The sequence below is a fragment of the Sebastes umbrosus genome, chromosome 10 (assembly GCF_015220745.1).
Source record: "Sebastes umbrosus isolate fSebUmb1 chromosome 10, fSebUmb1.pri, whole genome shotgun sequence".
Lineage (NCBI taxonomy): Eukaryota > Metazoa > Chordata > Actinopteri > Perciformes > Sebastidae > Sebastes > Sebastes umbrosus.
Window position 1 is genome coordinate 21238390 of NC_051278.1, and position 72089 is coordinate 21310478.

General features: G+C 40.3%; 1 protein-coding gene across 1 annotated transcript; it reads right to left on the minus strand.

The window, feature by feature from the left end:
• Positions 1-398: 398 nt before the first annotated feature.
• oprm1 (opioid receptor, mu 1) lies at positions 399-35159 on the minus strand. The gene is made up of 6 exons (XM_037782705.1): positions 34250-35159; positions 5428-5777; positions 3490-3662; positions 2617-2795; positions 2121-2304; positions 399-535 (listed from the first exon to the last, which is right to left on the minus strand). The coding sequence occupies exons 1-6, from the start codon at positions 34504-34506 to the stop codon at positions 530-532; spliced, it is 1149 nt and encodes a 382-aa protein (XP_037638633.1). The 5' UTR covers positions 34507-35159; the 3' UTR covers positions 399-529.
• Positions 35160-72089: the final 36930 nt, after the last annotated feature.

The following is a 72089-nucleotide window of genomic DNA, read 5'->3' on the forward strand; positions in this document are numbered from 1 at the left end:
CAATGAGGCAGCTTTGTCTGGAGCATACATCTCGTGTGAGTGGCTTTTATGGATTGTGTATAGCCTACATCTGTCTTTGTTACTGAACTGTATAGTCTATATTGTCAAATTAATAATATTAATAATGAAAACTAAAAGTTTTAATAGCGTTAATGCACAGTTTAGTGCAACAGCTTCTTCAGTCAAGCGTACTGTAATGATGCTTGTTTTTTTAATCTATTCCTGACCCATTCCTGTATGTGTTTCAGAGTAAAAGCCTTGCACAGCCATGCAGTTAGTAACAGTTAGGCTGCTCGGCAGGCGGATGGCCTGAACCGATGCAGCGCTGCGGTGAAGCTTGCAACACATCGTCAAAATGCTCTGTGCTATCGGGTCTCGGTCATGTCCCAGATTGTTTGTATATAAATACGTGTCATTTGTGTTTGTGTGGTCAGAGCCCTGTGGTGACCTGCGTGACCTCCGAGTTGAGATCGTCGTTGGCAACGCCGCCGCAGCAGCGAGAGTCCACCGACGACCCCTCCAAGGCTAGTCATACCTGCACAGAGGAGGTAAAACAATGTTTAGGTCATGTTGCATGCAGTATATTTATATATACTCTTACATGAATGTCTGTTATCTACCTAAAATGAAGTTCGATACCTCTCATGTGTGGACGGTATATTTGAAGTTACAATTGTAGTTTAGCGTAAAGACTGAAAACAACTAGGTTTGCTTTGTCCGAAGGTAAAAAAAAACTAAAATTCCACCTACCAGCTCATAAAAAACTATTTGTGCAGTCTCTGCTGGTTACCTGGCTGGTAACCTGGCAACCTCATGGTGACGACAAGTGTTATTGTAAGCTAAGCTAACCGGCTATAGCATCCTTTTCTTGACTCAGATTGATTTAGGTGATACTATTTACAGATTTGCCTCACCGTCCACCTTGTCCAAACTTGACCCCTGTTCACTCTGTCCTGAAGTATGTCACTAATTCTAGCTTCAGGACCCATTACACTTATACAGCAAGGTACGATGATCATCCCTCACTCTGCGGAGGGTTACAACATTGGTACATTTTAGTCTATGAGATCATATCTGGCAAATTTCCTACTGACTTAAGTGAGAAGTTTGTATTTCTGCATAACAGGTATAATCGTAGGTCAAATGAATGGCTTCAGTTTAAAGTGCCTTCTATCAGTACAGAAGCTGGCAAAACAAGCCTCTTCCACTACGGTCCTTGGTCCTGGAACGATCTGCAGGCCAAGCTTGAACTTGAGACTCTTATCTCTTTAAATGATTTTAAACTTCAAATAAAAGAAATGGTCACTGCTAGCTGCAGTTGCTTCAATTAAATGACAAACATGCTGCCCTGTTAATGCACTGTATGATGTAATGTACTTTGTTGTGTTGCTGCCATGATTCAATGTTGTTGTCTTGTCATGTGTTGGACGCTGCTATATATATATATATATATATATATCTCCTCTGGTTGCAAATAGAAGTCCGATTGTATAGAAGTCTATGAGAAAATGAGCCTACTTCTCACTTGATTTATTACCTCAGTAAACATTGTAAACATGAGTTTATGATGTCAATCGCTAGTTTCAAGTCTTCTTCAATACAGCATGATGTTCATTTAGTAAATTATGGTCCCATTTACAATCAAATAGACGATAAAGCAGGGGATGCTTTAGGGCGTGGCTACCTTGTGATTGACAGATCGCTACCTCGGCATTGTCCGGTCTGGGAATTGTCTGTGTTTTCGTCTTAGAACTTTAATCCTTTCAAAGTGTGTTTTCATTTCATGAAAGTTAATTATAACCTTTTGGTCGCCTAAAAATGTCTTATTCAGTGTTCGGTTGTATTTAGCTCCACCCTCTCGTGTCACTTCTGGTTGCAAAAAAAACAGGATGGCCAAAATGCTAAACTCGAGGCTTCAAAATTGGCAGTCTACAAACCAATGGGTGACAACACGGTGACTACGTCCACTTCTTATATACAGTCTATGGTACAAACACAAGAGTAGTATCAATGTTCTCATTTAATTCTAGAAAGAAAGCAAATTAGCGTATTTCCAAAAATGTTGAACTATTCATTTCCAGATACATCTACTGGTATGTATACACACAGACAATGTGTACCTGTTGATTGGACCTTTCTCCAGTGTTGGCGGTGTTGTGTTCGCGCTCTGGGAGCTTGCGGCTATTGACTCCGGTCCGGGATGAATTCTTCATCTCCACCAACGAAGGACTCGGGGTGCAGAACTCACGGAAACAACGCTTGAAGTTCTCATCCAAGTAGCCATAAAGAACCGGATTTAGACTACTGCAGGGGACCAAAACAAGGTCAGAATATCAGTTTCCCCCTAAACTCACCAACATCATTTTCACCTTTAGTGTTGGGTGTGAAAAATACAAGTCAACTTAAATCATTCTATAAAACCATGTACCTACAAAAGTACATTATCAAAAAGTCAATACCATTTGTTCTTATCTGTAAAACACATGTTTTTTTATAATGAACATCTGGTTATCTACACTTAACCAGGCTTTAATGATTTATTTTAATACATTTTAGGACTAATAGTTTTAATATTACAGTGAATATATTTGTCCAAGGCTAATGTTTGGTGCGTACCTGTTGGTGTAGCCCAGGGCAATGCAGAAGTGCCAGGTGATAGTCTGCAGCGTTGAGTTGGGGATATTGATCAGAGCTGTGATGATGACAAAGATGTGGATAGGTGTCCAGCATACAATGAAGACGGCAACCACCACCAGGACCATGCGGGTGATCCGACGCAGGTTCCTGTCCTTCTCCTGAAGGAGGTTGGAGGTTTAGTGTTGGGGGATAAGTGGGAGTACAAGATGAGTGATGGAGAAAAGAGGAAGAAGTACAAAAAAGGAAAGCAGGAGAAAATGCAAAGTATAGGGAAGATGATGATGATGGAGGAAGGACAGAGAAGAGTGATGAGAGAAATGATGGGAGAGAAGATGGTTAGAGGGGGGTGAGAGGAGATGTAAAGGAGAGAGGATATAAAAGGCAGAGTGAAAAGAAAAAGGATGAATGACGGTTTGTTTCTACTGTAAATAAATAAATCTTCATTAGACTATGCACATGTTTTGCAGCCAGTGTTTGGTACATTTTTGTCGAGTCATTTCCTCTTCTACTGCAATGAATTAAAGCTGAGCCACAACCTCAGGCTTAAGTTGATTTTCCCTAATTGCTTTCTCTTGAGACCAATGAGTGCACTGTATTTGCAGGCAAGCTCTGGGCAGCTTTGTATTTTGCTTCATTACTCTGAAAGATAAAATCAATTAGTTATTGTGTATATTAGCCATGTGGTTGGTAGACCAGAAGTGTCAAGATTTCGCAAAACGCTCACTAACGCTTGCATTCTAAAATTCCCATTTGCATCTAATTAAAAGCCTTTGGCACAAAACATACAAAATAGCTCACAGTATGCGCTCATTTTCGCTCATGTTTATAAAAGAAAAACAGATTTTTCTTAACCTGGGAGCCGGACAGCATGCGCACGCTCTTCAGCCGGAGGATCATGAGGCCATAGCAGACGGTGATGATGAGGACGGGCATGATGAAGGCAAAGATGAACACGCAGATCTTCAGCAGGGTGTCCCAGTACCAGGAGGGGATGGGGAATATCAGCTTGCAGTCAATGCTGGAGGCTGTTAAGGGTAAATAGAGACACAAACATTCATTACTTCCACACAACTAATTTAACAAGTAGTTATTTGTATCCACTCTATTTTCACCTGTCTGGCTCTTTTAAACATCTGTGCTTCCTTCCTCGGAAATGTGTTTCCTTAATCTGGTTGTACACAATGCAAACACATACGCTGTTGTACAAATGTAATAACTGTAGGCTATTTAGGGTATTTTTAATTTTTGATTATTCTGTCAATTATTTCTATGATTAATTGATCAATCATTTTTAATTTAGTTTTGCCTCACCAATAGCCCAAAACATGAAAATATTATATTAATGGTATAAAACAGGGAGAAGCCGTAAATCCTCCCATTTAAGAAGCTGAAACTAATAATTGTTTGGCATTTATTTACTTGATAAATGACTTAAAGTACAGTTTGTAACATTTTGGGGGATCTATTAGCAGAATTGGAATATAATATTCAAAACTATGTTTTCATTGGTGTATAATCACCTGAAACTAAGAATCGTTGTGTTTTCGTTAGCTTAGAATGAGCCCTTCATATCTTCATAAGGAGCAGGTCCTCTGGCGAACTCTGCCATGTTTCTAAAGCAGCCCAGAACGGTCAAACCAAACACTGGCTCTAGAGAGAGCCTTTCACGTTCTTACGTTACGTGAAGGCCATTGTAGTTCTCCGACACACTTGTGAAACTGCAGTAACGCAAGCCGCAGAGTGCTAAATCATGGTACCACCATTAATATTGTTTTTGCTACATTTATTGGCATATTTATTTAGTTATCGAGTCATTTATTTTTTATTTATTTATTTTGGCAGGTTCCGTCCTCTATACCCGGGCACCCTGGTTGCCTATGAGTTAATACTTCGACCATGAAGCACAACATCCCCGGTTAGAGTCCGACCATTTGTTGCATTTCATTCCCCATCTCTCTCGCCTCATTTTCTTTCATCTCTCCACTGTCCAAATCTCTAATAAAGGCATAAAAATGCCCATAAAAATACCACTGTCACGTCTGAAAACTATGTTTTGTGGCGCTAAAGCAACAACATCTTTGCGCACCATGCAGCTTTACAACCGTCACTGAGTCAGTAAATCTCTCATCACTTTTGTCCCCTCCAAACAGAGCTGGATCACACTTTCAATTTCTGTGGCAGTTTTCTTTCCATTACCTCTGCAATTACACAGAGACACTGTTTAGAGAAGCCTGACTTTGCAGGTAGCCTCTTGACTATGCGGCCCAGTTACATTAGTCACCAGCCAGGCATATAGCATTAAATGTGCAATTACACGGAAAAACCTAAGCAACTCTTCTGGGTAGTCTCTTTTTATAGAGCCTGCTGGAGTACATGATTGCTTTTTAAAGCTGGAACGCAGAGAATGAAATGAATGTGTTTTGTGCTTGTATTTGTTTGCGAGACCTTGTTGAACTCGTCGTATACCCAAGAATTAAGAAAGAACTGAGCGCTGTCATGCAAGGTTGCTACTTGATGGTTGAATGCAACTTTTTTAGCTGATTACTTTCTCTATTCAATTATTTTCTGTTGGATTAACAATACATCTTTTGCCATAGAAATGTTGTGATTAACTCCGTAGATGAAATATCGAATTTCATCTACAGTATTTATTGTGGTTGTCATAAAGGACAAGCAGTATGTCTTAATATGCAGCACATACTCAATGTTTAGAGGTCTTTTATGTAAAGTCAAAACCCACTTCCTCCTGCAGTGGCAGGTATAACAGTGCTCTTGTGTGCATTTGCTTACGAGTGATAGCGGTGGAGGCCATGAACATGACAGGCAGCCCGATGGCTGAGGAGAGAATCCAGTTGCAGACGTTGACAATCTTGGCGTTGCGCGGCGTCCTGAAGTCCAGCGCTTTGACTGGGTGGCACACGGCGACGTAGCGGTCAATGCTCATGGTGGTGAGCGTGAAGATAGAGGTGAACATGTTGTAGTAGTCGATGGACATCACCATCTTGCACAGTATGTCTCCGAACGGCCAGGTCCCCATCAGGTAGTTGACGCTCTGGAACGGTAGCGTGCTGGTGACCAAGGCATCTGCCAGAGCGAGGTTGAAGATGTAGATGTTGGTGGCGGTCTTCATTTTAGTGTATCTGCACAGAAACCATGGATTTATTATAAAACAATGGGCTCCTGGGCACAGACATGTAAAACATGTAAAATGTCTCTGAACCAATGAAACGGCACAAATTATTCAGAAAGTAGCAATAAAGATGTACATAAAGAAGACGGAACTACAAGGACACAAGTAGAGTGCCAATAAATTATTTAAATGTGTTGAGTGTTTCTTCACAGGAAGAGCCTCAATCATTGAACTCCTGCCTTTTGAACAACATTCGCAGAATTTGAATGCACATTAGAAAGTCTTCCCCCATTATTCCAGGTACATTGCAATCATAGGTGAAGGTTCCTCATGAGCTTGGCAGAGTATCCAGGATGTTTTGTGAATAATTCAGGCCCCTTGCATTAGCTCCAGCACATTTTGTAATAGCAAATGTCTGGTTTAATCAGTTCTAATGACTCAGTTTAAAAAGAAGCTGTCCACAGGAGTAAAGACTCCTTGAGGCTTTAAAAGATATCACAAAGACTTGACTTTCCGTCAGTTTACAGAGCATATTGTGCAAAAAAAACCCAAATATTTGCACAAATATTTTCTGAAATATAAAACATTTTCCAAATTATTCAAAAAATGTAGAGTTTAGATAAACAGATAAAAAGTTTTAGTCCATTTTTCACCATATTGACTGAAAGGACAAACAACAAATAGTTACTATCTGAATAAAGGGTGGTCAAAGGATTTCAAGGACGGCTCCTTTTATATAGTATAGCACAAATATAATTACCGCCTCGCGGTTGTATGCCTCCACCAACCAGTCAAGTTGCAGTTTGTCTGTCCAAAGTGTCATCATTTCGTCATTTTATCCTATTAGACATTTCTGTAAAATTGTCAAAATAAGCATATGAATTCTTGAGTTACAGCCAAAAAGGAACTTTGTGAGGTCACAGTGACTTTTGACCACCACAATCTAATCAGTTCAAGTGGATGTTAGTGCTAAATTTAATGAATTTCACTCCAGGTGTTCCCGAGAGACGGATGTACATACATCCAGATAACTCAAAAACATAATGCCTTCAGCCACATTGCCAACGCGTAGCATAGACTGTATAAAAGAGGAGGACATTGTCAGCCTGACGTCACCCACTGATTTGTGGACTGCTGTTTTGAAGCCTCGAGTTTGGCATTTCGCAATCTTGTTTTTTTGCAACCAGAAGTGACATGAAAGGGTGAACAACCGAATGCTGAATAAGACATTTTTAGGAGACCAAAATCTTATAAAGTTGTAAGACAAAAACACGGACAACTCCCAGACCAGACAACACCGTGGTAGCAAACTGTCAATCACAAAGTAGCCACGCCCTGAATCATTCCCTGCTTTATGGTCTATTTGACTCTAAATGGGACCATAATTTACTAAATGAACATCATGCTGTATTGAAGAAGACTTGAAACTAGTGATTGAGACCATAAACTCATGTTTACAATGTTTACTGAGGTAATAAATCAAGTGAGAAGTAGGGTCATTTTCTCATAGACTTCTTCTTCAGACTTCTTTTTGCAACCAGAGGAGTCGCCCCCTGCTGGCTATTAGAAAGAATGCAAGTTTAAGGCACTTATGCATTGGCTTCACTTTTCAGACCCGAAGGTTGCCACCTGGTGCGGAAACATTAAAATGTCCTTTCAATCATTATGGTGGAAAAGCAAGAGAGGTAGTTCAAAGAGTGCGGAGGATAGGGGGGTGTTTATAGAAAACAGGAGAACGAGCGTGGATCCATTAACAAAGAGGATGGAACACAGACGATTGAATGGCTCGACTGTTTATAGCTCTTGTCAGTAAAGAAATATACTATGTTTAGCATTTGCTGTCCACGTCGCAATGAGGCGAGGGTGAAGCTGGATCACATCAAAAAGATCTAAAAGGATTTTGTGCGTCATAACCTGTAGACAGAATGAAATGTGTAAGAAAAAACAATTATGATCCTGTTATTTTTAGGATTAACAAAGTAAATATAAATTTAGCTGCAGCCTGCAGATCGACACCACATCTGACCGTTTGACAAGTCTGAGTGAAGTATGACATTTCAATCATTGCGCTACATTCTAAGCCCGCCCACTTTTTAGCGGCCCTATCAAAAGCAAAGATTTTGAATTGTAACTGTACACCACTCTAATATTCCATTTCACTGGGGAATACTCACAGTACAGAAGCTAAAGACGCTCTAACCATTGTTTCACTGGGACTTTCTATTGGCTAAATTCTACAAATCAGAGCACAGGGATTGCCTCCCCAAGGCTTTTAACATGTCAATGCCTAACCTTAACCATTCAAGGTCAATGAATGACTTTGACTATTTGAGGTCAGTGCCTAACCTCAACCATTCAAGGTCAATGAATTACCTCATCCATTCAAGGTCAATGCCTAACCTTAACCATTCAAGGTTAATGAATGACCTTAACCATTCAAGGTCAATGTCTAACCTTAACTGTTCAAGGTAAATTAATTACATTAACTATTCAAGGTCAATGCCTGACCTTAACTGTTCAAGGTAAATTAATTACATTAACTATTCAAGGTCATTACCTAACCATAATCATTCAAGGAAAATGAATGCCCTTAACCATTCAAGGTCAATGAATCACCTTATCCATTCAAGGTCAATGCCTGACCTTAACCATTCAAAGTCAATGAATGACCTCAACTGTTCAAGGTAAATTAATTACATTAACTATTCAAGGTCATTACCTAACCATAACCATTCAATGAATGACCTTAACCATCCAAGGCCAATGCCTAACCTTATCCATCTTGTGAGAGTTTCACAACTTGGGGGTTATCTTTTAGACACAACCACAGGAGAGAGGTATTAATCTTTTCATGCCCAAAATGTTGAACTATTCCTTTAATTTAATTTCCAAGGCACAACAGTGATCATATTGTTGCTGCCCTATTCCATATAAAGACTACTTACACACATCCCTGCCGTAATGTTATTAAATGAATCTGGGTACACAAGTGACAATGACAAATACCCACTTCCTAGTCTTTACTTCATTAAACCCCGGCTGCCATTCTTCCTGCGAGGTAATTTGCTTCTGTTTTGTTGCAGCACTCTCCTCAATAATCCCAAATCCTCTTAACAACCAGAGATGACAGAGAGTTCATTAAATTCTGATTAACTTTAACACTGACAGCTTAGTGCGTTTGTTATTTCAGGCTTTATTTGAACAGGGACCGACGAGACACCTCGAGATGTGAAAGCTTTCACCCTACGTTGAGTAGTGTGCTGGAGCTGCTGGTAATTTCCAACATCCCATTGACTTTGAGACTGTCGTCAACATGGCTGCAGATGATAGCTCGTGTTTCTCCTGTGTGTTGTATGTCTGAGGCTTACGTGTGTCGACATTTAATGGCCTCATCTCATCTAAAGTAATTGAATGAGTTTTCAGCTTTAATTTGTTCTTCGCCCTTGAGGTTCTGTCAAACTGATCACCCATTTATTGTCAGAATGCTTTGATCACCTAACATAGCAATATTTCTTAGTAGTCTTTATCATCTAGATGTCTGAAACCTGATGTATTTCTAATTATACAACAGGAATAATATACAGGTTATTGTTGACATATTATGTTAACCTTAAAGCTTAAACTTAAAGCGCTTGCCATCCAATCAGGCGTTTTAAGTCTTGGTGTCTTAATGTGGAGGGATTATTGATCATTTTTATCAATTCTCGAGTGGTAAAAAATGGTTAAATTTAGCACCAAATCTGTGTAACAACCCAAAAATTGCTGCAACAACTTATGAGACATAATAGAGCATGGGAATGGCTATCACAAACATATATCATAATGTTCTAAGCCCTTATACACTTTCAAAATGAGTTTATGGTCTCAATCGCTGGTTTTAAATCTTCTTCAATACAACATGAAGTTCATTTAGTGAATTATGGTCCCATTTAGAGTCAAATAGACCATAAAGAACAATATGCTTTAGGGCGTGTCTACCTTGTGATTGACAGGTTGCTACCACGGCGTTGTCCGGTCTGGGAGTTGTCCTTGTTTTATTCACAGAACTTTAATCCTTTCACAGTGTGTTTTCTGTTCATAAAGGTTAATTGTAACATTTTGGTCGCCTGAAAATGTCTTATTCAGTGTCCAGTTGTGCTTAGCTCCACCCTCTCGTGTCACTCCTGGTTGCAAAAAACCAAGGTGGCGAAGGCGAAAATGGCGAACTCGAGGCTTCTAAATGGCAGACCACAAACCAATGGGCGACGTCACGGTCGTTATGTCCACTTCTTATGTACAGTTTATGCCGCCCACGTAAAATCTATGTGTGGCAAACACTCATAACCGTAAAATATCATGCTCTAGTTGAAATGAACGGATATTGAAGGAAAATAATTTAAAGATACGTTGTTGTTGAATGTTTTGCAATATGTTCTGTCGGTAGATACGTTTATTCAAAATATGTTCTCATTATGTGGATGAAAAGTTTAATTCAGGTGGCATTACATTTCAGTTAAAACATATTTGCCGTTGCAAATTAGCAGTATATAAAGGTAATTTATAGGAAGCAGGTAGATGGAAACGAACCACCCGCCAGCTATTTCATCAATTCAAAACACTTTTATGAGCTGTGCTTAGCTTGAATGACTATTATGTGATATTAACTGGCAACATAGAGTGACGTTATTGACACAATATTACTTATTAATTTTCATGCCAGCAGCAATCATTTGATAAGTATCATTCATAAAGAGGATACATGTCTCCCAAGGATGGTTTCTCATTTTGGAAGACAACTGACGAGAAAATTGAAGTTCGTTCTTATCTTCCTTCTCAAACAGAAGATAAGAACACTGTCTCCTTATATTTCAGTAAACAGACCAAAAATAAAAAACAAATGTTCAGCCTATTATTGACAGGAAGAGAAAGTGACAGTGAAGCCACAGAGAGACCAGACAAGTAGCCATCTGCACAGAGTAAATCTTCATTACGCTGCTTCTGCCAGTAAACAACACTTGACAACAGAAATTGCTCAATCTGCCTCTAAATTACCTTGATTTGGTGTTTTTTCCTGGACCACTTGAAGCACAGAGGCAACAGATAGGTGTACCGTAATGGACCTTAAAATCATCCAGAACAGTCCTTTCAGTGAAATCATGTATAATTCATAGCTTTCCATCAACCCATTAGCTGTGGTTCCCACCTTGGGGAGTGAAACGCCTCATCATTTCTCATCCATCTTTATTTCTTCTTAAATGAGAGGAAAAAAAACACAAATTGGATAATGACGGTAAATTATCCCTGAGGCGATTTCTGATTAGACTGATAAACTGATTTTCTCATCTCAAGTGCTCAAAGGAGAGAGAAACTTCAGCTTAATCTCATAGGCTGTTCTCTAGGATGAATTACTCAAACATCCTAATTATTTGACACATACGCAGAAACACAACTGTGTCAGTAAAATGGTGTTAATTTCCTAATTTGAATACATTAACATCAAAGTTGGCCAGTGCGCAGTACCGGCGCTTCTTGATTTTACTCCTTGGCTTACCGTGACTTTTTCTTGAGCACCAGCACTTCAACACTTATTTGCATAAAAAAGTTGAGAATTGGTTGTTTTAATGTGCACAAATTCGACAGAGTTTAATGTGGCCATTTTGGCAACATTGTAATTATGATAAAATACTTTGCTTTTACCCCTACTCTGACTGAAGACCCCAAATAATCTTCTATGTACGCTGAATGACAAATTATTGAAAAGAAAATTACAATAACCTCTAGCCTGGCTCCCTAATGTGCCTCATCTGTTGCTGAAACTTTAATGGGGAAACACAGAAACAGCTATTTAGTTGCTCATTCTTCTTTTGAATGAGAATTTATTTCCTGTTTTGGGCCCTGCAGTGATGTTGATCTGAATGGAAATTTCTATGGCAATACATTTGGAGAATTAGCACATTTCTGATGATGGTATATTAACGTCTAATGTAATCGGCTGCAAGTAAATATATAATTTATCATCCACCCATTTATTTACATTTTTTCAAGCCTGTCCAAACCATCTAACACACCAGAGAATGAATTCTGAGATGTTCTTTGTGTTGGCGCTGTTAAAAGCAGAAGTTTTCATTTGTTGTGGTCTTGCTGTGTGTAACAACCCTTTTGGACCTGTATAATTAATATAATATTGTTCTGTTTTCACTTTGATGTTCCATTTTCACCTCAGATGTGTTTACTCGGCACAAGAAAGGCAGACCCTGAGGATAAGTTCAAAAGGAAATATTGATCTTGCACTATTAGCTGCAAGAACATGTGTAACACTTAAAGGGTAACACCACCTAAATTAAGAATTCCAATATGTTATTTCCGTGGCCGAGTAAAGTTCAATCAATATTTGTTAACATGAGCTACTCTCTCTCACAGCGAGAAACCAGAGAAGTAAGTCTCAAACTGGTGATGTCATCGGGTATAAAGTCTGAAGCTGCTCCATAGACAATGAATGGGAGATTGATTTTGTGGACAAACAGAATGATTGTTTCTTCAGCTCCCCACATTATACCTTATGACATCACAAGTTTGTACTAATATTTTTTTGACTTGTCTGCCATAGAAATAACATGTATTATTATTTTTTATTTTTTTTTAATGGGCGTGGTTCCCCTTTAATTAGAAATCTGAATACCCACCCACAGTACCTTAATGGTTGTTGTTTTGCCTGGGATGTTGGGGTAGACCAGCCGCTCACCTGTTTTGGTGTGTATGTGTGACCAAACTACTAATGCCAATATTTTACAATCATTTATTTCCTAATCATCCGAATTGAGTGTTTTTATGCAAATAACCACTACAGAATAAGAAATTGAGTATAAGGATAACATTTTGAATTTTTGACGGCATGGTGGCCGTACACATACCGCGTTATTCGCAAGCTCAAATCCATTGTTCTCAATGAAGGCGCGCTCAAATACGAGAGCGACGCCGTCATGGCGTGCAAGCGTTCCCAAGCGCCTGTTTTTCAACTTTTAGAACGCTGCAACACACACCTCATGTCATGTGACGAGGAATAACCGATCATATCCGTTCATTCTTCTGTATATATCAGTGTACGGTAAATATATAGAGGAAAGGTTAATCCTTTTAGAGCAGGGCTACTCAGAGCTTTACTATCTGTCCCACGGGCTATTTTAATTGCTTCACCTGTTTCTGTCCGAGGACGTCACAACATCCAGCAGAAAGGTCAGCTAGACTGACAGAGAAATTGAGTGTAAATCTTCTATGAGGGATTTACGGTGCTTGGAAATCCATTTATCTTTGTTTTAACTGTGTTTAGTTTAGACAGAGGCTTGCTGACAAAATACAGCAACTTCATCATCGTCGTCATCGCAGTACGCAGGTTTTGGTTGCTTAGTAACGGCAGGTGAGACAGGAGCGCAACCTCCCAAGCACATTGGAAAGAAAAAAAAGGGGCACGGCTGATATTCTCCATACGTTTTTAGACGCAGCATGTGTACGGCCCCTTACGCTGACTTCAGGATGTTGGTAGACGGTGGTAGAAAAGTTAGTTCTTAAAAAATAAAATATGAATTGGCAGGTCATACTTTTCAAAAATTAGATATCAGCCAAGAAAATTGCAATCTCTCTTTCATTATCATTTCAGTGAACAGACCTCTTCAAACACAATACACAAACATGTCAAGAGACTTAAACTCTCCATGGTGCTGTGTGTGTCATTGAAGCAGGCTTACCCCAGCTGTTCCATGACAAATGGCTGTCCAATTATTTCTGGCTGCCAATAATGTTCGAGCCTTGAGTTCGATACAGAAATACTCAGACTGATGTGAACACCCGAGGGACAACGAGGCAGGGGGGAAAATACATAATGCCCACACAGCATGTCAATGGTTCATGAATATGGTATATACTCCGCATGGAGCCATTCAAATGTGCTTGAATGTTAATAAGTTGATTTTCACATGTGAGAATTGTGCTCCACCACGGCAACAACTGTAACCAGGCAGAAGTGTTTTCTAATTATAATAATAATATAGCATAGTAAGAACATAGTGAACGCTGGAAGCTCAGATTTAAAAAGGCAGCAACAAGAGAAACCTTTTATGTCTTCATGGCCAAACAACATACAATTGGCGAATGTGTTGTTTTGAGTGTTTGCTCGAACATTTCGATGTTTTTCTGAGTTCATATGTTCTTCCTCTCCCACTAGCTGATGCTGTCTAATGGGTTCAACATCAGCCAGTGAATATTTTCTCCACTCTTGTATAATTCAGGGGCCACAGCCCCTAAAGGAGGATGTGAAATCTTTATAGAAACCTAATTCGGTTTTAGTTTGATTTAGTTAACAGCGCAGTAATAAAACATAAAAGCAAAGTGATTAGGTAAAAAAGGGCTTGGGCCATTAATTTGTGTGATGTGAGACAGGCAACAAAACTAAATTAAAAAAATAAATTAAATTAAAAAAAATTATAAATAAAGAAATCGAAATAATTAAATGAAATTGAAAATAAAAGATTAAAATAAAAAATAAAAACTAGAATGGGATTTATTATAGTTTACAGCTAATGACCTGCTCATTGTTAATTTGTTTTAAATAAACATTTCATCTGGGTTTTTGTTGCCTGGCGTGGCGTTTAATGTGCCAAATTGAGGATTTTGGAATGCTAACAGATAATAAGAGACTAATAATGTGTATGGACAGTTAAACTTACGCTGTAAACACCAGTGTGAGCTTTGTGTGTGTCTATATTCGTAACAAGCCTGTAGTGAATCAACAGTCTTGTCACCAAATTTCAACAAATGTCAAGATGAAACCCACACACTTGTGGCAAACTGTTTGGAACAGAAGCTGATTAATTTTCATGGCACTTGTTACACAGCAAGATAAACATAATTCATCACGAGTCTGCGATGCTGGACGGTGTGTGTGTGTGTGTGTGCGTGTAGCCCTGTGTATGATTCATGGGCTGCTGCTGGGTGCAGATAAACCATTAATGTCTGGGTGCAGCAGAAACAGAGGCATGTGAACAGACATCTGTATGCCTCTGGCTCCGAACAATTACACTGTCCATGCACACTGTGGGGAGCGTGATGGATTAGGCTGCACAGCATGACTGTGTGCATGTCTCACTGCCGGGCATGTTTTTCTGAGATTTGTGCTTTCACTGCACGTATGAGTGTATGATCTGGATACAATTTTCTACATGTAGAAAATCAGTTTACAAATTGTATCGACATAATGTTTGTTTTTGACTGATTCCGTTAATTATACATGTGACAAATCAAGGTACTCCATCACACTGATGATCATGTAAAATCCAATTTTGCCATGAACGAGTCCTGCTCATTGATTTGTAACATTGCACAACAATGAACTCATTGACCTGGAGATATTAAAGGGATAGTCACCATGGTATAAACAGTATGGTAAAATCTCAAGGCGGTTGGCAAGTTTATGTTATCTTAATGTATTGTATATATTGTCGTATCGCTCACCCGTATACTTAAATGTAATTTATAGCTTTCTCCCGGTTTCCTCCCGTGGTCACAATTCTCCCATATTTCTCCTGCTTTATGACAAATTATCACTCATTTGTTTCCTTTTTATCACAACCTGTTTCTGGCCATGTAGGCCTACATCGTGTGTAAGCCCTACTGTTTCCACCCGGACAACAGTACAGCTACAACAAATGTTGTTTCCTGGCGGAAGAGGGCTGTTCGGTTCAGTGCACATCACAGCACGCAGCGCCCAAAGTTGGGCTTTGCTTGACGCAGAAAGAGTAATGGAGAGTACTAAGAGAAAGAAATATTCAAGCAGGGGCAAAAAGATATATTTTTTAACAAGACTTGAGGGTCTACAGCCACGCAAATGACTCTGTGTGAGTGGCTGTAATACTCATGAGACAGAAAACCAAACTGTCAAATAGTTAAAAAGATGTTTGTGTATATACATATAGATAGATAGATAGATAGATAGATAGATAGATAGATAGATAGGTAAATGGAGCTGCAGCCCAGGCAACAGTCTGTCACCCACACTGGATTGGGTACAGAAGTACGTAGGGCCACTTCACACCACTTGTCTCGGCTGCGTCAGCAGAACAGACCTCTCCATTCTCATCCCAGCAGCGTCCTGCTGCTGCCGCGCCCCCGATGAACCAATACAATGTCGATATTGTATTCTGGTTGTTGATTGGTAACCGGCAGTCATTTTACGTGCTTTGGCAAATAACAGATTAGTATGAAAAAAAAGAAATACATTAAATTCACACAAGATGTCCCGCCCTAAGCGAGGACAGCAGAAGCACATCCTCCTCTATCTCGACACATCCACTTTCTTGCCTGCCCTGAAGGTCAGGGCAATGGAAGCATTTTAATCTGAATTTCAATAACGTTTTTTATTTATTATTTATTTATGTTTTTTGGTTACAAAATATTGTACAAATGATACTGAGATTTAGTAATGGTTTATTTCAACCACTTTGTTTTTACATTTTGATATACAGTATAAACTGTTTGTCCCAGCCTTGGGCCACCAAAGACTGAAATGAATACCAGGAGGCATTAGCCATTAGAGACAAAGAATAAATGACTTCTCTCTTCTATCGACATGAAAGTGGATACTTATTGCTTTATTAGTGTTAATTTGTTTGCAAACCATATTTCCCTTATGGTACAAGCTGAACTGAAGTAAGCCGCAATTATTGTGTTTTTACTCTCTTGAAAATCATCCCAGTAAATGGAAGTCATTAGACAGGCACCGCTGGGATTTCGCTGCAGGGGAAACAGATCCCAATGCTGCCTTAAATGTCGGTAAACTGCCCCACACACTCACATTGTCAGTGGCCATGACAGAGTGATCGAGATATAACACTTTTATCCTGACACTGATATAAAGGCTCTAAGAGATGTTTCTAAATGTATTAAGATGACACAGTAACTGCTCGAGGAAAGCTTCAAAAGGCTAATATTTAAATAGTAATGAGCTCAAAAGAGAAAAAGCGGGTAATATCAAAAAGCAATCATTTTTTAATTAACCATAAATCAAATGATACACGTGTTGTGAAAGGCTTGCCAGAATAAACACCCCTCTTTGTAGCTTTCAGTTTTGGGGTATTGGAAAACCAAAAAACAACAAAACCAAAACAAAACTGGTTTGTATAATACTACTACATGCAGAGAAATTCCCTCTCCTCTCTCTCTTTCAAAGAAACAGTCTCCAGCCAAGGTAGAGTATGCAGCTTTACGTGGCTAAACATTAAAATGTGTTAGACCTAAAAAATGTCTTTTACAGAATTATCTTTCAGGCTAGGATCATAGAATGTATATAAGAAGTGGACGAAGTCATCGTGACATCACCCATTGGTTTGTGGACTGCTGATTTGAAGCTTTGAGTTCACCATCTTGGTATTTGGCCATCGGCATACATCAGACCGACACATACGGGTACTTCGCAAAGGCAAGGCCGCGCCCCCTTTTGGGGGATAGAATACCGAAGATCCCATAAACTTGCTGTTTGCAATTTGCTGTACATTTGGATTGCAATTTTGACAAGTTTGCATGCATTCATCTCTTGTTATACAAATGTTTGTTTTATACACAGGTCTAATAAGTATTTTGCGACCTTGCCTAAACCTGGGCATTCGCGATACCTCAATAAATTAATGTTAATCACCGTCATGTCCCTTCAGGCTTCCCTCGTCCAACACAGTGGCCGGATATTGCTTATCCAGACTTCTATACATATTTGATTGAATCACGTTAGGCTAAGTGTTGTCTGTAAATAACCAGCCTGTTAATAGCCAACTGTTTGATCTGGAGGCTGAGATTTAGTTGGAGACGACAGTCTGATGCTGCTATAACGTTAATATACGACTATATTACTAATACTAGTAATACTGCAGCAGCCTCCCACTCAAGCTAACGTTATCTAGCCATGCTAGTCACTGTCACCAGCATCCTTTAGTAATTTTCCACTCTAACAGTGAATATTCACGTATTGTATGTGCCTCAAATCTCGATGTGAAAGCCTCAGTTAACGTGTTACACAACAGCTTTTCGTCATTTTCCATTTTCTCTCCTGTGACAGCGAGCTTATTTCCCCCAAAAGGGAGCGCAGCCTCGGCGATGACGCCATGCTGGTCTGGTCTATAGCTCTATTATAGCTTTCTTGGGGCATGGAAGAGGAACAAATCGGAGATCGGTGTTTTTGGACTTATTGTTGGTTCAACCAACCACACAGCAACTTTTTGGCATAGCATTATTACTACTATCGGTTTGTTTAAAGTAGAAGTTTGGAGACATGTTTCAACTTCTTCTCTTTACGATGTTGCCGTCTATGAGGGACACGGGATTGTTTTCCCCTAAAAAGGTCATGACAGCCTGCTCTGGATGACGTACTGCCAGTCTAATGTACTGTATGTGTGTGTGGAGTCTTCCTGCCCACTGTGGTCAAATGGTGCTTTTTGCAGCTTTATGTGGGGAAAAATAAGACGCCAAACTATGACTCAATATGTTTACTTCCAGTAGAGGTTCAGGTACATTGATGTTGGGATGACATTGATTTTTCTTATTAAAGGCTATGCTAATAAAATTGACTTGACATGAAAAGAGAGAAAAAAAGAAAGCAAGGAATAAAAGCACATAATGACGTATTTGGGTAGAATAGAAGTGGGACATCTGAGGCAACATGTTGATTGACCGGTAATGGTTTCTCATCACAGTCTGAAATCCAGTTTTAGAGAAATGATTCATCACTAACATGCAGCGATTCATGGCTTATCACTCATCAAACAGCACTTCCACGCCTGAGCAGGCCACTTCATTAAACACTTTTTCACCAAAAACTGTGTTGTCATAGAAACTCTCAATGAGTGATGAAATTATGCATTACCCTAAATCCTTGAAATTACGTTTTTGTGTGTCAGAAAGAGAAAAAGACACCATTTAATGATTGATAACGAACTCCACAAGCGTAGCAAGCATGGCTGCTATTTTCATTCATATAAGTACCAGCGATATGGGAAAAGGGGTTGGCTGAAGTGGAACAAAAATAGGAGGGTGTGGTGAGTGTTATCCTCTCAGCCAAAAATACTCAAGCAACAGGCAAAGTGTATTTCTGGATGGAGAAAGTGGCAACATGTTGCACTAGTTACACTAGTCTTTGCATTAGTAAGAAAAGCGAGCTCTGCATGAGCTCCTCTCTATTACATCCTGCCCTTCTGTTTTTAGGTCTGCCTTATCCTCAGTTTAACCTTCCCTATCTCCACCACTCTAATTCCACCTTAATCTTAAGAGAGAGAGCAGACGGACAAACATACGTCAGACTGATAAACAAACAATGGAGTGTCTGTTAGGAACTTCAAGCATCCATGCGTGTGACAGTTGTGTGTGTGTGTGTGTGTGTGTGTTTGTGTGTGTGTGTGTGTGTATGTGTGTGTGTGTGTGGATCAGTATACCAGTATGCATGCCACCGTGAGTCATCTCTGAATTTGACTGAAGCTGTCCACACAATGCACATTTCCTGAGCTGTTACTTGCATACACACCGAGAAACAAATGTGTAAACACACAGATAAGCTACAAGCCAAAAAGTCAGAGAGACAAACCTGACTGAGCGTGTTTCATTCAGGCTGTCAGATAGAGAAACTGTTGTGACAGATGTGCAGATGTGAGTTCTGTCCACTGGAGAGGTCGCAGGCTTAGTAGGGAATTCCAGACATCCCTCTCCCCAGCAATGTTTTCCAACTGTTGGACCAGTTGGACAGTTGGAAGGCAAAGCTCTCGATTTACCAGTCCATCTACGTTCCAACCCTCACCTATGGTCATGAGCTTTGGGTAGTGACCGAAAGAATAAGATCGTGGATACGATCCAACAAAAATAACAGAAGGAAAGAATTTCATTCAGTCCCAGGGACCAGGCTAAAAACCTCGGTGTCATCATATTTTGAAGATTGTAATCTAACTTTCGATGCCCACATCCAAAACGTGACCAAAACTGCCTTTCAGCACACACGACAGGAATCCGATCGTAAATATCGAATATGTTTAATATTCATGATTTGAAATCGGTGCGGCCAGGATGGACTTCCGAGCCGATCGTGGGATGTAAAAAACACAATTAACATATGTCACACCACCGGAATATCTGGCAAGATAATCTTTAGAACCATCAAAAAATCTGGTCTTTAGTAACGATTGACAGGACGGGGGAATCGGGCCCAAAATCGGCTTGATTCTCATGTAGCAGCATAGGCTAACTAGTTTTCCTGGACCTTGCCTATTTGGAATGATTTCCCGGTAGTGACCTTTGCCTGCCCTATTAAGTAAAAGCTTAACTTTACTGTTAAACTGCCTCCTTTTTGTGCTTTTGGGTTCTATTCTGACAGTTTTGTCAGAAGCTTTACACCATGTGCCCACTGAGGTAAGCATTTCATGGAAACAACCATCAACATATCGACCGCTCGTGATTGGCGTGACTGAAATTGATGCAAGGAGATCAATACCCATGGACACACAAAGACACACTCCAATCGGGTGGAAACTCAGCAGATGTACAATTGATCCACAGTCACTGTTAAAGGTGTAACACATCCTCTCCTACCACGTGCACACATGCTAATGAAGGAGGTGGTAGAAAATGCCTGGTAATTGATTCAAATCATCCGCAGACACGTCCCGACACACACTAACCCATTTCTCTCCTTCTGTTTTTGTAGCCGCTTCATGGCTTCCTTTACAGTAAAGGAAGAATCATATTTTTTTACTTGTGTTCTGTAACATATTATCCTATTAACTGCAGCCTTTAATCTGTGTGTTGTTGTGTGATGTTTTCGAATTTGCAGTTTTCGTAGCACACAATATTTTCCCGCAACCTTGAGTGCAGCAGCAGTGTGATGGATTACCTTTTAATGCTAGTTTCATGCCCCTGAAAGTTGATAGCCATGTTGTAGTGAAATGAATGATGAACCAAAGACTAAATCAATCAAATAAATGTAGAAAATTGTATGTGAAAATGTGTACAATTTGTATTTAACTTCCAAAACAACTGTTTAAGATGAAATTGTTGGTGTTTGCTAATTATTTTTTGGCACTAGAAAACACTAAAACTCCAAAAAAGACCTGTAAATTAATGTTTTAGGACACAGCTGTTCATCTCGCAATGAAAACCCAAACAACCCAAACTTGACCTCGTTAAGAGATGCTTGAATTTAGCAAAACACTTCAAACAGCCTCTAAATGGGAAAATCTAGATAACAATGGCATAAATTGCACACATCACATGTATTCAACAGCCACTGCATTGTGTTTTGCTCATGGGTTTGACAATCGCTGCCCACTTCGTCCGTGATTCACTCCCATAATGGTTTTCCATCACTGCAAATATGACAAAAAGAAATAATTTAGGACAAACCCAGATCCTAATGGAAACAGGGAGCTCAAGAAGAGTTTATCAGCCTGTTGCTTAGGAACACTATGTTAATGTACTGAAGATCTTCTACCAAGGGTCTCTCTGTGCCCTTGGCCCCAGTCTTATATCCATCCATCCAATCCATCCATTTTCTTCTGCTTATCCGGGGCTGGGTCGCGGCGGCAGCAGGCTCAGCAGGCTCAGCAGGGTATTTCAGACACCCCTCTCCCCAGCAACGTTTTCCAGCTTTTCCTGGTGGACCCCGAGGCATTCCTAGGCCAGGCGAGAAATTAAATCTCTCCAGTGTGTTCTGGGTCTACCCCACAGCCTCTTACCAGGTGGATGTGCCCAGAAAACGTCTAAAGGAGACGTCCAAGAGACATACTGATCATATGCCCGAACCACCTCAGCTGGCCCCTTTCGATGCAAAGAAGCAGCGGCTCTACCTCTAGCTCCCTCCAGATGTCTGAGCTCCTCACCCTATCTCTAAGGCTGGGCCCAGCCACCCTACAAAGGAAGCTCATTTTGGCCACTCATATCCACGATCTTATTCTTTCGGTCACTACCCAAAGCTCATGACCATAGGTGAGGGTTGGAACTATCTCTAAAGGCCGACGGTTGGTCGTTGGACAGTTTGGGGCCGTCAGTAAGCCGTCTGACTTAGTTTTTGCGGTGTGTCCCACAACATCAGCTCTAGTCTGCCCATGTCAGAGTTTTTACGGCCGACTCAGCATGTTGAATCGGCGGTGGAGGTCGTCAATGAGAGAAATCACTCTGATCGCCTGTTCAGCTTCACAAATCAGTGCATGAGAAGAGAAACGGAAGTGAGGAAAGCAAGCAAACGAATAAAGTCAAGAGGGCACACACAGAAGGCTCTTCTGATTTTTCATCTTCATCTCATCTTATCATTCCAATACACAGATATTTTCACAGCGATATCTGGAATGAAGCTAAGTGGTGAGTGAGAGTGGTGTGAAAATGGTCGGCAAACACCGCTTTGTTTCATGTACGTATCATAAAAACTTATGATGGCTTGTGTATCTGCAGTCCTCAGTCTTCCGGTTTCTCATTTTGAATGACGAATACAGACTAACGCCACCTGCTGGCATGGAACGTTATTTCATCTCACGCAGGCTCAGGATGTACGTGGTAGTTGGCCCTCAGTTGTAGTTTTTGCGGGGTGTTCAAGTGCAACATTTTGGCCAAGACAAAGGCAACGCGAGGCGACTCAGCGGTCGGCCTTCGTTGACGCTAAGAACTGATGTTGGGTTGGTGTGTCTGGGCCTTAAGGCTGAGCCTAGCCACCCTACGAAGGAAGCTCATTTCAGCTGCTTGTATCCGTGATCTCATTCTTTTGGTCACTACCCAAAGCTCATGACCATGACCAAGTAAGGGTCAGAATGTAGATGGACGGGTAAATCAAGAGCTTTGCCTTCCGGCTCAGCTCCCCTTTTCCCCGCAATGATCAGGTATGACGCCCGCATAACTGCTGATGCTGCACCGAACAGCCTGTCCATCTCCCGCTCCATTTTACCCTCACTCGTGAACAAGACCCCGAGATACTTGAACTCAACAACATCAATAAGTGCAACCGTTGTACAGTATACAGCAGTGAGTGCAAAGGTTTGGAAGCTCTCAAACTGTAACGACTTTTACTGCGGTTGATGTCATCAGTTGACGTTCTTTGCTTTGTTTTGTTTGCTCATCCATTGCACTTTGCAACAGTAAGCCATTCTTGTTGAAATCCGCGTTTTTGAAAAGATAAAAAGACGTACAGAAGGTTTCAGACAGTTACAAGTAAGGGGAGGGGGTACCCTCTGGTGCTTTGAAATGCCAGCCTTGATGAAGAAGGACATGTTTAACCGCACCTGTCATAGAGTATAAAGAGCAGAATCGGGATAAGTGAGTGAGTCACTTTGTAATTGACAGATGGACAAAAGAGCCGAGAGCACCCATCAGTCATCGAGTAGAGAAAGATAAAAGATCTGTCTTTTGTTCCCTTGTCTTAAGTTAGTCATCGTCTCTCTGTTCTGGCTCTAACTTTCTCAGTGCTCGCTACATTCCTCGAATAAATAGCTTTTTTTTATTTTTGCGGTTTGTCCGCTCTTCAGTCTCCATGATCTCGGTCTGTCAAATTTTTAAAATTTTACAACCTCACTGGCCATGAATGAGTGATCTTCTCTGTCTTTGTCTTTCTGTCTTTCGTTCCTTTTCCTGAGTTGAACAGAACAACTCCTGTTGAATCCAGACTTCCAGGGCTCTAATTCTCCAGCAGTGTCCAGTGGTGCTCATTACTCATACACATACACACAGGAAGGACAGACTAATTAGCTCTCTGCAATGTCTACTCAATTGTCTCCAAACAAGAAATTAGACTCTGTATCACCCCGTTGTGCGCATACACACAAATTTAGAAAAGCAGCATGCAGAATTCTCCTCTCACTGAGTCTCACAATGAGCTGTCAACCTCTTTCTTTCTGGTAAACGCACAAGTCAAGCAATTAATATTCATTCTCTGATCCTTTTATTGTTCCCGGGGGCGGGGGTTAGGCCCTGAATACATTTTTCTTGATTCACTTTGTGCCAGGTGAGTTTGTCAGTGCGCTAAAGCAAACAAAGTAATTGCAGCATAAACTCCACAGCCGTACGGCAATAATCGAGCTGTCCACTTGTCATTGGTTAACAGCAATCAAGGCCATAGTTCACGATGGCCGGATGTTCATTCAGCGCTGTACAGCTGAAAACTGAGGTCAGGGCGCCTGGCCTCAAGTGTTTACAGCTTGTGAAGAGGTGAGAGAAGGATGTGCCGAGTACTGTGTACTACGCACAAACACACAAAGGAATGCAACAATGCAAAAGACAGATGTTACTCTGAGGTTCGGGACTGCTGGAGGCACAAACATCTGCTGTCTGTTCAGTCGGTTTACACATCTTCTTCTGTGTATACCTGAAAGAAATCCATAGGCTGGATGCTCCTATGTTGTGTCAGCCAGTATGCGTTCACAGTCACATGAGCAGAACTCACATTCATCATGCATGAGGGTGTTCATGATTACACATGAAAGGTATCCTCACTTTTCAAGTAACCAGGATCTATTCACAAGCCTGTCATCAAAGAGAAGCTTTAAAATGAAGTCAGTGATCTAGAGGGTTGATTTGTATGCGTTTCTTCTTGGTAAAAATCCAGACTAATTTGTGTTAATAAGGGGGAAGCCATTCTCTTTTATCCCACATACCTCCTGTTGATTGTAGTTGATAACTATAGTGTGTAAAATGCTATTCTAAGAATTTAAATGCAGTACCTCTAAAAAAAAAAAAAAAAGAAAAAACATATTTCGTTTTGCATAAAGTGTGGCTGTTTTAAAGAATAGGTTTGCAAGTCTATCTTAAAGCAGCAGTAGGTGAGATTGGAGCAAATATTTTAAAAAGTTATTTTAATAAAATGGTCACTATATCCTGACAGTAGTGCATGAGACAGGTAATCTGAAAAAAATCATGAGCCTCTGTGTCCTCCGGTGCTCCTAATGGCATCTGCAAGATTTCACAGACCAAAGGAAAACAACCAATCAGAGCTGAGCTGGAGCCTTGTGTCTCTGAGCAGCTGTCAATCACTCGCAAACTCTGATCAAATGGTCAAACTAGGCAGCGCTGATCAAATATGAATCAATATTCTGTTATTGTAGCCATGTTGAGATCAGTTGAGGAAATACCAAGTATCGCCCACCAGCCAGAGCAAACTTTAGACAGTGATAGACAGCTGCCTCCGTTGAATAAACAGCCAATGGCAATGCTCTCTCTCTGAAATGACCTGTGATTGGCCAAAGTCTCCCGTCACGAGCTAGATTTTTTAAAACCTGAAAACAGAGCCATGAGGAGGTGCAGAAGTCTAGTTTTCTCTCAGAACACTTGAATTAAAATATAATTGAAAGATTATTATGGAATTTTTGCCCAGTGATGCCAAAAATATTCTGCCAACTGAACCTTAAAGGATGCGTTTGCAAGTCAATCTTAAAACAATACTAACATGCTTGTATGTACTAAGAAAAGATTAGCCTTTTGTTTGCTATAATCATTCCTCCTGTTCATAGTGGCCTTAAAGAAATCCCTTCCTAAAGCATGTTGATGTAAGTGATGGGGGACAAAATCCGCAGTCCTTGTTCTCTGTAAAAATGTATTGTGAAGTTCTTCTTAATAGGAGGCCTCTGCAGTCTGAGTTAGACAAATCAAGTGGTTATCTTCCAGAGTTACAGTCTTTTTAGTATGCATTTCCCTATTTGTGCTTCCCTGGACAGTATTTTCTTGCTGAGCAGCAGCTGAAAGGAAGTTGTTACTGAAAAGAAAGACAGAGTCAGACTGTTAACTTCAGCTGAACTTTAGAAGTCATTTATACAGAAAACGATTTTGTCTCCCCATTACTTACATTTAAATTGCCTTAGGAAGCGGCCAGTATGGACTGGAGAAACAATTACAGCGACCAAAACCCTTTCAATGTATATATGGGTATGTCACTATTGCTATAAAATAGAATTAGGGCTTGCAAAGTTAACGCATTAACGCAACTTCGGTTTTTAGGTTGTAGCGGGCTCAGTTTTAAAGCTCGCTAAAGCGAGTGATGGTACTGGCATCATATGAAACTAAAACACCTAAGGAATCCATTGGTACCAACCATGTCATACTGGCTTGTTCCAAAAGAGGCTAAACAACGCTCCAAACTTGTGCGAAAAATTGGCAAAAAAAACTAGCATGGCCATTTTCAAAGGGGTTCCTTGACCTCTGACCTCAAGATATGTGAATGAAAATGGGTTCTATGGGTATCCATGAGTCTCCCCTTTACAGACATAAGAATGTAAATTCGCAAAGATGCTCTGCTTTTTTGTTTGCTTACAATCGCTACAAGCACTAGAAATGATTATGAGAAAAGGTTTTAAACTGCCTGGATTATTGCCGAGCATCAACCTGGCTGCCGTCAGCACATCAAAAGACTGCAGGTTAGTTGTTTGAAACTCAGCCTGAGGTTGTTTGTCATGTCGGGCAGCGGGAGCCACGAGAAACCCATTAGAGAGAAACATTAGTGGGAATCTATGACATTAGTCTTGTGAAGCAGTTTGTGTTGACGCTCATCATAACATCATATTTCATTTGACTGGGTTCAGACACAGATGTTTAGAAGTTACATCAGAGAGAAGGGTCGTGGAAAATTTGCGAGGAGATACCAGAATAATACATGGTCGCAGTTGTTGTGCTGCTACATATGACGCAAACAGCGTCCAGGTCGGCGGGTGCAGATGTTCAAAAGCCTCTTTAACATCCAAAGTTTTCGAAATGCTTCGGCTGCTGATGTGAACCAAATCAGGTGAAGCTGCTCATCTAGCTGGATGGTGGATGGATGCAGGGGTTTGAGGAGGTGGTGGAGTCATTTTGCACTCAACATGCTCAAAACGCCTCCCAGTGTTTCCATGGTAACAGGAAGCACTCTGCACTGGCAGCATATTCCTTGTGGAAAACAGCGGTTTGCTGTTCAACCGCGATTGATTTTTCCGATTGAGCGTGCAGATCTCTGGTTGTGTTTGTTTGCTCACAAGAAGTTTGCGGATGTAAGTGAACAGACGAGGGAGAGAGGGACACGAGAGGACGGGGAGATAAAGAGTGAGGGAGAAATGTTTTATGGCTTTAAGGTTATCAGTACTCAGACAGTGAGGGGAAAAAACATCTCCCATCCACCGCTGTCTCTATTTAATCTCACAAAAAAGGTCATGATTGTAAAGTGGGGACGGAGAGGTCAAGACTATTTTTCCATTTAACAGTAAATATCCACTGTGTGTCATTAGCTAAATGGCTGTTCAATCTCGATGTGCCCACAGAGAGAAAAAAGACGGGCAGAGAAAAGAGAGACAGACAAAGAGCTTGATGAATGTTAATGACCCTGATGGATTGTGGTTCTCAGAGGAATGAGACACATCCTTTACCTTCCTCCCAATTCCCTTTACCTCTAATTCAGTCGGAATACACAAAACTTTCCTCGGTCACAAACACCCTCAGCTCGCATTCACACACACACTGCTTGTTAAGTCATTACCATTTCATTACCGTGGAGAGAAAGCAGGGGACGGGTTTGTCGTCCTAAATCTGTTCCCACAGAACAGCCGAGGATGAGAGAGCTAAAGCTCAAGTAACGTCCCTCCCATCTATTATCTACTTGGTAGACAAACTACTTTGGAATATATAATGCAAGCTTGTATACCAACTCATACATCATAAACACTCTTGTAGCCTTGCCAGACAGCTGCAGACATAGATCTCGTCGTTAAAATGATGCTGGTGCATAACTTACACTTCAAAAGGTGATTTCACTTCAGTTTGCCATGTGCTCTCCCTTCGTTTTCCACTTCAATGTGTTGCTCTGGAAGAACCAGTGGCAGAGGTGGAAGTAACAAATTACATTTACTTTTGGACTAAGCTGTGAAACTAGGCGATCTAGTTGTAAAATGAAACAAGATTCAGCAGTGGCATAGCCTATTTCTCATTTAAAATGTTTTCAGGAGGATATTTTTGAGTGGATTGTTTAGACGGAATAACAAACAGTTTACGAGCAGGCCGCCATGTTGTTTCCTGTTTGAAACGGCGAGCAGAAAACCAATCAGGTGAATTCCACATTAGGGTACCTCACCACTTGAACGGCCAGTTGAGTGGAGCAGCGCATCCCCTAGTGTCCTCGCCAGACCTGGTGGACATGTACTGCTGGATTTAACATTATAGACATGACCACTGACTATTTGTGTAACAATTTAGCCAAAAAATCACAGACTGACCATACAGTGTCCAGACATGTACTCGGTTTTGACCGAGTCTTGTTCATAAGTATTTTCTTATCTTTAAGTATTGTACTACGCTACATTTCAAGTCTCATGCACTACAGATTAAGAACAAAAATCACATGAAAAATAATAATTAAAGTAAGCATGTGACAATGAAACCAAAAGAAAGGAGCCTAATCAGCTGCAGCAGAAAATAATTAGCTGTCGGTTTGTCTTTAGGAGGGTAGTGCTGCAGATAGCTCCGGGTCCAGAGAGTTGACATTGCACACAGTTGAAGGTGACGTCATAATTATTATAGTTAAGATTAGCTTCACCTCAGCATAAGTTAAAAAAAAAAGGCTGCATCTATCTTAATCAAGATTGAATGCGCCGCTCGGCAAGCACGCTAAGTGACCAACAGCCGCATGCTGGTGTCTGGTTAACATGTTAAATGCTAACATGCTCATGGTGGATCCTCCAGCAGTGACTTCTACATTCGCTTAGGAACTGTTACCGTTACTGTTAAGTGTGTGAGGCTGTAGTCACCGTGACGTCCCCCATTGGTTTGTAGACTGCCGTTTTGCAGCCTGGAGTTCGGCATTTTGGCTGTCGCCAGCTTGACTTTTGGCTGACACCATCTTGGTTATTTCCAACCAGAAGTGACATGAAAAGGGTGTAGCTAAGTACAACCAAATGCTGAATAAGACATTTATAAGCGACCAAAAAGGTTTTAATACTTTCATGAACTGAAAACACACTGTGAAAGGGACAACTCCAAGACCAGACAACGCCGTGGTAGCCACCTGCCAATTACAAGGTAGCCACCCCCTAAAGCATCCCCTGCTTTATTAAAGACTTAAATTGTCTATTTGACTCTAAATGGGACCATCATTTACTCAATGAACATCATGCTGTATTGAAAATACTTGAAACTAGCGATTGACACCATAAACTCATGTTTACAATGTTTACTGTGGTAGTAAATCAAATGAGAAGTAGGGTGATTATCTCATAGACTTCTATACAAATAGACTTCTTTTTGCAACAAGAGGAGTCGTCCCCTGCTGACTATTAGAAAGAATGCAAGTTTAAGGCACATTGGCTTCACTTTTCAGACCCTGGAGTTGCCCATTTTGAGGTCTTTCCGCTGTTTTGACAATAATCCCTGTTATAGTTGTGATTGTTGAGCACTCATTCAGCCTAAACGTGTTTGAAACCCTTTAGGAGCGCAGTGGCAAAGAGGGGCTGAGTGGACTGGTTATAGTGGGACAGAGAGGCTGAGTGGACTGGTTATATTATGCTTTGAGAATGAAGGAGCAGAGAATTTGAACATAGAGCATACTCACAGAAGGGCATCCAGACAGGTGAGTACATCAACAACAAACTCACTGATTGTTGTAACTCACTGTACAGATGAGAATGTGTGTTGCCTAGTAATGTAGCATTGTATGTGCATGCTACGCAATGTGCAAAAACTAAGCAGGCTCTCTTTTTGCTTTAGTGTGCATGTTTGTGGGCTGTGGAGTTTATATTATCTACACATCTCTGTGTTGGTTGCCTTGGTGATGCTTTATTTTGCTGTTAAAGTGGTAGGTTATTTAATTTATGTAGATTTTAATAATGCTTGTTGCACCTGCCGCAGTGTCAATATCTGTTTTTCTTATTAATTGTGGCTCATTTTTGGTTCTAGTCAGGCTACACGGGGGCAGGTGGTTGTATATTTATGACTGATAATCAGTTGTATGCACAGGCTGCAAATGTCTGTCTACAGATAAGGAATATGTTGTTGATTTGGACATTAAGGCTCTGTGTTGCTGTTCAAACTTGGGAATGGCGTGATGTTTTCTCATTACTCTGCGCACTTTGACATGTTAATGCACTTTATTTTGTAGTGTTTTTTTTTTAATTTAATAGTTAAATCATATAACATCATTATCATATACCCTCCCTTTAAAAATGCAATGCAGTAAAGTTTACTGTGAATGGGCAGATCTGCCTTAAAGGGATAGTTTGGGTGTTTCGAAGTGCGGTTGTATGAAGTACTTATCCATGGTCGGTGTATTACCTACACCGCAGTGTTTTGGAAAAAAAAGGAGGAGTACCAGCACGGAAGCAAAGCAGTGTACCTCTGTGGACGGGGCCGGCTTTGAAGAGAGCATAGATAAGTTTCACTTTCAGTTCAGTTCTCCGTCGGAAACGGCAGCCTGATGGCAAGGTAAAGCGGTGAAAATATTCTAAATATGGTGTACACATCTAGCAGTGTGTTCCAAGCGTGTAGGAGAACTATGGTGGCCAACGTGAAAACGCAAATGGTTCTATTTAGAGCTAGTTTTTTTGTAAGAGTAGGGTAGGTCATTTGGAAAATAGCAGAGCCAGTGCGTAGAGTGTGTGTGAACGTGGGAAGTGAGTGGTGAAGCAAGAGAGAGAGAGAGAGCAGTAGCGAATGTGTGTGATGGTGTGAGCAAACAAATGAGCTAGCGGAGTTGAAGAGAGAGTTAGTTTAGCTCTGAGAATATCAGGTGAATATATAGTGGAAGTAGTAGTTTGTGCAGAAATATATGATGCAGCTTCTCAAGACCAACAGAGGTTACCCATTTCTTGTTTCCCGGCAGGTGAGTGGAATGACGGGGGTTAACTCCAGTGGTTTGTCAATATTGGGTTACTGAAGAGACCAGTGGAAAGACTAACCACAACAAGTTTTATGTTGTTTCTGTCAGGTTTAAATGAAGTGGGTTCCACTTCAAAACACCCGGACTATCCCTTTAAGTAATTTGGGATAGAAAAAATCCGACATAGAAGCAGAAAACATCCTGCATCGATGTGTGCATTCATTCTTTAACAAAACAGAGAGGGGAAGCACTTAGACTGAAATATGTGCAGTCTGGCAAATGAGCATTCGCTTAATGCTGCTGCATCTGCCCGGGAAACAGTGAGGAGAATAATAGGTGTAACAAAGTAATGATAATATATTATAGTCGGAATAGAGACATAAATCAAAATAGAGAAGTCTTTTCTTCTTTTAACACTGTAATTTATCTAATTAAGGCGTTGTTTTCAATTTAAAAGCCATTTAAGCACCTCTCTGACAAGTGCAGCACAGCAAATCCTCCACTCGGCCACCCTTCACTGATTCTATCAGACCTGCAAAGTGGGTAATCACAAGGTGGAAACACGAAGGTGGACCACTCCCACCTTTATCTCCGTCCTCCTGAGCTTTCTCATTGCTCATCAATCTCTCTCTCCCACTCAAGCCTCCACTCTATCCAGCTTTTTTCATCTCTCACCTGTTTTGTCCTCATTCTCCAACTGCTTCATCTAACTAGTGACTTTTATTACCTGAGAGAGGCTCAAGTGGAATAATGTAGCATCAGCTGGGGAGCATTTAACCAACATAAATGTCAGACTTCCATGTGTAATTAAAGGCGCCACCTGTGAAATCCACCTCAGTGGGCTGATGCACAACAGGTGACTTTCAATATGTCTTAAAGCTAGACTGCGTTGATGCCAAAGAGTGTAGAAGCATGCACAGCATTGCACGTTTATATGACATACCCAGTTCTGCCAGCTTCCTGCTAGCTGTGTGCGGCTGTAATAATAGATATATTGATTATATAGATATATATTCATCACTTTTATCATCCTATAATGCACCCATGGGCTGTATGCTGTAAACCTATACCGTGGTGAATGTATTAACGTCTCTGTTCCTAAACAACCGGCTATCGGCCAGTAGCTAGCAGTGCTAGTAGCACGACATGAGCAGAATTTAATGTAGTTGTAGACTATTTACTAACCAGAAAGGCAAAAGCACAGGGCGCATCCTCTTATACATCCATGGTCTGTGGTCTATTGGACATCGATTTTGGAGATCCTTGACATGAAAAAGTTTGAGATTGTTCTCAAAATCTGTGTGCTGGATTTTTCTAAATTCCATTTATGTCCATCGCTCACTTTATGATCCTCTGGGAAACAGCCGGGCAAAAAAAGTTTAATTAAGGGATAAGTATGTAAGTAAACAGTTAAAATAGTATGCATATATATAATATTTTGATTGTTCAACACAGGCCATTTTGGTAGAGACATTAAAATTGTGACAATAGAATAGAAATAATTTTGTTTTTACTTTTGTATGGCACTTTATAGGCGGACGTTTTACTGGCTTCTAGTAGTCCGCTTTCAGTTCAAAATGGCGGACGCGTAGCTTTGCTGCTGGGCGCTGATGTTGCAATGGAACGAACAATTGACTTTCACTTCTTATCAATATACGTTCTTTGGTGACGCTCAATGAGAGTGCACATAGGTAGACAAGCAGGTAGGCTTATTACAGTCCTTCGACAGCCACAGATACCGTATTTTTTTACTTTTTATTATTATTGATTATTGATTATTACACTGCGTTGTTAAATACTCGATTCTGGATGGTTAATCACGGCGTTCTGCGGTCTGTTATTTGGTAAATGGTAAATGGACTTGCATTTATGTAGCGCTTTTCTAGTCTTCCGACCATTCAAAGCGCTTTACACTACATGTCAGCATCTCAGCAATTTCAGCAGATATAACAAAGAATTATTTGAAGAACACTACCAACACTAGCTTTGAGTTAACACAAAAGTGTATTCATATTCATTCCATTGTTAATATCAATGTATGAAAATGGGAGATATCCAGCTTGTGTGAGACATTTAAACTAATAGACTTTCCTAATACTGAGTTGTTTGTGCCTGCCATTGTTAAGAAGTTAATTCACTGTGTGAAATGAATGTGAGATCAGAAGAAAGAAAAGAGCAAGTGGCCAGTGAAATGTTTCATTTGTGCACCACTCATCATGTATTATTATCTCCTACTCCTTGTGACAGGTTATTAAAAAGATTAAAAGCTCCTTCTGTGATGAGATCTTGATAGTACAACATTTGTTTGAAAGAAAGTTTTAAATATCAATTAATGAGATGTCGCTAGTTGAGCGAACAGATTCAGCATGATAGTGGCCTAGATTTAAGAAGGGGAAGCAATGGAAGACATATTGGAACATGTTTTTTATGTATTTTAAGTTATGATAAGTTTAAAGACTAAAATAAATAGGGCTGTCAAAGTTAACGCGATAAAAACATGTAACGCAAATTTGTTTTAATGCCACTAAATTCTTTAACGCAACATGTGATTATTAGGTTGTAGCAGGCTCAATTTTAAAGCATGAAGGTACTGGTATCATATGAAATTGGAAAAAACCTATGGGAATCCATTGGTACCAACCATGTCATACTAGCTTGTCGCAAAGGAGGTTAAACAACGCTTGAAACTTCCACTAAATTTTGGTGAAGGAAAACTGGCAAGGTCTTTTTCAAAGGGGTCACTTGACCTCTGACCTCAAGATATGTGAATGAATATGGGTTCTATGGGTACCCACGAGTCTCCCCTTTACAGACATGCCCACTTTATGATAATCACATGCAGTTTGGGGCAAGTCATAGTCAAGTCAGCACACTGACACACTGACAGCTGTTGTTGCCCGTTGGGCTTGAGTTTGCCATGTTATGATTTGAGCATATGTTTTTATGAAAATTGCAGTACCTGTGAGGGTTTCTGGACAATATTTGTCATTGTTTTGTGTTGTTACTTGATTTCCAATAATAAATATATACATACATTTGAATAAATCAAGCATATTTGCCCACTCCCATGTTGATAAGAGTCAAATCTCCCTTTAAGGTACATTTTGAACAGATATAAGAAAAAAGTCTGATTAATTTGCGAATACACCACTGAAGCCACAGTGCATAAGATGATATGAAGACATCTGACTGGATTCATAATGTTTTTGGTTTAGCACTCACATGGGAGTGATGTGCAGCATCTTGTCACATCAATGTGATTTTCCACTTCTTCAGTACTGGTATTGTGGATGAAAGAGACAGCAAGAGAGAGAGAGAGAGCAAGTGTGTGCTGTGTCTTTACACCCTCTGTTGTTATGGATATTGCCTGTTGTTGTTGTGTAAAAAAAAAAAAAAAAACCTTCCCCTCTTGGCTTGGCTCGCTTTTTTTGCGCGCTGGAGGAGCTGCGAGGTTGGAGGCATTTTTACGCACGAACAGCAGCAGCTGAGCTGGCAGCAATTGTCAACAACACCGCACATTCACATGGTCTCACTCATCCTCACAAACACACACACACACACCTTTATGTCAAATATGATTAACACAAGTTGACACTTAGTGATTGTTAAAGAATAAGGATCTGTTTATAAAAGTGTAAGTGAGAAAAAAACACATCCAACACACATTTATTGTGTTTCTTTACCTGACGATGATGTACATGACCAGCACGTTCCCAACCAGCCCCACCACGCACACTATGGAGTAGAGAGCGGTGATAACGATGGCGATGATAACCGGGTTGGTGTCGTCCTCCAGGCGTCCAGGCGGATCCACGTCGCACCGAGACACCGGGTTGCTCACGTTACCGTCGGTGAAGTTCCCACAGAAGCTGCTGCTGCTGCTGCTGTTGTTGTAAAGCTTGTAATTCGCGTCCGAGAAGTTGTTACCTGCGCTCTCCATGGTGCTCGGTTCGGTGTGTGTGTGTGCAGGTATAGAGGCTCTCTGTGCGCGTCTTCACTCCTCTCCTTTGGGTGCCTGTTTTGGGTGGACTCGGTGCCTGTGTGATGGTGATGCCCTGCTGGGTGCTTGTGTCTGTCTGTTGTTTGCTGCGTTTCGTCTCGTTAAAATCTCACCGTGCTGCTGGAGAAGAATGTGGTCCGCGTGCGATGAGGGTGAATACCTTGCCTGCGCGAGACTCGGTTTTTACTAAACGACCCTCGCGCGGCACAGCGAGCCCTGCACGAGGAACAAGAAGAAGCAACGACGTGAAGATGAGTTAGTTCGCTCCCTTTCATCCTTTCCTACCCTCGGTTCCTTCCTCCCTTCTTTCCTCCCTTCTGTCCTATTCCGTTCCTTTCCTTTTTGCTCACATTTAGTTTATTCCTTCATTTTTTTCTCATTCTCCCTTTCTTGCCTCTTTTCTTCTTTCCCCATCTTTTCCATTCCTCCTCATTTCCTTCCCTTTCTCTTCCCATGCTTGCTCCCTACCTTCCATCCTTTTTACCTTTCTTGCCTCTTTCCTTCCTCACTCCCTTCTTTCCTCTCCTTCCAACCACCTTTCTCTCATCAATGTTCATCCCTTTTCTCTTCTTTACCATTCCTTCATCCTTCCTTCCTTCCTTCCTCTTTCCCAACCCTTTAATTCATCTTGTTCATTCCTCCTCCTTTCCTTCCTTTTCCCTTCCCTTTCTTGCTCACTACCTTCCATCCTTTTTACCTTTCCTTCCTTCTTTCCTTTCTCATTCCCTTCTTTCCTCTGTCCTATTCCGTTCCTTCCTTTCGCTTCGTTTATTCCTTCATTTTTATTCCTCTATCATTCTCCCCTTTATTGCCTCTTCTTTCCTTCCTTCCTCTTCCCCACCTTTAATTCATCTTGTTCGTCCATCCTTCTTTCCTTCTTTTTCTCTTCCCTTGCTTGCTCCCTACCTTCCATCCTTTCTACCTTTCTTGCCTCTTTCCTTCCTCACTCCCTTCTTTCCTCTCGTTCCACCCATCTTTCTCTCATAAATGTTCACCCCTTCCTCCTCTCCTCGTCTGTTTTCTTCCTTCATCCATCCTTCCTTCTTCCTTTCTCCCTCCTTTCCTATACTTCCACCCTCCATTCACTTATCTTTATTCACTCATTCCTTCCTTCTTTCCTTCCTCCCATCGTTAATTCCTTCCTCACATCCTTCTTTCCTGTCCTTCCACCCCCTTTCTCTCAACAATGTTCCTCTCCTTCCTCCGTTCCTCCTTTCGTTCCTTTTTTCTTTCCTTGCTTGCTCCCTACCTTCCATCCTTTTTCTTGCCTCTTTCCTTCCTCACTCCCTTCTTTCCTCTCCTTTCACCCACCTTTCTCTCATAAATGTTCACCCCTTCCTCCTCTCCTTGTCTGTTTTCTTCCTTCATCCATCCTTCCTTCCTCTTTTCTTCCTTTTTCCCTCCTTTCCGATACTTCCACCCTCCATTCACTTATCTTTATTCACTCCTTCCTCCCTTCTTTCCTTCCTCCCATCATTAACTCATTTCTTGTTACTTTCCTTCTTTCCTTCCTTTTCTCTTACCCTTTCTTGCTCCCATCCTTCCTTCCATCTTCCCTTCCTTCCATCTTCCCTTCCATAAATCCTTTGTTCCTTCCTTCCTCCTTTCCTTCCATTTCTCTTCCCTTGCTTGCTCTCTACCTTCAATCATTTCTACCTTTCTTGCCTCTTTCCTTCCTCACTCCCTTTTTTCCTGTCCTTCTAACCCCACTTTCTTTGAAAATGACAATAAATATACATTTGAACATCAGATAAACTGTACCATACTCTTCTCCATTAAGTGACAATGTGCTGGAAGGCTACTGTAGTTATCACCACATTTTCTATTCAGCGAAACAACCAAACAATACAGAAAAATGAGTACAAGAGAATCTAAATCATGTTGGATAATAAAACACCACGACATCAGCATGCATCCTGAATAAGGACAGTAATTGACAGTTGGGAGGAGTCCAGGGATTATCTGGTATGCTATCCGTGCGTGTACGTGTAGTGCTTTGATGAGTCTCCTCACTCCTGATTTCGGTTTTCGGTGCTGTATTGTAATCAGTGAAGCCGAGCGAGGGAATGTAGCAGAGTGTAATCCAATAGGGATTGATTTTAATCAAGATAATGTCCCTGCTTGTCTCATTACAGTTTCAGAGAGGCACAAAATGGGCAAAGATCATTTACTAAACGTGCTGGAGGCCTGTTTGCAGTAAAACAGCTCAACATGAGCATAACTAGTACTCAAAGTCATTATTATAAGTTTGTTTTTACAGTTGCTTTACTCAACAAAATCCACATCCATATAAATCCATATAAAAAAACCTTGTTAGCTAATTGTATTAGTGAGTTAACTGATGATAAGGAGCAGCAAGGATGGAGGGAGCTTTCTTGTTGCTGATAAGGAGAGAGAATCTTATCTTTTGAAGTGCACAGAGATGTTTTCAAATACCCAACACCAGGGTGTCTGCAAGGTACGTGATTCATCGATGTGAGACCAAGAGGTGCTACAATCCCTATTAACACGAAAAGGGCACAGATGGTTGTTAAATTTCAAGCATATGTTCACATTTTTCAAGTCTATCTTAAAACAAGAGGGGATTTTATACCAAGAGGACCCACTTCATTTGTTTGCCTCTGACTGCTGAGGGCTCAAATTAGGACTATGGATTTTGTCCAGCTTTGCTTTATTAGTCACTTGAGGAAGGCGATCACTTAACAGAAGGGCTGCAGTTACTGTTGAGGAAACATGACGTCATGGCTTCTGTAATTTTTCTGTGAAGTCGGAGGTTTTAGCAACCTGGGGGAAATTGACGTCCTACAACTGGTCAACTCGGGGGCACAACCACCCCCCTCCCTTGGAGCCCCCATGTTCGAAAGAAACGCAGCAAAAGTGCCCTCTTGGATGCCTGAAACATGGTGAAGTGCCCTCTAGGGTGCCCTTCCAGTGGAGAAAACAGATAAAGTGCCCTCTAGAGTGCCCTTCCAGTAGAGAAAACAAGATAAATTGCCATCTACGGTGCCCTTCCAGTGGCGAAAATGAGATGAAATGCCCTCTAGGGTGCCCTTCCAGTAGAGAATATTAGATAAGTGCCAAGGGTGCCCTTACATTAGAGAAAACAAGATAAAGCGCCCTCTAGGGTGCCCTTCCAGAAGAGAAAACAAGATAAAGCACCCTCTAGGGTGCCCTTCCAGTAGAGAAAACAAGATAAAGCGCCCTCTAGGGTGCCCTTCCAGTAGAGAAAACAAGATAAAACATCCTCTTGGATGCTATTCCAGTGGAGAAAATTATATAAAATTCCCCATAGGCTGCCCTTCCAGTAGAGAAAACGAGATAATTGCCCAAGGTGCCCTTACATTAGAGAAAACAAGATAAAGGGTCCTCTTGGGTGCCCTTCCAGTGAAGAAAACAAAATAAAGCCCCTCTAGGGTGCCATTCCAGAAGAGAAAGCATGATAAAATGCCTACTTGGATGCCTCTATGGTATAGACAAAATGTGATAGAGTGCCTCTAGGTGCCCCTCCAGTGGAGAAAACATGATGCAGTGCCAAATAGGCTGCCCTACATGCTAGAAAACTATCTGCGTGCTGGGTCCCCACTGCATGCAGTTGGTGCCCCTTTTATTTTTCCGCCCCTGCCCCTCAGACAGCCTGAGAATTTTTAGGTGAAACTTTACTACTTTTGGAGCCAGTATTTCTCCACCAGAATTAAGTCCTGGCAGTGTGGAGAGGGCCTTGAAACAGCAATTAGACCTCCATCATGTTTGGAAATAAATGGGAACACCACAAGTCACTAATATCAGAGGAAGTTTCCTGGGATGGAATTATATAATCGAGAAACAATTAAAGGACCAGTGTGTAACAACTAGGGGGATCTATTGCCAGAAAAGGAATGTAATATAAATAAGTATTTTTTTTAGGGTATAATCACCTGAAAATAAGAATCGTTGTGTTTTTGATACCTTAGAATGAGTCGTTTATATATCACATAGGGAGCGGGTCCTCTTCACAGAGTCCGCCATGTTACTTATCCCAGAACGGACAAACCAAATAATGTTAACTTTTCCTGCTTGGGCCGGAGTTGATAACGTTTCTCGCTGTCTTCGCCCCCGCACCTTAGTTCTTCTACACGCTTGGCTTGCAATCTGCAAAATCACCCATAGATACCGCAAAATCCTACTCACTGCTCCTTTAAAGGAAGAAAAAAAACCAGTTCTGAGTTCTGGGACACTTTCAAAGAAATTTGAAAGAATTTGTCACTCATATTCATACTCATACTCATATTTTGAATATGTGCAGTGAAATGTGGGGGTGGGATACTCTAGACATAGGATGTGCTAAAAGGCTATGCAATAATAATGATGAGAAGAGCTGTGTTGATTTTATAAGCAGTTGTTGATTTCAGAGGAACTGTTGCATGTAAGTAAAACTTGCAGAAAATAACTGAACTATGAAAAATCCCAAAATAATTACAGCACTGCTTCAGAGCCGCTATAAAGAGGAGGAATGATTACAGCAAAGAATAACTCTTTTAATGTCCATATGGGATTGTGAGTATTGTTTTAAGACACATAAGATAATAGCTCTTCAGCCTTTGTAAAATAAGTGGCATAAATTCCAAAAAATGATTTCCTCCTAGTCTTATGAATAAACAGTTATTTACACACTCATTCCCACAGAGATACTTGACTAAGAGGTTTTGGAGAGAGAAACTGTTGATGCTTTAGAAAAAGTAAAAATTCACACTAATATCATCTGTATTCCTCTGAAGCATTGCCATCAGGTTCGTGCATCTCGGGTGAAACGGCTGGAGGTGTAGGGGCTTTGTCCTGTTGCCATGGTGAGGATGAACATTACATTTCACAGAAGCAATATCTTCACAGGTGAGCTGTGTGAGTGTGTTCGAGTGTGTATCTGTTAAAGAGTAGTTGACTAATGGGGAGAACACTTTTTGAAATTGGTCCAGATTGAGGGAAAATGCTGCAGCCACTAAATAAGCTGTGATGTAATCATTTGGGGCAACCTGGCACCGTCAGTGTACATCCACTAAAAGTGTTTGTTTTTGGCACTGACAGGCTCAGATTGTTATTATTAGTGTCTAAGAACATTAAGGAAAAGACCCTACAGAGAAATAAAACCTTTTTCTTATCTTTCACATTCCATTTGTCATTGTGTGACTTGTTACCAGAAGAGACGACGGTTGAAACGTGAGTGAGAGTGGGAAGAGGAGTGCCAGGGGACACCGGTGTTGTTAAAGTGTAGTTTAGTGTTACCAAAACGACTGTCAATGTCATGGCTGAATATTTAGATGGTTTCAGCATTGTGGATGCGACGCAACATTTCAGAGTGAGGCTTCTCCTGTCATGGTCTTTATACAAAACCACATACTATACTAGTAGTACGTACTGATGCAGTATACAAACAAAAGCGATATCTACAGGATGCCAAAAATACCCGGATGTCTTACTGATTTGGAAAAAATCTCCAGTATGCATCATACCAGTCTACCTCGCCTACTGTATCCCACAATGCAAAGCGCAGCACTATAGACTGTATATAAGAAGTGGACTTAGTCACTGTGACGTCACCCATTAGTTTGTGGATTGCCGTTTTGAAGCCATCTTGGTTTTTGCCTTCACCATCTTGGTTTTTTGCAACCAGAAGTGACACGAGAGGGTGGAGCTAAGTACAACGGAAGGCTGAATAAGACATTTTTAAGTAACCAAAAAGCCTGTGAAAGCGTTAAAGTCCCACCTCCCAGACCGGACAACGCTGTGGTAGCGACCTGTCAATCACAATGTAGCCACGCCCTAAAGCGTAACCTGTTTTATGGTCTATTTGACTCTAAACAGAACCATCATTTATTAAATGAACATCATGCTGTATTGAAGAAGACTTGAAACGAGTGATTGAGAATTGAGAAAATCACATAGTTGTGACATTCTATATGTTCTTGCATTATATAAATGTATACATTTTGAAGTTTTACACCAAGAATCAAACAACAAATAACTAAAACTGGCAAAGTCATTGGAAAATATTCAGCCGTCCTGTGACTGGTGTCTGTTACCAAACACAGAAACAGACACATGCATCACCGGTTTGCCAAAAATATTCTCTCAACAGCCTCACAGTGTTTCGTCAGAGATCTTCTTACAACACTAAAGATTCATATCTATTTATACAAGACAAATATTTATTCATTCTAGCTGGCTTCACCTATTTGTCACATCGTATTTGTTGAAATGTGTTTCATCTGGGGGAGTTTACGCAAGCAGCAACAGTCTTAAGGCATGAAGCATGTGCATCAGCATGCTGCATGGTTATTGTAATGCTATCTCAAGGGACTCGTATTTTGCATTCAGAACAAAGACTCAAATTGAAGTGTTTGTTCTAAGCGAGTACAAAGCATTGCAATGAATTGTTTACACAGCAGAAGACTTTCCTTTTATGCCAGGAACAGGATCGACAACAGAGGAGACACACATTTTAGATGCAGGAGACAAAGAAAAATATAAACACTTAATTCTAAATGACAACTAGCAGCTTTTGTCAGTTATATAAAAGTCTGGCAATCATCCCAGTAGTTGATATGTGAACCTAAAGGAGCTCTCATCTGTGCTCAAACTGTGGGTGCATTAGTCAAAAAACTGCTGTTTTATTTAGCAGGACGAGACGAGACGAGTCGAAAATTATGATTGCATCTGACAAACCCAGACAGCACTGACACAGAGGAACAATGGGTATAAGTTAACCAACCAGCATGAATGAATAAGATGCTTTCCAACTAGAAGAACCACACAGAAAGGAACAAAACAGAAGATATGTGAATGCAACAGTGTTTCCGGCATGTTCATTTCTATTAGTCACAATTTGTTAGGGGGCACAGGGGGTCTTTAGGGGGAGATAGCAGGTCAACAGTAGATGTCACATAGAAGTGGTGTACATCATCTGAAAGCTAGGAACCTGATTATTGATCATTATTTAAAATAAATTGTGAAAGTGTATAAGGGTTCAGAACATTATGACAGAAGTTTATGATGGCTATTCTCATGCTCACTTATGTCTGAAGTTGTTGCAGCAATTTTTGGGTTGATACCATGTGTCACACAGATTAGTTGCTAAATCTAACAATTTTTTACTACTCGAATATTGATCAACATGATCATTAACCCCTTAAAAATACCACATTAAGACACAAAGACTTGGAGGAACACCATAGAAAAAGCCATGGTGTGATTTGGTATCAAAGGCATTTGACATTTGGAGATTTCTGCAAGAATTACATTTTTGGAAACTGCTCAGAAACCCCTTATTGTTAATTTTCCTAGGAAAACCACCCATCGTCTGAATGCTCTAGGTCTGTAGTTTGAGGTTGTAAAGTTTAATGAGGCTGTGATTATCCTAGAGGTCACCACAGGTCATTTACAGTGAGGTCACGTTTCAAAAAATGGTCTTACTACAATGAAATGGCTACTATAGAGACTAACATCATCACACATGAATACAGTTGGACTCATTGGATCCACAAGAGTCTCAGCTTTACAGTCATACCCAATTTATGCAATTCCAAAACTGTTTAGGGACCCCAGTATGCAGAAATATTCAAACACATCATTTTAGAATAGGCGAAAAAACACATTTGCACAGCATGCATAAAACTGGATGGTTTATGCCCAAAACTGCATGTGATTATCATAAAGTGGGCATGTCTGTAAAGGGGAGACTCGTGGGTACCCATAGAACCCATTTACATTCACATATCTTGAGGTCAGAGGTCAATGGACCCCTTTGAAAATGGCCATGCCAGTTTTTTAAGTGTGATAAATTAAACTAAGGATATTTCATCTAAATGGCTCACTGAAGAACTCACTGAACTGCAGTATTTCAGCTGTAAAATGCATGTTGTACTCTGCAATGTACAGTATGTTACTCAAGTTTAAGTAATACTAAATACTTGAAATCAAAAACAGAAAAAAAAGTTTGGGAGTTAATATTGTAGGAACAAAACTTCATACTTATATTTGTTACATATAAAACTACTTTCAAAATGAGACTAAGAGTCTACAGTCATGCTAGCAGCTCTATGAGGCTGTAACAAAGAACATATATTGATAAAAAGTGAAAGCCAAGTGTTCGTTCCATTGCAACATCAGCAACCAGCAGCAAAACTACGCTTCCACCATTTTGGACTGAAAGTGACTACCAGATGCCAGTAAAACGTCCGCCTACAAAATGCTGTAGAAAAGTAAAACAAAATTATTTCTATTGTACTGTCATATTTAATGTCTCTACTGAAATGACCTGTGTAAAACAATTAAAATATTATAAATATGCATATAACTTATTTATTAAACTTTTTTTGTTCCCAGAGGAGCATAAAGTGAGCGATGGATATAAATCCAGCACACAGATTTTGAGATCAATCTCAAACTTTTTTCATGTCCGGGACCTCCAAAATCAATGTCCAATAGACCACAGAACATGGATGTATAAGAGGTTGTGTCCTGTGCTTTTGCCCTGCATGTTAGTAAATAACCTACATTAAATTATATTTATGTCATGCTACAAGTGCTACTAGCTACTGGCCGATAGCTGGTTGTTTGGAGACGTTAATACATCCACCACGGTACAGGTTTACAGCATACAGCCCATGGGTGTATTATAAGATAATAAAAGTGATGGATTACAGCCAATATGTCCATTATTACAGCCGCATACAGCTAGCAGGAACCTGGCAGAACCGGATACGTTTTATGAGCGCGCAGGGCGGTGCAGTCCCGTGGATCTGATGCATGTTCATTTTGTCGAGGAAAATAACTCTGGATTCAGCTATTAGTTAATTTTACATCTTTAAGAACATAATGATTTAAATGAGGGCTCAGCCTTTCTTAGATACAAGTAGGGGGGGGGCTTCACTTGGACCAAAGTGGACCAACTGACCTATTGACATTGCCATCCCTAAAGCCATGCAGAAGAACACAAAAATTGTAAGTAATGAGACTAATTGTAATGTTATTTTTAGCTCCTCTAACTACCTCCAGTATTTTCACCACCACTCTCAAAAACAGCCTCATTGACAGTTTGTACCACATGTAAAGCTATAACGTAATCCTCTTGCATTTCCTGTGGTCATGGATTATGTTAATGTCATATGTGGAATACCACGTCTGCGATGCTTCCAGGAAAATGAAAAACAAGTGACTCGCAGGTACTTATATGTTCCCCAGATGAAGCCGCCTACATCAGCCTGTATACAGTCTTTGTCTTCCTGTGGCGTAAATATTGTCAAACAAAGAGAAGATTGCCGGAGGGGCAACCCGGGGGCCACGTGTTGCTCTTCCTCCGCTTTCCATCAGTGTAGTGCTTCCAGTAAAATGAATCAAGACAGCATTCTTCACTTGTTTCCTGTTCACTCCTATTCAGCTACATTCAATATGGTTTACCTCAATTCAGTTATTCACTTTAATAGAATTCCATTCAATTGTAATAGGGCTGTCAGTCGATTAAAATATTTAATGGTGATTAATCGCATGATGGGCCATAGTTAATCAGGATTAATCGCAAATTAATCACACGTTTTTTTTATCTGTTCAAAATGTACCTTAAAGAGAGATTTGTCAAGTATTTAATACTCCTATCAACATGGGAGTGGGCAAATATGCTTTCTCTATGTAAATATATGTATTTATTAAGGGAAATTAATTATCAACAGAATACAATAACAAATACTGTCCAGAAACCCTCACAGGTACTGCATTTAGCATAAATAAGATGCTCAAATCATAACATGGCAAAATCAAGCCCAACAGGCAACAACAGCTGTCAGTGTGTCAGTGTGCTGACTTGACTATGACTTGCCCCAAAACTGCATGTGATTATCATAAAGTGGGCATGTCTGTAAAGGGGAGACTCGTTGGTACCCATAGAACCCATTTTCATTCACATATCTTGAGGTCAGAGGTCAAGGGACTCCTTTGAAAATGTCCATGCCAGTTTTTTAAGTAAGTTTGAAGCCTCATTTAGCCTCCTTCGTGACAAGTTAGTATGACATGGTTAGTATCAATGGATTCCTTAGGTTTTTTTTAGTTTCATACGCAACCAGTGCTTCACTCTAGCTTTAAAACTGAGCTCGCTACAACCTCAGAAAGATCGGAGGTCCATTGGATTTTTAAGAGTTTAATTAAAAAATGCAAGTTGCATTAATGGGTTAAAGAAATTGGTGGCGTTAAAACTAATTTGCGTTAACTTTGACAGCCCTATTTGTAATGTAATGTAATGTAATTAAAAAATACTATTCACCCTTCATGTTTGACATTGCATATTTTGCATCTTCCCTTCTGGTACAAGTCAAGGTCAGATCCCACTGGATTGTTCCTGTCTCAAAACAAATGAAGTCAAATGACCTTAACACAGTGGAATGCAAAACATTTGTTTTGACATAAGACTGTGATTTAGAGCTTCTTCTCTAAATTACTCTGTAGAAAAGCGCTTGGGGGACAAGTGGTCACATTGAACTCACTTGTGACTTATGGTGCACTTTCTCATTATATTGCACGAACTGTAAGTGACATTGTGCTGCAGCTCTGCCTCTGTGAAATAATGGGGCCCTTGATGAAGCCTGTTTCCTTGAAACATGTACTGAATTCCATTCTGTGAAACTACCACAGCCTTTCTGTTTTGCATCTCCCAGAGGTGAAATAAGTGGTAAAAGAAGCAAGAGCAGCATTTTCTGTATGCTCATATCTCACTGCTGCTGCCCCTCAGGGGAAGTATAAAATATCATATCATAACTGTATCAGTATGAGTCGTGGAAGTCAAACACAAGCAGCAAAATAAACATTTTGCGTAACACTTTATAATAACCATCATTTATAAATGGCAAATTGATAGTTAATTTATATACTATATTAAGTATTTGTTGATGATTACCAAATGATTTGTAAACCTTTAAGAAATAGTTTGTAAAATGTCTATAAACGTTACATCGACAAATGGACCAGACACCAATTATTAACCATTGACAAACTATTAACTATCTATCCAATAATGTTTATAGATGCTTTACAAAGTATTTATTAACCATTTAACAAGGTATTAAAATCATCACTTGCAACTTTATACTAGCCATCCAAATAATGTTTATAGATTGTTTACAAACCAATTATTAACCTTTAACAAAGTGATATCACTATCTGGTCCGTCCATCTATCTATGTAATGTTTATGGAAGTTTTATAAACAATTTCTTAAAAGTTTATGTAATCATTAACACATACTTATATACAGTATATAGTATATAAAATGATATAATGTGTGCAACAATAAACTGTTGAAATAACATAAATTAAAGCATTAAAGCTTTACCAATAATGAATAAACATTATTAATCATCATTTCATTGTTTGGTAACAGGAAAACAACTTAACTTAGTTTAATTAAATATCAATTTACCATTTGTAAATGCTGGTTATTATAAGGTGTTACCACATTTTGTGTGAACCGAGATTGTGCGCGTTTGTTTGCACCTTGAGCCAGTAGGCGGCACATAACGTTGGAGGCAGCCACAGAAACCACAGAAAACTGGAACCAGTGAGAACCAAAACTAGACCAACAGTGAAGCCCTTAAAAGCAACTGAGGTGAAACTAAAGATTTACCACCTTTTTTTACTCAAACAAAGGAGATAAATCAAAAGAGAAACTTCAACAGCTATTCCTGTGTTGTTTTATGTGTTCAGGCGCACGGTGGAAGCTGGAGTGTGACAAATTAGATCAGCAAGCTTGTGCCCTGTTTTATGCCACAAACGTGTCCTTTGTTGCAGAGATTCTGTCCACATCAACTTCACCGGGAAGCTGACTGCACAATGGCCTTAAGGTTGACAACATGATGACGGGATCAGAATGATTCATCTTGTGAGTCCCCTTTGGCCTTGTGAGTGCAGGAACCTCGTGACCTTGTGTCACTATTACAATCCTATTTCATTTTTTCAGCCTGGTTTCAAAGCACCATATAAGACAGATGGAGTCTTTCTTAAATAACAGGTGATGATTGACAGCTGCTTCAAGGGATTGATCAATTATAATCATTTGACATATCAAAGTAGCCTTCAACACTATTAATGATCGAGTTTGAAGCACTGGTGAGCATCAGCAGCCCTGCTGTTGGCTGGAAGCCCGCATCTGTCAGGTCTGTCCAATTAATCCTCCTCTGTGTAACAACCAAGCAATCAATTCTTGGTTCAACTCCTTTCTAACGGCACATGCTCCCCTGTGTCCACAAATAAGACAGAATAAAACCATCCCACTACACAACACAGCAGTCTAAGTCTCGGTTTAGTGTGCAGATCGGGTATTAAGAATGTGAGGATTGACAGTTTTGAATATTTTATGGACACATTTTTGGAACGCAGACAAATAAAGTAATTAAGACACAAGCATGTCTGCTAAGATTATGCTCATATACAACTAATTGGTTCCTACTACTACCAATGCAAAAAATGTTCAGACTGTATCTTCAAATTGTTCACAGCATATTTCATTGTCAACTCATATAGAAACCTCAGGGTCTGAAAAATGAAGCCAATGCTGAAGTGCCTTAAACTTGCATTCTTTCTAATAGCCAGCAGGGGGCGACTCCTCTGGCTGCAAAAAATAAGTCTGATTGTATAGAAGTCTATGAGAAAATGACCCTACTTCTCACTTGATTTATTACCTCAGTAAAAATTGTAAACATGAGTTTATGGTCTCAATCGCTAATTTCAAGTCTTCTTCAACACAGCATGATGTTTGTTTAGTAAATAATGGTCCCATTTAGAGTCAAATAGACCATAAAGCAGGGGATGCTTTAGGGCGTGGCTACCTTGTGATTGACCGGTTGCTACCACGGTGTTGTCCTGTCTGGGAGTTGTCCGTGTTTTTGTCGTAGAACTTTAACCCTTTCACAATGTGTTTTCAGTTCATAAAAGTTAATTGTAACATTTTGGTAGCCTAAAAATTTTTTATTCAGCGTTCGGTTGTACTTAGCTCCACCCTCTCGTGTCACTTCTGGTTGCAAAAAATCAAGAAGGCAATGGACAAAATGTTGAAGAATGTTTTGGCTATTTGTAGATTCTACTGGATTGTATTTGACATTTTGTTTGTCTTGTTGTTTGTTTTGATTGGTCTACTTCAGATTTACTTTGAAATGATGATGGAGAGTGTGCTGTGTTTTAAAAAATGAGGTTGACAGAATACAGAATTTGTTGCATCTTTACCCAGTGATTGGTTAAGATTGAATAGAGAATATTCTGAATAGATTGTTTTAATATGTTTTGTATTCATGGTTATTTATATTCTCTTGAAAATAAATGTATCTGCTAAGACTATACATGATAGTTATATGTTTTTGTTTTAAAGGATAATGAGGCTACGTGGTATGTATAGTGATCATGTCTGATCAATGGACTTTATAGAGGTATAAGGGAAGTGGAAATAGCCTCCATCACCACCTTGATGAAGGCAAAAGGGCCAAAAAACTAAAGGTTTGGTGAATAATGAATGGTGTACTGGAGAAGAGTTGTGTGACATGTTTTCATTTTGATGGATTATTGAAGCTCACGATTTGTATTGCAAGTTAGAAACTGATGATTTTCAGGTTGATTGGTCCACCGCCTTGTATCCAGACTGAATATATCAAGATCAATATATGAAATATGAAGAAAGACAGAGAGAGCTAGAGGGCAGAAGCGCTAGAGAACTGCCAATTAGAGAGAAACAAGCAAGACACTGTTACAGTGTTAGACCATCCGTCTATAGCTCCATCATTCAACCAACATCATCTAGTATTCTCTCTTTTACATCATCCATCCTGCTTTGCATTCATGCCATCAGTGCGTGGAAGGACTTTTGTGCTTTTTAGTATTCTCTTTCCATCACCTCACTTCAGTCCTGTGCCTCTCATCGTTTTATGTCCAAGCACTCCAATGAAGCCAAACGGACATAAAAGGAAGGATGAGTATGTCCATTTATAGGTAAAAGAGTCAAAAAGGCACATGTGAGAGGACTTCACTCACTTTTCCCTGTTAGAGGACACTCTGACTCAGCACATGTGGGAAGATAAAATAAACCCTCTCACTGGATGGTTACATTGCATTCTGCTTCCTTCAATGGGACACGTTTGAAAGCATCATTAAACTTATCTAACAACAAATAATATGCTCTCCGCTTCAAGATAAAGATTACTCAAAATAACCCAAGGTCGAAATAATTTGTTATAAATTATAAAATTGTGCTGTATCATTAAAAAGTGCATATCTACAGATGGGGACCATTTGCAACAATAAAACAAACAAATTGTACTCACTGGCAAGCATGGAGAAATATTTGAGTCAGTCCACATCATCAAGTGACGCTAAGCCCAAACTAGCTAAATTGAGAAAATATGACGACAGTTTTATCGTGCGACAGCGACGGGAGACCAAAATGCGTCATGTGTCTTCGGGTGCTAGCGAACAAAACCGTTAATCCGGCCAAGCTAAAGCGACATCTGATTAAAAGGACCCCGAATTTCAGGGCAAAACAAAGTGGTGTTAACATGATCAAATTAAAATGTGTTTCTGTTTTTCACTATCAAACAGGTCTGAAGTATTTAGGTTGAAAAGTTTTAGAATACAAATAGATCCAACGGCATCTTATAGTAAAAATGATAGTAAGCATTGTGCTTAATCGGTGTTACGATTAAGAGGGGGTCCGTGGAAAATGTTCTTTCCTGTAAAGGGTCTCTAGCACCAATTACTTTGAGAACCCTTGCTCTACTATCAGACTATCACCCAGGAGACCGGTGTCCATGTACCGTGTGAAACCAGAAGTCAACGGTGATTTATTGGTCACGTAACTTCCGTACTTTAGTTACGACAGTTCCAGAGTTATTTTAACCCAAACCACAATCTTTTTCTAAACCTAACTAAGAGGTTTTGTTGCCTAAACCTAACCAAGTAGTTTCCTGTGAAGACGGAAGTTTATTTTGAAAAGTCTTTATGCATGTAACGAGCGGAAATTGACACGCGTTGCAGGACATTCGTAGGAAAATGCACGAAAAATGAGGAATAACTTTTTGTAAGATATCATACAAACCATTGTATGAGGATACGTTGGATTATCACCTTCAGATGTAAAGACTTTGCACGCATCCAGACCTTTATGCAGTGCCTGTATTTCGTTAGTCACTTCATTGTTATTATAATCTCTGATATCTTTTTTATTCTTTGAAATGGAAAATCTCTGTTTAGCATCAGAGTTAATGACACATCTGGCGTCCTTGTTCACTTTGTCACACTTGTAACTTGACAGTTCTTAGTATCCTGTGTGACTTCTCCTTGACTCTAAACACACACACACACACACTGGGCTAAGCATGCATCCTGTACCTCATCAGTTTTTACAGTTTAATGCCACTTAATGAGTTTTAATTAATAACCTTTAAGAGAGTTTGTGTTGTCCTCCCAGACGTGAGGCTCACTGTCCGCAGAGCAGGAAGGACGCTGTTAATTAATATCAACTTGTGCTATATTATGAACTCAACATTTCATTAGTGTTCATTATATAATTCAATTTAATGTTGAGGTTATCATCAGGCGTTGGTGGATGATGACCACACAGACTCTGGAGGGACTTTAGTTTGGCTTACATTTAATAAAATGCTTTAAAAAAATGGTTTTAGAAAACTGGAATCCCAGATGAGCCGTTTAGCCAAGGTCTGGTTTTATCCCTTTTTTATATTCTGGTACACAACAGCTTTCCCCAAGTCTTTCCAATTTTCTGCCTCTCTAAACAATTGTGTTGCAGATTTGAAATAGTAAATAAATCATGACAAAAACCTCCAAAACAGAATTCAACAGCTCGAGGTGGCACAAGGAGAAAGCTACAGTCAAGAACAAAAAGCCTCCGATGTGTCAGTTTGAAGCAATTCGTCATTGGCCAACTGGCATATCCGTCTGGACCAATAAGATAGTGGGACTGAGTGGCAGGAAAACAGCTTGGCGGCCATTTCCGTGCACAGGGTAATCAGATCATTATCCACAACAACAATCAGGTGTCTGGTGGTGATTTTTAAATAAGCCTTGCAAATGAAGGCTAAACAGAAGGCATTCGCAGCTGACAGGCATGTTTCCCAAATTGTATCTGAACAGATGCACATGGCAACTACAGTGTGGTCTAGTTTCAACACATTCTTGATGAACACAGGTCTTGTGGTTGAAAGTCTTGTGTTTGTTTGACCCATCCACCAAATCGCTCAGACCCGCCCTTAGCAGATTCTAACGCTATTAATACTACGTCACTGCTCCGACCGTCACAAAACGCCGCGGGTGGGTTTGCATTCGAGTTTGTTGAGAGCCCGGTTCATCACATACTGTTGCTAAAGGGTGCGTTGGTGCGTGGGCTTCTAATGCCGAGGGGCGCTTACCAAATGGCGGAGTTGGGAGTGAGAACGGGTTGTAAAGATTGTGGTTAAGACAAATAAATACAATGGTTAAGATAACGTTGGCAACTAAGGGCCCTTTCACAAGCCATAATCCGTTTGGCTAGTCCGAATCAGAGTGAAATTGATACTTCTGGTTTGTTTTCCATTTAGTCTGGTTTGGTTTGACAGTGCACAAATTAAAGCGGACCAAATTTAAAAAATATATTTGCTGATGGGTGTGTACAAAGCAGCAAATTTTACTTTTTCGTCTCGAGAGCTGCCACTAATATGCATGGAATTTGAAATATTGCTGTCAAAGTGTTTTCACTTTGACCCGGTTCTGATCTACTGTGCGCACAAATCCCGTCTCCTCCAGTTTACCTCTAATGCCTTTATAAACGTCACTATTTTTTGTGGACTTTCTTTAGCATATTCTGTATGTTCTCTTTGGCCCAGATGTCATGCAAACATCGGATTTCTGCAGAAGGCCAGTTCAGTCCTCTCCCACTAATTTTACCTGTGTCCATCTCAACTAATGCCCGCACAGGCAGCCTGCTTGGTCCGGTTGTTTTGGTGTGCACCAGAGTATGATTACTGCGTTCACAACTGCCCAAACAATCCGCACCATAGTTCGATAAGTAACTAAATGTTGGCTTGTGAAAACACCCTAAAACACTTCTCTCTGCAAGAAAGAGAATAAGTCTATTTCCCAAAATGTCTAACTATTCCCTAAAGCGAGGTCCATAAAGAAATGGTAATGGAAGGATTTTACTGGCCTGCACAGAGCCCTGATCTCAACCTCATCCAACTCCATTGGAAAGACATCTTGACATGTCACAGTAAGAAAAAAACACAGGTGTTAAAAGTCAAATATGGCTGAGACACTTGAATAGATCAGAGCCATAGCTGATGTTATTAGTAGCACCTGTGCTTTTCCATGACAAGGCAAAATGTCTTCTGTAGAAAAGACCTGCGAGGCCTTATCACCCAACATCAGTGCCCAACCTCACTGATGCTCTCGTGGTTAAATGGGAGCAAATACCTGCAGCTAAAAAACAAAAAGAGCATTGTGCAGCAAATGAATGACTATGATTTTGGAACAACGTGTAACAATCACATACGGGTATAATGTAAAAAAAAAAAGTAAAATGAACATGTATAGATGTATTCTCTCCCTGTTACCACAGACAAGTGAGGGCACTGCCATCATGTGAAACTAGAAAAAGAATCCATTGGTTCCAACCATGTCATACTAGCTTGTCGCAAAGGAGGCTAAATAACAGTCCAAACTTGCGCTAAATGCTGGCGAAGAAAAACTGGCATGGCCATTTTCAAAGGGGTCCCTTGACCTCTGACCTTAAGATATGTGAATGAAAATGGGTTCTATGGGTACCCACGAGTCTCCCCTTTACAGGCATGCCCACTTTATGATAATCACATGCAGTTTGGGGCAAGTCATAGTCAAGTCAGCACACTGACACACTGACAGCTGTTGTTGCCTGTTGGGCTGCAGTTTGCCATGTTATGATTTGAGCATATTTTTATGCTAAATGCAGTACCTGGGAGAGTTTCTGGACAATATTTGTCATTGTTTTGTGTTGTTAATTGATTTCCAATAATAAATATATACATACATTCATACAACAATCCAAAGAGCTGCATGTGGTAAATTAAAAAAAAACATGGAAAAGAGCCGATGATGATTCAGTACGTGGATCAAAGTTATTGTATGTTTCTGGACATATTAATTGCCTCAACCCACCACATGAAAAATAAAAATTCTGGGAAGAGGACACACTAATAAAGCCCCTGTACAATATAATACTTTTTAATATAGCATCTACATATGTGGCAATATAAAATCTACGATGTCTGGATGGATGAAAAAGGGCTCAAGTCAGTCTGGATGCAGCCTCAGCTTTTGAATTAAGGTACAGATAAATGAATTTCTCTTGCAATATGCAAGCTTATTTTTCCCAGTATGACAAGGTTCTCTTTAGTTAATGCAGACTGGTTGATCTCCTGCGTGCTACTTGCAGTCCTCTAATGAGGCGTCTGCTCTTTCCTTCACTTCACATTCATGTATTGTCACCAATTATGCTGGAATAACCGCAACAGACATGACGTGAATTTCAGTTCTGTTAATAGTGAAGGCTGTACCCACAAATGTATAGTCCTGTAGTACACCTTGTGCATATGAATCATTCTTTTTATATCGACTAATGTCAGGCAGTGAAGGCAGAAATAAAACATGTTGACGAGAGGGAAAAGCTTCAGTTGAACATCAAACCAAAATGTGTTATTGAATATTCATGAACTGCAACTGCATGAGCTTACAACGTGTGTAAATGTACTATTGTGTTGTTTGGAGAAGTGTATTACAAAAAGGACAAAAAGCCAGTCCCCAGAAGGTTAACCATTACATTTCCGGATTAAGACTTTGTTGAGTTTTAATATTAGGTTAGGGTTGGGTGTTAGGTAGCCTATGTAGTGGTTAAATCCAACAAGTGTGTTTGGTTATTTTGGCTGATTACACTCCTGCTTACGTTTCAGTTTGGTAGAGCTATGCTGGTAATTACATGGATTCACAAAACTCCATAGCTGTGTCCCATATTTATATGTCACAATCGCTGACTGTATTAAACGAAAACTCTCATGAGACTCGCTGCCCGACGACCTATCCTAACCTTAAGCATTCGAGGTCAATGCCTAACCGTAACCATCTCGCAAGAGTTTCGCAGCTTGGGGGTTACCTTCTCGACATGACCAGCTCAAAGTGGGTGGCACCGAGCGTCGCTATCTTGGCAGTGACGACACAGCCTAACTCACAGCTAATCCAAAAATGGGCAAAGAGGTGGATCCTGGGTGGAGCTGAGGCGGGCCCGGGTGACGCAATCAGAGCAGACAGCTCACAGCTAGTGACCTGACACGGCACCCACCTGTTACTCAACGTGGCCATGCCCTCATGATGCCTAACTTTAAGCCTTAATATCATTTAAACGAGTGAGTTATATAAAAATTCACCCCCGTACAGTTGTCATGAACGGGGATATTAGCTATAGAGACCAAACATTTTTTGTACCAGGCTGTAAACGTATTTATTTCTTCTGTAAAGTTGGGCATTTTTAACATGGAGGTCTGTGAGGATTGACTCCCTTTTGGAGCCAGCCTCAAGTGGCCATTTGAAGAACTGCAGTTTTTGGCACTTCTGCATTGGCTTCATTTCTCAGCACCGGAGGTTGGCGCTTGGTCACAGTGGAAAAGTCACAGGTGTAAATAACAAAGTTAATGATGGCTGAATTCCATTTTGCTGCTTTAGGGCCCTGGTATTGTGCATGCTGGCTCGCTGTCAGCATGTGTGGCTGTATGTTTCTGTCCACAGCAATGTGACATCCTAATGTGATGTGTATCAGCATGTTTTCAGGCTGTTGCACTATATGTCAGCAAAAGCACAAGCAGTCAGGATGTTTTTAGTATGGATTGGCTCAGTGATGTTGTGTGTTGGTTAAAGCGGCAGTAGGCAGACAGTTTTTGGCATAATTTAGCAAAAATTCCATAATAACCTTTCAGCATATTGTAATTCAGGTGTTAAAAAAACTAGACTTCTGCACCTCCTCTTGGCTCTGTTTTCAGGCTTTAAAAAATCTAGCCCGTGACGGGAGACTTTGGCCAATCACAGGTCACTTCAGAGAGAGAGCGTTCCTATTGGCTGTTCATTCAACAGAGGCAGAATGTCAATGACTCGCGAACTCTGATCAAACGAGGCTAGAGCGGTAAGGCTCCAGCTCAGCTCTGATTGGTTGTTTTCCTCCGGTCTGTGAAATCTTGCACAAGCCATTAGTAGCACCGGAGGACACAGAGGCACATGATTTACTTCAGATTACCTGTCTCATGCACTACTGTCAGGATATAGTGACCGTTTTAAAAAAAAAACTTTTTTTAAAACATATTTGCTCCAATCCTACCCACTGCAGCTTTAAATAACCTTCATCTGACAGACTTGAATGCTGATTCCAGCCCCCTCTGATGGTCATTGTATGTACATAAAATGAAAAAAGGAGGTAAATACGTGAAGTACAAATCTCGACACAGAAAAAAAAATGTTCAGCTGATTATAATGTCTTTAACCTCCAATCTTCCAAGTCTTATGTAACTACTTTAGTGTGTGTAGGAGGTTGTTATGACACTGATAATAAAGTCAGTGAGATTCAGTAAAAGCTTCTACAGTGTTGTACACATGAAGAAAAATATAAACTCGGTCCTGCAAGGTATGTAACATATACAGTAGATGGATACGCTCTACAGAAACACACTCACAGAGCGATACATAACAGATTAGGTGACAAGTTGGTGTTTAACACTTCAGCAAAGCAACATAATTCTTCTGCCTCAGCAAATAGGGGATGAGACAGACTGAACTGTGCACTGTTTAAATACTTTATCCCAGCTGTCTTAATTCAATTCACTGGAAAACACCTAATTTTCCAGTAAATCTAACATTGTTTCTACATTAATTTCAGAAAAGCAAAAAGGGAAGCAGGCTGGACTGTTTTCCCTCTCGGGAAAGAATGATGTATTTTTCTCAGAGCAGCTTTTAAGCAAGGGCACACTGGCGATGAACTATTCCCCTGTGCCAAGAATGTGTTTTTTTAACAAACGGAACTCATATAATGCTTTATCTGTGGCATTGCATTTCTTCCATCTTTATGCAATTTGTCACAGGGCAGAAGGCAGTGGTGGAAAGTAACATTTAGTGGAGTGCTGTACTTGTTCTCCACCACTGTTTTCTCCCCTATATTTATTGGAGAGCTACAGTTACGTTTTTACTAAAGCTGTCAAAGTTAATGTGATAATAATGTGTTACCACAAATTTGTTTTAACTCCACTAATTTCTTTAACGCATTAACGCAACTTACGATTTTTAATTAACCTCTTAAAAAATCCAAAGGACCGCCGTCGGACCCGGCTGCTATTATATCTTTCGGAGGGAAGATACTGACATCTAATGAAACTACAAAACCTAAAGAATCTATTGGTACCAACCATGTCATACTAAGAAAATAGCCATGCCAGTTTTTCCTCGTCAAAATTTAGCCTAACTTTGGAGCGTTATTTAGCCTCCTTCGCGACAAGCTAGTATAACATGGTTGGTATGGATTCCTTAGGTTTTTGTAGTTTCATGATAGATCTTCACTCTAGCTCACTCTAACTGCTACAACCTCCGAAAGATCAATTGCATGAATGTGTTAAAGAAATTAGTCCTGTTAAAGCGATTTTGCGTTAGCGCGTTATTATCGCGTTGACTTTGACAGCCCTAATTGCTAATATAGAAATATTGACCATAGCTGCTTTAAGTAAATAATCTAAATAGTTCTTTTACCACTGTCAGAGGATTAGAGAAAGTAAAACAATCCACAGGGCTTCAGGTGGTAAAGACGACTGCAGTAACATGCTATATATAACACATCTGTTCCCTGGACCAAATGTGCATATGACAACAAATCTGATCACATGACTGTTCGTCTGCAGACTGTATACTGACATATGTGCAAAATCTGCTCCACTCGTATTTACACCTGTGCAAATACAGTTACAGTCATTTTAGCAGAATCATCAGACGCAATAAGGCCAATTTAATTGGTTGGCTTAGCTCCATTTAGTTTGACTGGAGTCCCACAGAGATATAACCCCTCTCCTCTGTATACAGTTATATTTAATTTAACATTCCCAACAGTTCCTGGCTGTGGCTCACTATCCCTTTGTGTTGTCTAATGATAATACTGTTTACTGCTCTGTGAACTCAAAACCCTCCGGATAATGAGACATACCATCATGGGTCATCGGCCCCTACAACATCCTTTTGAATTGTGTTTTCATGTATCCATGGAAACAACACTCTGCAATCCCCCAAGTTCCGTTCTCCTTTTATTAATACAAGGTCAGTTTTTGGCCATCAGTGGATTGTTGAGTTTCCATCACTTTAGAGGTCATTACATTTCCTGGAGACTTAACCTTAACCCTAAACATAAAGCTTTGTTTATACTTACACGCGACACCGTGGCGCAGACCTCCGTAGATGGCGCGCACTATACGAGCATGCACAGAGGCGTGTGTTTATGCTCGGCACGTTGTTCATTGTAGTATGTTAAATGCCAGGGCGCGTAGAAACAAAATTGTCTGTGGATAAGCAAGAAGTCAACTAATGTTACCAGAAGAATATTACATAAATAAAACTATGTTCAAAAGAGCAGCTTGTTCTGCTTTATTCTTTGGGAAGCTTGGTTCCTGAAGCCAGATGTGTATATATAACTTTTTCCTTTGCAGAGGAATTTTAATATTTCATATTCCAAGAAACCTTTTTTTTTTTTTTTTTTTTTTAGCTTTTAAGACGATCTCTTATATTCTTTCACAGCCTGCGGCAAAAGCCTTTACTTTCTCCAGTGTGTTGCCTATTTCTTTCCAGGAATTTAATGACATGAAACTGTCCCTTTGGTCTCTCAATGAAAAGTCGTAGAGATGTCTGTACAGGCAAACCTGCTCGGCCATTCTTCCCTCGAAGGTGTCATTTTGAAATATAAAGCGCAGTGTGCACAGTGGGTGCGTAATTCCAAAAATTCAGAGGTGCACAACCGAGCGCCGCAACAACTTGCGCACGTCGGGAAAGCCATGATGACGTCATTTTATGGGGCGCGCACACCTCTCACCGGCTTCCTTACGGCAACCACAAACCCACCTTTACGGCTACTTGCCTAATCTTAACCCTTACCCTAACCTTAACCTTAACCTAAACCTAACCTTATCCTAACCTTAAACCAAATATTCACCCTAAAATGTAATGATTTACGTCATGAGGATGTGCATTTTGTCCCCAAAAGGAAGGCGAGTCCCCACAATGTGACTGTGTAAACATATTTATGTCCCCATAACATGAGTAATACAGACACACAGCAGCAGCAAATTCCTCACACACATTCCCAGAGAGGATTTTCCTCCAGAGCCGAAAGGAAGCGCAGATCTGTCAACTTGTCAGCCTGTCCTGTGGCTGATTGGAGCTGATTTGAGCTGACACTGAGGAGAGATAGGAAGCCTGATGGAAAGCCTGGCTATATTTCCACCAGGTAGCGACGTCAATTTCAATTTAAACTTGCTGTCACTTTCTCTTTCTTCAGCATGCTCCTTCACTTCCCGATCATATACTGTGTGACCATGACATCTATGGCACAGCATTAATAGAGATTAAATCCAGCAGAATGTGTAACATTTAACCTTATTCTCTTCTCTGTGATTCCTTTCACCACACAGCCCTGCAGTTAAAATAAATCACAGAGAAACAGTGGAAAGTAAGGGTCATGTTCTTTTTTCTTCAGTTATAAAATGTTTTTCGCTGTACATGATACATGATGTGCTGAGTGGGAGAGCCTTTTCACCACTGTGGCATTTGGGTCAGATTACAGGTTGAAGCCATCAGCTACAGTTCTCAGGTGTGCCGTCATTTCGTACAAAACAACCATTACATGGTGTCTGAGGGACGGGAGTAGAGAGGAGCAAACAAAAAGGAGAGAGAACACTCTGAGCATGTAATGATAGAGAGAAAAGAGCAGGGACTTGTACAGACATTTTGAGGTTCTAACCTGAAAAAAATAATGAATACAATATAACAAGTAAAGTGCAAGAGCTGAGACCAACACATAAAGGAACAAGATTCGGTCAAAACCGAGTATTTGGCTGGACCTTGTGTGGTCAGTTTGTGAATTGTGGCTAAAATGTTATACAAATAGTCAGTGGTCATGTCTATAATGTTAAATCCAGCGTTATGTCCACCAGGTCCGGCGAGGACACTAGGGGACGCGCTGCTCCACTCCACAGGCAGTTCAAGCGGTGACGTAGTGGAATTCTGCTTGCTGTTTCAAGCAGGAAATAAAATGGCGGCCTGTTCGGAAACGTTCTGTTATCTGTCCAAAAATCCACCAAAATCTACTTCTGAAAACATTTTAAGCGAGAAATGTGTGGCTTTATGCCACTGCTGAATTTTGTTTCATTTTAGAACTATATCGCCTAGTTTCACAGCTTGCTCCAAGTTTCGTGAGCCGGATGCGTTGCGCAGGACGGGCTCGTTTGCATAGAGGACTGTTCCCCGCCTTTTTATTTTGAAAGAGCACCAGCCAATGAGGAAACTCCAACACTCGGCCGACCACTCGTGTAACTTCATCACTAACTCAATCCCTCAGTGACAGACTTATGCGTTTCTAGGGCTGGCCCACTGCGGTCCAGCCAAAATGTAATGATGCTCTATGAATGAGCTTCTGAGAAATGAAGCTAAGGATGCCAAAAACTGCAGGTCTTTGAATGGCCACTTGAGGCTGACTCCAAAAGTGAGTCAATCCCCATAGACCCCCATGTTAAAATACCCAACTTTACAGCAGAAATAAACAGTTTTATATGCCAGGCTGTAAACATGTTTTGGTCTCTATAGTTAATTTCCCTGTTCATGACAACTGTACGAGGGGTGAATTTGTATTTAACTCAGCTGATTAAATTATATTAGTTAGGCTGTGTCGTCACTGCCAAGATGGTGATTACGTCCATATTTTATACAGTCTGGGGTTTTCTCATGTTACGGTTCTGAACGTTTTACCACAAACTGAGCAGCTAAATGGTCTCTTTCCTCTATGGACTTCTATGTATTGACCCATGTGTTTCATTTTTTGTTGCTCATTTGGAGCCCTCAATGGCAACAATACCATGGATGCTATGACAGCAAGTATAAGGCATTGCTTTGCGTCACAGCTCTGGGTCGCCCCATCTCTGTGTCACGCGGATGTTATGACGATTTAATTTGGTCTACTTTTAGCAAATATGGCTACTCATATTTATGCAACCACAACAGCAAAAATAAAACAATTATTGTTTTCTTTTCCTCCAGAGGGGCAGCGCAGCCAAAGAGGGCAAATGGGCTGTTGATCGGGCAACTATAGCGCACATCCCTGGAAAAGAGAGAGGGTAGGATGTTTCACTGAGCTCTAATAGTGTTATCCTGGCACGTACAACCTTATATAGACAAAAAAAATAACCTTTAGTCAACACAAACACACACGTAGACTGAATGTGTTCCAAGAAGTAGCTTCAGGGAGTCTCTCCTAATCACCTACACAGCCAAGCCACTGAGATGAAGGTAATAAACCCCAAAGGATGCTGACTCATTATATTGATGAATGCAATACACACACACACACAAATAATAATAAGCACTTCTGTCTTTGCTTCTGCCACTGCCGATCTTTAATCAAAATGTTTTTGCCAGCTCATATACGAACAGGTGCAGTTGAAGGCGTGCGGGAGATTTTCATCTCCATCTTTCCTGAAACAAACAGCAGCGATAACATCCTGGCAATAACCTGCTTTTGTGCCAGGAAGGATTTAAGAATATTAAGATCAGACTTTACACTTTACATTACTTTCGCTATTTAAATTAAAGCTCCCTGAGACAGTTTGATAATGTCCCCAGTCTGTTTGAAAGACATTCCCATGATATGTGTTTTTGTTTGAACTGAGATGAAGCTTTTGATTCATTTATGAGGATTCAAACCACACCAGCAGGAAGTAAGAGAATTTCAATAGCATTGGTGATGCAGAAGACTATTCTACTGAACCAGCCCGGCCGCATGAAAAGGCATATGAATGACACAGTAATGCACAAGGAAAAAGCGTGTGATAAGAATGCCGTTCTTGCATTTGGCTTGTCATTTTGTACAACCTGGTTTCACAGGAAGGCGTTTCAATACCATGACATTACATGGACAGTCTGTGTGTCATGAGTACGCATTTTAGCCATTTCGCATGTCATTTGTTCGCCACGCAAACGTTAGGTTTAGGCAAGAAAACTACTTAGTTAGGGTAAGAAAAAAATCATGGTTAGGGTTTAAATAAGTAAGTACACTAAATAAAATACATATGGAAACAACATAACACAACTATGGAAAACACGTCACAAACGTCACTAAAAACGTGACAATTGTCACGTGAAAAACGTCACTATCGTAACTTTCAAAATAATACACCGGTCATCACAGGTTTCCTGGTTAAAAGTCCTGTGTTAGTTGGAGCCATCCACTGCAACACGCGTCCACTATAAGTGGTATTTGTCGCTTTTTATACTACATCACTCTTACTGTAACATTCATACGCAGATGCGTTTACATTGCAGTCACTACAGGATACATGGCGTACAAATGACAGGCGGAATTCAAGAAAGGCAGACTTATTCCATGCTAAACGGGTTGCGCATTATCATGGCATTCATATGCCTTATGAAATATGTATAGGGGAAAGTAAAAGTAAAAGCAAAATGATAATCCATTCGTGCTTAATTCATTGGCATTTATTTTAAATTACTGACTTCTGACCACAGACTGTATACAAGAAGTGGACATAGTCATCATCACCCATTGGACAACTCTCAGACCAGACAACGCCGTGGTAGCGACCTGTCAATCACAAGGTAGCCACGCCCTAAAGCATCCCCTGCTTCATGGTCTATTTGACTCTAAATGGGACCATAATTTACTAAATGAACATCATGCTGTATTGAAGAAGACTTGAAACTAGCGATTGAGACCATAAACTCATGTTTACAATGTTGACTGAGGTAATAAATCGAATGAGAAGTAGGCTCATTTTCTCATAGACGTCTATACAATCTCACTTCTTTTTGCAACCAGAGGAGTCGCCCCCTGCTGGCTATTAGAAAGAATCCAAGTTTAGGGCACTTCTGCATTGGCTTCACTTCTCAGACACAGAGGTTGCCCACTACTTCTGACTTAATGTGTGTCTTGTCAAAGAGGTTTTCATCATTTGTTGTGTTTTGTCCGTGTTTAATTTGCAGTGTGTTGACCTCTGTCATCTACTGTTCTAAAGCCACTTGTTACAACAGCTACTAAATCTGAGATCCAGAATCTAAACTTGAGCTTAAATATTGCAAAAAAAAGCCTGATTGATTTCACCAACATTATGTGATATTCGTTGAACAGGTAAACAGATGAATCTGTCAACAGCATTGTTTTCCACAGAAGCTCCCCTTTGCTTGCTTCTTTTGTGGCCTAATTATACAGTATGGCGGTAATTGTTATGCTGTTGTCATCTCTTTTTCTGCTGGTGGAAAACAAGATGCACGTTGTTTCTTCCCCCTTGATGTATACAGCCGATCTTGGCTGATCTTCATCACCGAAGCCACTGGAAAGAAACCAACAAATCCAAAAATGATTTATGTTGAGATTTTTCGGTTATGGTCTATCTAGGATTTCTGTAAGTATCTCCCTGATTTATTGCCGTGCAGTTGATAGAGGGGGAAATTATTTAGTTTCAATTTAGCTTCATAGAGGTATAACAAAACAAATGACTTTAATATCAGTTCTTATTAAAAAAAAAACAATAAAACAATATATTATGAATTGGAATGTCATGAAACAATATAGTTTTACCGGCTCGTAGAACAACAAGTGAAAAATAGAAAAACAAATAGGCTTGTGTGTGTTGATTTGTGTGTATACGCACCATTGGACAAAATACTGTGTTGAATTACTGGAGAAATGCATCAAGCAGCGCAGCTCAGACAGATCCAGAATTAATATTTTAAATGAGGATGTTCAGTAAATCCTCTCCCTCTGTGAATGAAGACGCTCCACCGTCCTCATCATCCTCAGTAAAACTGACAGGAAGGAGCCTTGATAATTGAGCTTAAAGGACATTTTGATACCACTCCGTGACTAGTGAGCCCTTTAATCATCCTGCTGACTGGGGGCCACGCAGATCCCAGAGGTCTACTTTATCTCAGATCACAGAGGTGCTTTATTCTACCATTCTATGAATCATTTTTATGACTTTGTCAATCAATTTGACGTAGTCCATCATCTTTGTTTTCTTTTTCTGTTTTAATTAGGGCTGTAAAAGTTAATGCGATAATAACACGCAAATTTGTTTAACGCCACTAATTTCTTTAACGCATTAACGCAATCGCTCTTTCGGAGGTTACAGCGGGCTCAGCTTTAAAGCTAGAGAGTGAAGATACTGGTAACATATGAAACTAGAAAACCTCAGGAATCCATTGTCATACTAGTCGCGAAGGAGGCCAAATAACGCTCCAAACTTTCACTACATTTTGGCGAGGAAAACTGGCATAGCCATTTTCAAAAGAGTCCCTTGACCTGTGACGTCAAGATATGTGAATGAAAATGGATTCTTTGGGTACCCACGAGTCTCCCCTTTACAGACATGCTCACTTTATGATAATCACATGCAGTTTTGGGGCAAGTCAAGTCAGCACACTGATACACTTACAGCTGTCGGGCTTGAGTTTGCCATGTTATGATTTGAGCATATTTGTCATTGTTTTGTATTGTTAATTGATTTCCAATAATAGATATATACATACATTTGCATAAAGCAAACATATTTGCCCACTCCCATGTTGATAAGAGTATTAAATACTTGACAAATCTCCCTTTAAGGTCCATTTTGAACAGATAAAAAATGTGTGATTAATTTGCAATTAATCAAGATTAACTACGGACAATCATGCGAATAATCACAATTCAATATTTTAATTGATTGACAGCCCTAATATAAATTATTTCCTCGTGTGCTCTATTTTCCTTTTACACAATATGCAACTTAACTGTAACCTTCCTAAAATAATAATCATCAGTTTTTTTCTTCAGATGACATTAATTACATAACTAATAATAATTTTGAGAAGAAATAGTTAACATTTTGCTGTGATGGTTGTTTCGACCCAAGTTGGTCGTCATTGTACGTTAAATAGGATGAGGGTTAAGGCTGTCATTATAAATGTTAAGTCACTAATAATGATAATAAGTCATTTATTTTCTACACAACGTTAATGATGCAGTTAGATATGTTAATAAAATCATTAATAAAATGTAACAAGTTTTTCACTTGATTTATTTAGTAGCTATGCAATCAGCAAATGAGTAAACTGTAAGTACAGAATAAAGATGTTCCAATACCATTTTTTTCCTTCCCGATACCGATTCCGATACCTGAAATTGCGGTATCGGCCGATACCTTGTACCGATCTGATACCAGCATGATAAAAAAATATATTAAATAAATATTATTATTATTATCATTATTGTTTAACAGCTGTGACAAACTACCTGCAATACCTGTTCTTCTTTGCTGCTCTAAAACAGTAGTTGCAAACGGCAGCCATGATACATCCAGGGTGACGGCACAGTGAAGGCTACTGTTTCGGAGCAGCAAAGAAGAATTGATTTCTTGTTAAACATTTAAAAAAAAAAATCTGGGTTAATAAATGATGGTATGGGATCGGTGAATAGACTAGCGTACTCGCCGATACCAGATCCCAAATTTTGGGCAGTATCGGACGCATTTCCGATACTGGTATTAGAACAACTCTAGTAAAGAAGCTAATAAGTCATTAATAAACAGTTCATTCAATAAGACATTTTAACAATCCACAATTTCAAATGTCAAAGGAAAAGTTCAAATCATTTTACAAAGTGGTTCACTTTCTGTCCAAGAGTTAGATGACCAATACCAATCACAGCGAGGTTGCCAGGCAACCGGCAGAGACCAGATGTACTAGGCGGATCGCTGATGTGATGAACCACATGACATTACTGCTTCTGTACAGATTAAACAAATGTGCAAGAAATGTTAATTAATGAGCTGTAGACATGCTGGTCAGCACTGTCCCCTCGCAGCCAAGACACACTGCATCCGTCTCCTTCCTTCTCTGTTCGGACTCAAACTACTGCAGGTTTCTGTAACCGTCCAGAAAAAAAAAATCCTCTTCTACTGTTGATAAAATAAATAAATAAATTGAATTAATGTTTTGTGATGTTACACGGACGTCTAGAGGCCGAACCTTTCGAGTGCTTGTTCCAAGCAGCAGACGGTGAAGTGTGAGGATTGTGAAGGGGCTTAAGTGGGAACGTGGTCTTGACTGATTGGGCCTTTGGGGCCCGTGACGACGGACCGCAGCTGGCTCCAGGGCATGATTTACTCATTCATCTGCAGGAGATGTTTCCCCACATAAAGTAGTTAATTAGTTTGTTAGGATTTAAAGAGGTTGTTAGAGTGAGTACAGAGGCAGTCAGCGATGCCAGTTATCGACTCGGCCCCTCCTCGGCTCAGATTCACGGTGGAGTGTCAGTCTGTTAGGCTGCCGACAGCCTCGCCATGACAGATTTCTCACTGCTGCATCTCCCTGAGAGTGGGCAGAAGGGACTCAGAGGAAGATCATCCCTCTGGTTTTAATTAGGCTTTTTAATTACAGAGTGGAGACGCTTTTTCATGGAGACTTGCGCTGAGGTAACAGTTGACTCACTGTGTTCATGATCTGCAACGCTGAATTCCAAAGATTTCAATTTCCTCTAGGGATTTTTGAAAAGGTAGAACAAATAATTCACGCATGTCTGGATGGATCAGGCGTCCTCAGGGGTAACAGAAAGGCAAAGATGTAATTTAGATTTAGGTTATTTACATAATATCATGCTGCCTATCATGAAAATCCCAGTAAAGAAAAGTCCCCTGAGCGTGATCACTAAAGTAATTAACCGTCTTTCTCACCAACGCTGGCAGTGTCATGGGCCTTAATTAATCATGTATGAGTCATACCTGTACAGTACATACAGTTTGTTCTAATCACAATCAGTTCATTGTAGCTGTAATGGGCTGAGTAATTTAGTCTCCGCATATCAGAAATTGTAGCAATTATAGCCTACATCTTACCTTTCAAGGGCGAATTTCTCACATTCTAGATATTCACAAATTGCTCTGTGACTAACAAAAATCCTTAATTTTCTTCACTTAGTTTGAATCATGTGATCCTTCATTCATGTAACTCATTGGACATGTAACTGTGGCTGTGGTGGTAATTGTAGCCTACCTGTTTGATAAGGTCAAACATAACTGCACAGTGTGGCTGCCCGTTCTCATTCCCATGGCGTTAAAAGGCTTTGTCATGTCATACCTCCGCACACGTGGAAGGTCCAATTTTTTAAATTAGGGTACAACCTGTTCACACATTGGCAATAAAAATGCAGGCAGGCAGGAGGGGAAGTGGATGGATCCAACAAACACAAGGCTTTTATCCAGGATACCGCTGTTTGTGTCCTGTGCGTCATGTTACAATAAGCTGTTTGTTCGTGTCCTGTGTTCACAACATTCATTGTCATTTTCACTGTACAAACATAGTAGTTTTAAACCCAACCATGTATTTTTTTTTCCTAAACCTAACTATAGTGGTTGTGTTGCCTAATCCTAAAGTGACGCGAAGGGGCGTGACAAAGTGGGCGGTATGTGACGAGCTAGGCAAGACATTCTCACTCCCAACTCATCAAATACCGCCGCTTTGTCAGTGCCCCTCGGCATCGGAGACCGCCGCACAGGGTACCCCTCTTGCGTTACTTTTGGACGGACCAGGCATGTCAACACACGCTCTTTACATGCATAGTGTCCTTTCAAAATAAACTTCTGTTTTCACAGGTTTAGGCAACGCAACCACTTAGGTAGGGTTAGGAAACGATCGTGGTCGACGTAAACTTCACTGACTCTTGCGACTCACAGAGCCAACGATACTAAACGACTCACATGACTACCAAATCACGTGACTCACGGACTGACGAAACCGACGTGACCAATGACTGACGTGACAAAATAAGTCACCGTTACTTCTAGTTTCACACAGAACACGAACATCAGCCGGTCTCCTGGCTCAAAGTCTTGTGTTTGTTTGGCCCATCCACCACCCCTTCCGCCCGCCCTGAACGGACTCTCACGCTATTAATACTACGTCAGTTGCTCCGACCGTTGAATAACGCCGTGGGTGGGTTTACATTGGAGTTAGTTGAAAGCCCTGTTCTTCACATACTGCTGCTAAAGGGTGCCTCCGTGCGTCAGTTTCCGATGCCGAGGGGCACTGACCAAACGGCGGTATTTGATGTTGGAAGTGAGAACGCGTTGGTTCACCTGTGGTGCAGCTATAAATTGCATTGCACTCAGTTGTACAAATGTGACAGAAGTAATTGTGTGAAAAGTGGAGGAAAAAAAGAGCTTGATAGAATAGTTCAAAACCTGCATACTTTCACACCTCGGCACACCAATCACTATAAATAACAGGCTTGGTTGTCACATTGTCAATCAGAGGACCATTTGACAAGCGCTTAGTTTGACACATACTGTGGCTTTCTTGATGCTGTTGTTTTTCTCGTGTGAGTCATGATTTTAGATCGATTGTCATGTTTGTCAGCATAAATGTCAGCCACGGAAAAAAAGGAATTTTATGTATATGTGTGATTTTCATTTTCTCATATCCTGCAATTGTTTGGGTGTTTAAACCAGACGGCAAGACTTACAACCATCACTTCTTCACACCTGTTGTTTTTTTCCATCAACTGGCATTCTGGCTCACTGCCTGCAGGTTTTCACACTTCAACCGTTTGTGACACCTTCTACTGTGTGTTTCCTGTACTGAGGAGCGAAGAGGAGAAATTATTATTAGTTTCAGATAAAGCAGGTTGTAAAAGCTACTCTGAAGGATGTACAGAGGGATAGAGGAGCGGGGGGAGGAGAGGGTTGGAGGAAAGGGCGAGACAGAGAAGACTAACGGAGAAAAGAGGAGAAGATGGAAGAGTGTGTGATGATGAGTTGTACCAACAACAAACACAAACTTTCCTGAAAAAAAAAGAGGGATGTTTTTTTTCTAACGTTCAGCAATCAAACACAATGTCGCGTATAAATGTGAATACCACCGAGGCTTTGCATTACATGTGCATTTATTCTCTACACACCACTGACACACACGATGATTGAAGAGGTAACCATTTCACCAAAAACAATATCAGACGCAAATTATTATTCAAAGCAGAGTATTTTATGTCTTTTAAAACCGTAGACTGTGTATATAGATGATCAACGCGTCTCCACTTTCTCCCACTGTATAAAAGTGAAGCCAAAATATCCTAGATACAGGGGCTCCAATCTTGAGATTTTGACGTCATTTGGAGCCAGAGACAGCACAGTAGTGATCGAGGTCCCGCCCACACATCTGCCCGAGCCAATCGCGAGCCGAGCACGGCCGCAGCTTGTTACGTTAGCACCCGGCAGCTGTTTGACTAGAAAGACACAACAACTAACCATAATATCTCTATAACTATTTATGATCAAATTTACACGTTCTATTAAACAGACTTGTGATGGTTATGGAAAGTTAAAGTTACATCTCCTCTCTCATACAATTCCCGAGCCTCCGCAACTACTTCACTCCGAGCAGCTGTCAATCATGACGTCTCACCCCCTTTTCATAGCCTCAAATAACTAATTAAAACCAAACTTATCAGAAAATCTAAACACTTGAACATACATCAGCGTGATAAGAAACTAAAATCGCAGAAACCATCTTTGGGAAAAATGTATTTGACGTGTACTTTGACTTTTTAGTTTGGCCCATGTCCCATCCGCTGACATGGAGGGGGCGGGATTTATGACCTATACTGCAGCCAGCCACCAGGGGGCGATCGAGATGTTTTGGCTTCACTTTTAGGGAGCTGTCATGTCGTCCATCTTTATATACAGTCTATGTTTAAAACATGTCTGGAGGAGATCTTTAAGGTTGATGTGGTGACACAGGTAGTCACTGGTGATAACAGGAAATGTAGTTTAGCACTACAGCAAACACTCCTTGAGCTGCTATTTTGAAATACAACAGAGGAGCTACTGGTGTATCTGTTTACAGTTACACAGTTTCAGATTGACCTGTTTTAATAAAGAATTCAGTCAAAAATGATCTGATTTCATGCTGAATACGGTTCATTCATAAAACTAGTTAGTGACAGAGAAGTTGGAGGTGTGCAACCTGTCGCCTGCAACTCTTCATCTAACAGCTCACAGTGGCTGCTCCTTCTTGTTTTATTAGCCTACTCCCTTGTCAACATTTAAAAAAAAATGATCCACTGATGTAAAAATGACTATTTTGTTGATTTCTGATTGTGATCATCCCTAATTACAGTGACAATAGAGTGCTCCATGGATGAAGTGTTTTTGTAGGCCAACCAGGAAGTTAGCATCGCCCTAAATTCCCTTCATAAAAAGCCAATGGGATTTTTCCATTGGGTTTTGGATTATTCCAGAAAATAAACTCTGTGGCAAACACATGTTTATGATACTAACACGTTTTGTTCTGTAAAATAATCCCTTTTGTTATTTTTGAAGTGTGAATGCAATCGCCAGAAGTAAACAGCTAACGTTAGGCTTTAAACAAACTACACCACGGTCGCATGAGCGCGAGTATACACAACGAGGCCGTAAAGGCAGACGAGTCAGCGTGATGATGTCTCATTTAGCCACTTGTTAGCAACCGAGTTTTCACGAGTGGGGAATTTATTGATGATTTTTTTGTCGTGGAACAAAACGTTAAAATCTCTTCAGCTTGTGGTAACCATAGACCTTATTTCAGGCATCTAACTAAAAACCAATTAAAAAAAAACATTGACATCTAGACGAGAGAACCAGAAGTGCTAAAATGCTAACTCATTTCCGAGTTTTAGGACTCATTCTCGCACGCTATTGCATTGCGTTTCCTGTGGCTGTTTCACAATAAAAGCCTGTGCTTTTGATGAGAAGCAGCAGCACTGGGACGTTCAGTGTGCATCAGCAGTAACAGCTCTTTTGGAGAGTGAACACTAAATAGTGAGGTTGTTACTGTATCAATGAGATTTAAAACAGTAATTCTGGACCACATGCATGCCTCATTTCCTATGAGTCACTCGTGTGAAGGCAATTTAAACCCTACAAAGGAAATCTACTCTATAGAAAAGTAATTATGGCGACCATGAATAGCATAAAAAAAAAAGAAAATCTTAGATCACGTGACCAAATACTCCGAGGGTGATGGTGTGTGAAGAGTTCAGCTACATAATTTCATCAGCAGGACACAAATCCAATGCAGCACCTGCAGGGTGCTTTTTTTATTTGACCTTTTGTTCATTTTAACCTGTCAAAATTCATTTCCAGAGCCAGTCATTAGTGTCAGAGGTTTCAGGTGAGGAGAACCTGAGGAGAGGAAGTGGGAGAGGAAGAATTGAAAAAGTAACAGGCAGAAAGAGGAGATGGAGAGAATCGGGAAAGAGACAATCATCAGCTTATTGATGTTTTGTACCCTCCAGCTAGACACGAGCGTAGCCATGGAAACCAACAATTATATGAGTCATGGGTTGAATGAGGCTAAAATTATTATCACAGGGGCCATAAAACAAGTCAGACAGAAATTATTGTCGTTAGAATCACCAGCACAGGATTTATGTTCCCAATGTTCAGGCCTTTTGATTCTGTTATCAAATATTCCCAACTGTGGCTCCAATTAAGTCTGTTGTTTAATTTCCTCTTATTTGACAGATAAATGTGTCACTCAAAAAATGAATTGAGTGAATTTAAAAATGTAAGATGGTTCCTAACGGATAGAAAACAGAAGAAATTCCACTTCAACCCTGCTGAGTTGATGTTCTCAGTTCAAATGCTGCACACTAGTCTGACAGGATGGATTTGATCGATTTTAGTGAGGAAAGCCCATCAAGAGCAAGTCTTTTCTTTTCCTATTTTATGAGAATTGCTTATAAATGTGATTTTGAGCAGATGACATTTTTCAGAGGCCCGCAACAGAAAATGATGCATTAATTCTGTTTGGTTGAACCTTCAGTAGGCAGAATGTTTTTGTTATCATTGAGCAAAAATTCCATAATAACCTTTCAGCATATTGTAATTCAAGTGTTCTGAGAGAAAACTAGACTTCTGCACCTCCTCATGGCTCTGTTTTCAGGCTTTAGAAAAACTAACCCGTGACGGGAGACTTTGGCCAACCACAGGTCATTTTCATTCCTATTGGCTGCTCATTCAACAGACTGACAGCTGTCAATCACTCACAAACTCCGATCAAACAGTCAAACTAGGCAGCGCTGATCAAATATGAATTAATATTCTGTTACTGTAATGCCTATTTCTCGCCTCAAATGTTTTAAGAAACATCTTGTACTTACTTAAGATAGGAACGCTGCACAGAGAGCACAACATGAATGGCCCGATCCATATATGCAACATGACCAAAAAATCGCTATAAAAGCTGCGTGCAGCAGTGGTTAAAGCAACTTTCAAACAGATTTCAAAGTTCCAAAATCAAGTCAAATTAATTGTGTTTAATTGTGAGCTACCGACACAATTTTAACCCTGTCCATCCCACAAACCTTTGGTGGGTCCAGTTCTCAAACTCATGCTGTTCATTCAAACATTACTGAGAAACTTTTCTTAAAGGAATAGTTTGACATTTTTGGAAATATACTGATTCACATTCTCCATTTAAAGGTCTTGCCAGGCTACAGTATTTCATGGACAGATATGAGAGTGGTATCAATCTTCTTACTTTTGGCAAAAAAAAAGTGTATTTCCCAAAGTGTCGCACTATTGCTTAAAGTTTTTGTCAAAACGTCAAAGTTTCCAGAGATATCAAACACATTTCATGCAGAGACACGTGGATGAAAAGATGCTAAAGGGTGGAAAGTACATTTTATTTCTCTCTGTTGATTTGGAATGAGAAATTTCTGGGAAATATTGGTAAAAACAAAATGCAGCCAGGCCATCCTGTTGTGTCTGTGTGTGTACATTTGCATGTTTTTAGTGAATTTGATGACTCTGGAGGAAAAACAGGTTTCCTTTACTGAAGCTGAATTTGAGCAGAAATTACCATATCTGGTGGTATTTTGCATCTGGGAAAGTCTAATGAAGAAAACTGCGATGTTTATCTCAAAAGCTATCTTCCAGATTTGGTAATCAGCCATGAGCAGATGGAAAGCCTTATTGTCTTGGAAAACTGCTGGTGAATATTTTCGAGTGTCTCTTGGCAGACTCAATGAATGATGAATTTCAAGCACAGCTTCACAGTAATGAAGATGAATTATTTAATGAAGTTTTAAGGAGGTTTGACAGAGAGCCTCAGAGAGAGAGAGGGAGGGCCAACCAGACGTAGCATGTGCGTGCATCCGTGCGTGCATGCGTGCATGTGTGCGTGTGTGCG

What these genes read in the sequence shown, in the direction of transcription:
- oprm1 (XM_037782705.1), bottom strand. Translation starts at nt 34,506, where the DNA reads ATGGAGAGCGCAGGTAACAACTTCTCGGACGCGAATTACAAGCTTTAC. An exon ending in GTCATGTACATCATCGTCAG is followed by an intron (nt 5,778 to 34,249) that starts GTAAAGAAACAC and finishes GTTTCTGTGCAG; the next exon opens with ATACACTAAAATGAAGACCG. An exon ending in GCATGCTGTCCGGCTCCCAG is followed by an intron (nt 2,796 to 3,489) that starts GTTAAGAAAAAT and finishes AACCTCCTTCAG; the next exon opens with GAGAAGGACAGGAACCTGCG.